At 43.6% G+C, this 71,763-nt stretch overlaps 1 protein-coding gene, 1 long non-coding RNA gene and 1 other non-coding gene across 5 annotated transcripts in view; 1 reads left to right on the top strand and 2 right to left on the bottom strand.

Moving 5' to 3' along the window:
* LOC119826396 overlaps positions 1-7,828 on the bottom strand; it is a 17,318-nt gene extending 9,490 nt beyond the window's left edge. The window contains exon 1 of the long non-coding RNA XR_005287415.1: positions 7,690-7,828. This is a non-coding gene — a long non-coding RNA (uncharacterized LOC119826396). The remainder of the gene's footprint in view (positions 1-7,689) is intronic.
* Positions 7,829-15,577: 7,749 nt separating this feature from the next.
* Tmem144 (transmembrane protein 144) lies at positions 15,578-47,806 on the bottom strand. Of its 3 annotated transcripts, XR_005287483.1 has the most exons (13): positions 47,708-47,806; positions 44,957-45,125; positions 42,530-42,652; positions 40,197-40,296; positions 38,292-38,372; positions 33,090-33,171; positions 29,568-29,644; positions 27,432-27,550; positions 24,789-24,908; positions 23,513-23,610; positions 21,921-22,008; positions 20,243-20,296; positions 16,590-16,670 (listed from the first exon to the last, which is right to left on the bottom strand). XR_005287483.1 is itself a non-coding variant. In XM_038348387.1 (12 exons), the coding sequence occupies exons 2-12, from the start codon at positions 45,063-45,065 to the stop codon at positions 16,587-16,589; spliced, it is 1,062 nt and encodes a 353-aa protein (XP_038204315.1). In that variant the 5' UTR covers positions 45,066-45,125; positions 47,708-47,806; the 3' UTR covers positions 15,578-16,586. The 3 variants fall into 3 exon arrangements, 2 of the variants coding, with proteins under 2 accessions (XP_038204315.1, XP_038204316.1); XM_038348387.1 differs by lacking the exon at positions 21,921-22,008 and having other exon boundaries at positions 15,578-16,670; positions 20,243-20,311; XM_038348388.1 differs by lacking the exon at positions 21,921-22,008 and having other exon boundaries at positions 15,578-16,670.
* On the top strand, positions 41,311-41,415 carry LOC119826979. The gene has a single exon (XR_005287532.1). It is a non-coding gene; the product is annotated as a U6 spliceosomal RNA (small nuclear RNA).
* Positions 47,807-71,763: the final 23,957 nt, after the last annotated feature.

The following is a 71,763-nucleotide window of genomic DNA, read 5'->3' as shown; positions in this document are numbered from 1 at the left end:
GAGGTTTAAGTCTTTAAAGAAAGAAACTGAAGAATGTATCAGAAAATGGATCTCCAATGCTCTTGTATAGTTAGGATCAACATAGTAAAAATGGCCATCTTACCAAAAGCAATCTACAGATTCAATGTAGTTCCCATCAAAATCCCAACACAATTTTTTCACAGACCTCAAAAGAACAATACTCAACTTCATATGGAAAAACAAAAAACTCAGGATAGCCAAAAACCAATTCTGTACAATAAAGGAACTTCTGGGGTCATCACCATCCCTGACTTCAAGCTCTACTATAAAACAGTAGTAATAAAAAAAAAAACAGCATTGTATTTGAATAAAAACAGACACGTGGATCAGTGGAATCAAATTGAAAATCCTGATATTAATCCACACACCTATGAACACCTGATTTTTGACAAAGAAGCCAAAATTATACAATGTAAAAAAGAAAGCATCTTCAACAAATGGTGCTGGCATAACTGGATATCAACATGCAGAAAAATGCAAATAGATTTATATCCATCCTCATGCACAAAACTCAAGTCCAAATGGATCAAAGACCTCAGCATGAATCCAGTTACACTGAACCTGATAGAAGAAAAAGTGGAAAGAGCCTTGAACACATGGGTACAGAAGAGCATTTCCTAAGTATAACACCAGTAGAACAGACAATGAGAGCAACAATCAATAAATGGGACATCTTGAAGCTGGAACGCTTCTGTAAGTCAAAGGACACAGTCAATAAGACAAAATGGCAGCCTATGGAATGGGAAAAGATCTTCACCAACCCCACATCTGACAGGGGGCTGATCTCCAAAATATATAAAGCACTCAAGAAACTAGACATCAAAATACCAAACAATCCAATTTCAAAATGGGGTGCTGATATAAACAGAGAATTTTCAACAGAAGAAGCTCAAATGGTCAATAGACATTTAAGGAATTGCTCAACATCCTTAGTCATCAGGGAAATGCAAATCAAAATGACTCTGAGATACCATCTTACTCCTGTCTGGATGGCTAAGATCAAAAATACTGATGACAGCTTATGCTAGAGAGGATGTGGAGTAAAGGAACACTCCTCTTCTGCTGCTGAGAGTGCAACCTTGTACAGCCACTTTGGAAAACAGTATGGCAGTTTCTCAGAAAATTGGGAATCAACTTACCTCAAGACCCAGCAATAACACTCCTGGGCATATACCCAAAGGATGCACACTCATACTACAAAGACATCTGTGCAGCTATGTTCATAGAAGAATTATTTATAATAGCCAGAACTTGGAAAGAACCTAGATGACCCTCAACCAAAGAATGGATAAAGAAAATGAGGTACACGTACACAATAGAGTATTACTCAGTGGTAAAAAACAATGACATCTTGTACTCTGAAGGCAAAAGGATGGAATTAGAATAAACCATCTTGAGTGAGGTCACCCAGACCCAGAAAGGCAAACATGTAGGTACTCACTCATAAGGTGCTATTAGATGTAAAGCAAAGGATAACCAGGCTATAATCCACAACCCCAGAGAAGCCAGGTAAAGAGGAGGACCCTAAGAGGGACACACATGGATCTCCCTGTGAAGGTGAAATCCTGGGTTAACTGGGAAGAGGAGTAGAAGGGAGGGAATGGGGATAGGAACATGAGGACTTGAGATGACTGAGTTGGGGGAGGAACGGAGAGAGGTTACAATGAAAGATATATCTTGATAGAGTGAGCCATTTATGGGGTTAGGAAGAAACCAGATGCTAGGGAAATTCCCAGGAATCTACAAGGATGACCCCCTGTTGGGAGCTGTGAACCTCCCAGATCCTGAATTTCTGGTAAACAACTTGTAATGTTTGCAGCTGCTCTAAGCACGAGGCCCTCAGGAGTTCCTGCTGGCAGGGAAGTGGTTTCTGGTGTGTTTGGCTGGGGTATGGCTATCAGTTAAGGATTCCTATATGAGCTGCCCCTGGATACAATAAAGGGGGCATTCTTGGGGCATTCCTGTTTCAAGGATGACCCATGTCTCTGTCTGTGTGTCTTTGTGTGTTTCAAAAACACAAAGCCCACCCCTCGAGGCACACTTGCCCCTTGCCCGGTTCACGAACTGTAGAGCACAGACGGGCATGGTGTGCTACAACCCCAGCTAAGATTCCTAGCAATAATGGAGAGGGTGCTTGAGTTGGCCTTCCCCTATAATCAGATTAGTGACCACCCTAATCGTCATCATAGAACCTATATCCAGTAACTGATGGAAGCAGATGCAGAGATTCACAGCCAAGCACTGGGCTGAACTCCTGGAGCTTAGTTGACGAGAGGGAGGAGGGATCACATGAGCAAGGGCAAGACCATGATGGGGAAAACCATGGAGACAGCTGACCCAAGCTAGTGGGAGCTCGGGGACTCTGGACTGACAACTGAGGGTCCTGCATGGGGCTGAGCTAAGCCCTCTGAATGTGAGTGACAGTTATGTGGCTTGTTCTGTTGGGAGGGCCCTGGCAGTGAGACCAGGACTTATCCTGGGGGCATGAACTGGCTTTTTGGAGCCCATTTCCTATGGTGGGTTACCTTGTTCAGCCTAGATACAGGGGAGGGACTTGGTTCTATCTCAGCTTGGTATACCAGACTTTGTTGACTCCCCAAGAGAGGCTTTACTCCTTCAGAGGAGTGGATGGGGAATAGGATGGGGGAAAGGGGGGACGGGAGAAGGTAGGAGAGGAAACTGGGGCTGGTACATAAAATGAAGAGAAATTTTAATTTAAATAAAAAAGTAATTAAGATTATTTCAAACACTTAAGCATTCCTTTAAATGTGTAAGACCAAGGCACTTTTAATAACTCTTAATTATGTGGATTCTTCTGATTTTGGAATAAAGGTTTGCTGGATATAAATCATCAACTTCAAAAGTAAAAGACAAGCAGCTACTAAAAAAAGAAAAGCAGCTAACCCAGCGAGTGAAACATGTTAGGTGAGTGAAAAAGAACCGGGAAGCGAATGGTGGGGGCAACTGAGGCCGCTCACCACGTTGCCTGGCTTGAGAAAGCACATGGTTCCCAGAGGAACCAGGAGGGCTGAGGGCCTGGGAGGGCTAAGCCCCGGGGACTGTGCTAAGGGAGACAAGCAGTTACGTGTGCAAAGATGACAGGACTGAAAAGCGGTGCAGGTGTGACCGGATGTCAGGGTCTTAAAACGTAGGTACAAGATATTAGGGCTATAAGATTAATTTGAATGTAATTAGCCCCTAGAAGCTCACATTCAAATTACCACACCAACTGTCTTTGATTCCACCACTGATGAGAACCCAAACAGTTGGAAGCGCTCCAGTAAGCTTTTGATAGTAATCAAAACTATGTGTTGTATAGATTAATAAATAGAAATTAATCTTATAGTCCTAAAGAATATGAGCTGGGAGGGCCGTTTAGAAACTTTGGCAGGGTTTCTCTCTCTCAACTCTGAAATACTGGGAAGCTCCGTTAACTCAGTGGTTTTTTTCCTCCCTCTTTTCCTCCCTCCATTCCTCTCTCCCTCATTGCTCCCTCCTCCCCCAGTTTCTTGCTATACGGCAAAGGCTAGCCTTGAACTCACACTTGTGAGCCTCCTGCCTCACCCTGCAGGGTGCTGGGATTGCGGCCGCAGTCCATCCCACCTGGCTGCTCCTTTCCCTTCATCAACAAACTGTAGCCTTATTTCAAAGCCAGTCTGTTTTGCTTCCTGACAGGCTTTCCCAACCCATCTAGTGAAAATTTTCTTGTGCACTGTGCAGGGAGACCCCCTCCCATTCCCTTGGGTCTGTTCCTCCAAGTGTGCCTCGAGGAGTGGGCTCTTGGGTGATGGAAGGTGAAAACTCTTAGATGTTGCGGTGGTTGCTGGCTCTCTACGGTCTGAACCTATGCAGCAGAATTTTATTACTGATTATTTGATTTCACTGGAGAGGAGACAATTAGGGGAAAAAGTGTCTAAAAATGATTTTTAGAGGTGCGATAATTTAAAAATGTCAAGAAACACTATTTTAAATTTTAAAATAGGTAATTCATTGTCTACATTTTCCCCTCCAGGAGACACAAACTCATCTGTACCCCATTCTCTCTCTCTCTGTATCTCTCTCTCTGTGTCTCTCTGTGCATATGCATGTGTGTATGTGTGTGTGTGTGTGTGTGTGTGCAAGCACGCCCTCACGTAATACCACTGTGTTCATCGTTTATACCTGTAAGCTCCATAGACTTCTTCAGCACAAGGTCCTTGGCCAACTTACAGCTGTATTTCACATAAATGGCATGCAGCAGGGTCTCAAAATTCTGTACAGTGACCCTCAAGTTAATTCAGACTCTGCTCTGAACAATGTTAATGTATGTTAGCTAGTGAGCTCTGAAAATGAACATCGGCCCAGGGTTGGAAAGGGGCTGTGAATCATGACTTTCAAATAGATAAGCTACTTCAGTTTCTCCATCACTTATGCTCCTGTAGAAGAAAAAGAGGAAACTCTCCCCTCTTCTCACACATTCTTTCCTTTATTCTGACTGAGCTGAATGCCAAGACTACAGCAATAATTTTGGAGAACAATGCTGTCTTCAGTCTGGCTCATTCTCCTGGTCTACTGCTAGCACTCAGAATACGGTGGCTAATTAAAGTGAGCTTAGGGAAGGAAAGGCGAGCAGATACCACAGAAACCTGCATACCTGGGGATGCTATCTAGATGTTTCTTTGTTCTCCTCTGTGCAGTCAGTGTACAAGATGCTGGCTGCCTCCACCCCAGTTCCTGGAACCACAGCCTGACTATCTCATCATATTTTCCATCCACAGAAGAAAGCGCTGGGGATGAATTAACAGTCAGATTTTCAGATGGTCTGAGACTTGAGTGGGGAGTGATACTTCAGAAATTTATATGAATAGCTTTGTTTCCAGAAGAACTGACTGCCAAACAGAATGTTTAGGAAGAGGGGTACTGGGTCTCTAAGTGTCTGGCATAGCACATAAAAACACTGGAGGAAAACAGAATTCTTATTCCCCTTGTAAAATCAGCGTAACAGATGTGCTGCCCAAATAACCTGGTATTGGAAAGAACTGTATTTTGTGTTCTGTGGTTACATTGTGTAGCATGACTCAAATATGATCTCCATTGAGCCAGTCTTTTTAAGAAGAATTTGCAATTGATATTAAAGCAGAGGTTTTATATATATATATATATATGTATATGTATATATATATATGTATATATCTAAAAGGTTTGTCAACAGGACAAAGAAAAACAATAAGGAAAATCTTGCCTTCAATTGCTGATGTTTAATAGTCCAACATAATTAAACTCATTTAAATTCAGCTTTTCCTTCTAGATACTAAACTGTCTCTTAAAACTATTGAGAATATATTCCTCTCAGCAACATGGTTTATTTTGATGGGTTATTGTTACCAACTTTTAATTTTTCATTTTTTGTTTTTTTTACATCCTTATAGTAGTTTCTCCTCCCTCCTCTTCTCCCAGTCCCCTGTCACTTCTTCTCTGACCCCCCAATCCACTTCTCTTCTCTTTCTCTTCAGAAAAGGTCAAGCCTCCTATGTATATCATCCAAACAAGACATACCAAGTTGCAGTAAGACTAGGCACCTCCCAACCATAAAATTATTTTCATTGCTATTTCATACTGTAATTTTGTTACTGTTACGAATTGTAATATAAATATTTTGGGGGTTAGAGGTTTGTCAAAGGGGTCACAATCCACAGGTTGAGAACTGTTGAGCTAGAAGGACAGTTTTAAATAAAAATAATGTCTGAGGCCAGCTTTGACAAAGATACCACGTAGCGGGGTATGGGCATGGGGATTAGAAAAGTTAGAAAAGAGTACAAAGACGCAAGTGAAAATAATAAAACAGAAAACACGGGATAGTACCGGAGTGAGTTCCAGGGAATACTGAAATCACCCATGATTCATTTCCAATTGCTTAAAATACCTCAACCCCAAAGGGTAGGAGTAAGATTTAAAAAAAAAAACTGCATTAATATGATAACAAGGAAATGAACATACCAGTCAAAGGTTGCAGGCTACATTCTTAGTTAAACATCTGTTGCTAGGCAGGCTACATGCTTAGTTAAACATTCTGTTGCTAGGACAAGTCATCTCACACGCTAGACCAAAACATTTTGTAGGTAAACCACTCCCTAGGTTGAATCCACTGTTGTCTCCTTGAGGGTGTAGGAATTTTGTAGGATCTTTAGACTTTTGTTTGGACAGAAACAGATCTACGTCTCTATTCCTGAAAGACAAGGTCTGGCTATTAGCCACACCTGTTGGCAATAACCTTGAGAGAGCAGAACTCTTTGATCTCAATCTAGGTGGGACCTTTGCTTGAGGTAGAAACAGACAATAACTTTGAAGGATGGAAGTAAGTTTCAACTCTCTGACCTTTGGTCAAGGTGGAAACAGGCTCACATTTTTGGGCCTCCACAAAAAAAAAAAAAAGGCTCAAAACTACCTTGCTGTCATCACTGATTTACATATTGCTTCTTACTCTGCCTTTATTCTCAGTGACTACTCTCTGCATGCAAATTATAATAAAGATGAAAGAGATTGGATGTTTTCAGCAGGGAAAGAAAAATAGAAGGTATGTGGAAGTTGGTGATGATTTGAGAAACTGATGTATGTGAAAAACAAGACTTAAAATTATACGTGTTATGGCAAAACTTCCAACTTCACATTTAATGTTAATCAACAGAGTTCTGATACGTGATTAATCTAGTCTTGGTGACAGAAGCGCCCACTACTAATACTTTTAGATAAATAAAATTATCATAGTCACAGGGTCAAAAAAAGTTTCATTTGGCTGATTTGTTTTCTAAATATAGACTTAAAAATGTCCCCCACTGAGCTGAAAACTTCTGGGTCCAATTTACATCTGTGCAGGCCTCTGTCCAAGAAGAACGAGTGTTTGTGCTTCTTCCCCAGAACCATCTTTTCTGTCCTGCAGCTCTTCCTCTTTGTTCTCCTTCTTGTCAGGACGTTTCTCTCACTACAGATGGACGTTCATGCTTCTATCACACTGATACTGTTCCAGCCTTATTTTTGCTATGGTCAAAGGCATGAGTCCCCTCGAGCTGTCTGGAGACTTGTTAACTGCTTTCTCTATGCTGATGATGTTAGAGTGCAGATTACAGACCGCCATCCTGCTGACATATCTAAAACTCCTGTCTCTTTGTGTTAACTTTCCAGGACAGGCTCCAAAGCTACAGAGAAACCCTGTCTCGAAAAACCAAAAAAAAAAAAAAAAAAAAAAAAAAAAAAAAAAAAAAAAAAAAAAAAAACAAACAAACTCCTGTCTCTTTGTGTTAACTTAAAAATAAATTCATGTAAGGTTTAGGGAGCTGTGACTTGGATCCATCTGTCACAGCTCAAATGGGCTTCAGTTCTCTTGTCCGAGAAAGGCCTGGAGATTTCAAACATGCCTGAGATAAAGATCCTCCCAAGTCCTTAGCTGTACTTTCTGTCCATAGTCTATATCTGTCCCAGTAGACTCCACTCAGCTGACAGTCACCACGCAGGAAACAACATCAGCCCTGCAATTACTCATCTCCCTAGCCTTAACTGGTCCTGCAAAACTGGCCAGCCCTCAACTTGCTGACGTGAAGCCCAGAAGCTTCCTCCAGGAGAGAATTAGTGAAATAACCCAACTATGGTCGCATAAAATAGATGCTTCTGACAGAATTTTCTAGGTCTCCTTACCTTCACCCGCTAACTTGAGCCTCTGCTTTGGACCAGCATTCGTGACTTCCCTCTTGTAAAGTCCCCAACCAACAGGAAATAGAATTCATGCCTTATCATCATCAAAGACAGGGACGTGAGGCCCAAAGTGGTCACTAGATTGGCAGTACTGATGACAATGTCCTCAACAGTTGGACTTTGGCTGGATAAACAGGGCTGTTATTGGGTAAACAGAAGTCTCAAAGCAGGTTTCTATTTACTAGGAACCTCCCTTGAATCACCATGAACCTTCTTTAATCTGCCCGAAAGGTGAGCCATTTTGGGTCAGGGTATGGTACCCAGTCAATCCAAACAGCCCTGTTGACAGTGGCATAAAAATACCTTCTTTTCCACCATTTTGATCTTCTCTCTGCACCCTCCCTTGCCCCAGAGAGAGCCTTGGCAGTTTGATACCCAATGAACTTTTTTTTTCTACTCTCAGAATGGTCCATCTCAGTGTTTTCACTGCCCCTGGATTATAATATTAATATAAGAAACCAAAACGAACCATTCAGTAGCTCCTTAATGAATATAAAATGTGGGTAATGACCTGTGCAAGATTCTATAGCTAAAAAATAAACATGATTGAATCATCTGATTGGTGTTTTCTCAAGATAAAAATACATTCTGGCAGATTTGGGCACCGAAACAAGTACACCTCAAATTGTGCTGCAACCACAACAATGTTTCTGGTTATGTGACCAGCTCCTCAGAGCTCCTGCTGCCAAAACTTCCTGGCCATGATGGACTGACCATACCCTCGAACTATGAGCCAAAAGGAAAGCTTTCCCAAGGTTGCTGTTTCCAAACTTTTCTTATAACCGCGAGGCAACAAATACATGAACTGTGAAATATCTGTCCACTTCAAGTTGTTTATATCTCTTGAAATCAAAGAGACCCCACTAAACAGGTGAACTGTACCAAAGAGAAGCCACGCAGAAGTTACCAATTGGCCCGCATTGCCAGTGCTCTTGCCTCTACAAATGCCCGAAGCAGAATAAAGTAGAAGAGCTCATTGGTTAGACAGTGACTTATTTGGTGACTTCCTTAAAACGCTGCCTATCTGCCTATCTGCCTATCTGCCAAGCATGACTTCATTTGCTACCTGGAACAGAATAACCTGGAGGAAGAGCTGAAACAGTGGGTTGTTGCCCTTAGCAACCAGCCGACTGCCACTTACGCTTCTGTAAACTCTTGCTTGTGTCCCTACCTTGTGGTTTTAGAGAACAAAATGAGAATAAAAACCTGGACCCAGCATGGAAACCTTTCAGGAACTGTTCTGGCTTCAGTCCACCCATGACCTCTCTCTTCCTTTCTCACGGAGTGCTTATTCTAGGAAGATTCCCGAAATATATCCAAGAGCCTGCACCTGCCTCTTTGGAAAGGTGGGGCAATCCTGTGTCTCTCAAGTTTGCATAATAATTCAAGTTCCCATAAAGCACTGAACTCTAAGGCCTGACGGATTTTAACAGAAAGACTGTAAGTTCTTTGGTGCTTTCTCTCTCTCTCTCTCTCTCTCTCTCTCTCTCTCTCTCTCTCTCTCTCTCTCTCTCTCTCTCTCCCTCCCTCTGTGTGTGAGCATGTGTGTGTACGCATGTGTGTGTTTAAGTTCAAGGTAAGATGAAGGAATTGGATCAGAGGATGACCCTAGGGAAAGATCCACATAGTAATTTATCACCAATCTCAAAGCTACTCATTTTAAGAAAAACAAAAACGAAATGTTTAAAATTGAGGCAAATTCCTCTTTCAACAGGAGACTCACTTTTCTGACTTTGCAGTTTTTCTTCCTCAGTAAGGGTCTCCTGTTGTTTGCGGTGCAACGTTAAGGGACAGTTTTAAGGGCAAGGATGAGAATCACGTGGGGCAGCGGCGGGAACACCTGGCTGTTTGCTGTAGCGGAGCAGAGTGGTGTGCACACGTGAGCCGGGCAGCACAGGTAACAACCCGATGAGGAGTGAGGAACCACTTGCCTTCTCCTTGAGTCTTGCCCGGGCAGCAGAGAACGAAGGAGGTCTGTTCTCTCTGAAGAAACAACGCAAGATGAAAAGAGACAAGTCGCTGGGCCTGGAGCACGTAGACACACTCGTAAACGATTCTGGAAGAGACTACCAGAACCAAAACTGAATTAACAATATTTGAAACCCTGTCTCGGAAAAAAAAAAAAAAGAATTAACAATATTTGAGAAAATTCAGACCTCTGAAAAAGAAGCTGATTAAGAACGTGGAACTCAGAGTGTCCACCATGTGACTTTTTTTAGGTATCAGAAGGCATCAATAAAAACCAAAACACAGCAAATAATGGCAGATAAAGGTGGACAAGTGAGATGAGGTTTCCAGCAAGCAGGAAAACTAGACAATTCTTACTCTTAGGAGTCACTTGTTCATGAAAGGAGCTAATCTTTGGAAACTAGGAACTGATTACAAGTCTGGGTGAGAGTAGAGCAGGTGTGTTGTCTCGCAAAGCAAGGCTTACTGATAGAAGACCTGAGGAGCTCCTGCGGCCACACTGAAGAAATTTACTCCTCGATCCATAGAAAATGAGGGGCATGGGGAGAAGTTAGTTTGTAGAAGAATAAGGGGTAATGATATGTAATTAATGGCACAGTCATATAAGCTCCCCTTTGCAACTGCTAATGTAACCATTAATTTAAGCAAAGGCCCCAGTGAGTGCTAAAGTCATCAGATAAAAGTTGTCGGGAAAACTGTATCATAGTTAAAACAATAAAAACAGCCGGGCAGTGGTGGCGCACACCTTTAAATCCATCACTCGGGAGGTAGAGGCTGGTGGATCTCTTGTGAGTTTGATGCCAGCCTGGTCTACAGAGTGAGTTCCAGGACAGGCTCCAAAGCTACAGAGAAACTCTGTCTCGAAAAAAGCAAGCAAACAAAATAAAAAAAAATTCCCCCCAACCAAACCAAAACAACAGTAAAAACAACTGTAAGTCTGATGGAAAGAAGCCTTAATGCAATCATCAAAGTCAGCATTGCCCACAATGAAACAAACTAGGATTCTATGGTGTGTGATACACGATAATCATCAAACAAATGAGGACTAAGCATCTACCAACGAACACAGATTACACTAGACTAAGGGATTAGTTTTACAGATTGTAGGTCTAAATTCCAAAGCTCCCTAGGATCAATTATTGAAAGATATAACTAGGAAGAAAGTTCCAGAAAAGGAAGCAGAGGGGCTGAACCCAAGGAAAGCATGATTGACGCATGCTCACAGACGCAAAATGCACATGTCACACATGCGCCAATAATGCTTGCCATACTGGGAAATTGTTTAAAAATCATTCTCGCAAGAGTGTGAGGCAATGTTAGCGAAGATGAAATTTCTTTACACCTTTCTGTAGGGAGTTTTGATGGCATCCATCAAAACATTGAATGTGTACCCATTTCATGATGTCTAGGAACGTACTGTAGACACTCACAGCAAGTAAGATAAGCACAGAGATTGATGCCCTTGAATTCTATTATTTGTGAAATACTGGAAATAATCTCCAAGACTGCACGAGAAAATCGAAATTGGGAGACGGGGAGAGAATGAGAAGTGGCGCTTAATTTTCAGTTGGTGTCTTTGCCATTGTTCTGAGGACAAAATTGTTTAACAAAGCAAACCTAATTTAATAAAATTGATGTCCATTCCACACGGAACTGATGGACAGCGAGTGAATCATTCAGAAAGGGTCAGACTCTCATGGTTGTTTTGAACCCCAATTCATAGGCAGAGCAAGATTTGTTGCCACGCTCTCGTAGACAAGGGATTGGGGCACTTTGTCCCTGATGGTCTTCTCAAAGACATTTCTAGAATGTTTCTTTGACACTGCACTGATCTCTGAGAGTCTTGAGGAAAGTTATACATGCGGGGTGGGTGTGGGTGGAGGGTGGGGAGGGGTGGGGGATGGGAAGGGGCAGCAAAACCACAGAGACAGCTGACCTGAGCTCACAGGAACTCATTGGCCCTGGACAAACAGTCAGGGAGGCAGGCAGAGTGGGACTGACCTATGCCCTCTGCACGTGTGTAACAGTTGTGTAGCGGGACCTCTCCCTGGTGCTTAGCTGGCTTTTGGTAGCCTGTTCTGCAAGCTGGATTACCTGCCTTCCATGCTCCCCCACACTGATGTGCAAGCCCATGGGAATCCTGTCCCTTTCTGAATGGAGATGGAAGAGGAGTGGATGGGGGGGGGGTAGATTGGAAAGAGGAGGGGATTGGAGGAAAAGAGGGAGAGAAAACTGGTACGTAAAATAAATGAAAAAATGTTATTTAAATTAAAAAAAGTTTGCTTGAACGAGCAGAGTTAGGGAACTAACCAATAGTTAGGAAAAACTGCACACCTGAGAAAATTACATTTTTGTCCTTGGCTTGGAGTCTTGAAACATTATTTCAGGGAGAAACATTCATCTCATTCTGTATGAAAGTTCCTCCTAGGTGATTGGACATCTACAATTTTTGCCACAGCCATTGAAAAGAGATGTATTTAGAACAACTAGCGTGGCATGTTTTGTCTGCCGCCTGCCGAAAGTTCTTCTGGTATGCAAGTGTCCAATATGATACTTGGCTGTGTTTTCCACCTCCCCTCAAGATCCACCTGTCAGAATACAGTGTGAGACCAATTTTATGTTCCCTCACCTCATAGTTAGGAAATAATTCCCTTCTTATGTCGAGGTGAACAGATTTATTGCCAGGATGGTATATACAGAATGTTACATTATGTTTCGGAAACACCTAAATGCGGGGCAGGGTTCTAAGCCTGTAAATGAGGCAAATCTGCAAAACATCTTGGCTTTTGATCTGAGATGTCAGACATGTCCAGCTTCTTGTCTCCAGTAGAATTTGTGTTGTGATTTTCCACTAGGTGTTTCAGAGCTGAAATAAACAGTCTCATGACAGAACATCACCTTTGCCCAGTATAATTCCATACCCAGGAGAAAGGGAGGGCCAACATACCTTCTTAACCCAGCCTGCCAGGGAGAGTTGTCTGTAAGATTCCACATTCACTGGACATGTAGTTACAGCAAGTGCTTGACTTAATGAGCCCACTGGGAAAACATCTCAGCCTCTTATTGGAAAAAGGCCTTCAAAAATAACAGGGCAAATCGTTCCAGGTCTCCCTGACCTGAAGCGTCTAATTAAGCTAAAGAATTACTCGTGCATCTTTGAGAAAACTGAGGCCACGCAGCCCGATGAGTCAGTAAGGATGCTGTGTCACGAGGTCAGCGAACAGTGTAGCTTAGCTGTATCCCTGGTGCTGGTGGCCTCCATTGCGGAGATTCTCGCGTCCTGGATTCTCTAGGACAAGGGCACACTCTGCCCTTAAATACTTCTCAAACAAATTGGTGATGTCTTCAACTTTCAGGACACTAAATGATGACATCCAAATACCAACGAAAGGATTACGAAATCAGTCACGGAGAGACAGAAGGCACATGGAGAGCTCGAGACACCGTGAGGATATAAATGATGCAATAGTGACTTAAATATCCGCGTGCTCTTGGCACAGGCGCAGTTCCTTAGAGGGAAGGCTTGCGAAGGAGGGGAGGTGCTGGAGCCAGGCGGCCAGCGGAGGATGCTCAGTTTGTCAGAGGGTCCCAAATTACCAGGCATACACTGTCCTCTGGTGGTCAAACGTGAAACTGCATTGTTTGGTTGACTACATGATTAATAGTCATTAAAAATTAAAGGTACCTCATATGGGGAGAATAACTCACTTTAACCATTTGATTGATTTTTCCACAGTCATGAAAGTTGAATGACTCATGTTAGATGGTCTAGTTTCATAAGCGTCTCCATCTTTGGCAGCGACCGCAAGTGGCAAGACATCAGGCTGAGAGTCACGCTGTCCTTTGGAGGGCTAGGACATCTTTTCAGCAGATGCCCATTTTATCCACAAGAGAGTGACACACACAGTATTTAGTGAGTAGAGAACAATAGTCCAGAAGGAAATCTTGGCCTCGCCTGCCTTCACTTTGAACTTGCATCGAGACCCTGCAATTCTTATTTGAGTTCAATTTACTTCTATATTTTAAGGATAGGGGCACTTTGTCATACAAAATGTGTCCTAAAATGAAAAGGGTCATAAATAACACCAAACACTAAGTATGTTCACATGATTGCATTCAAACAGTTTTTCACTCCCCAGCACAACATGTGATCTCCTCCTCTGCCCTACACAATCTCTTTGAGACTGGCATGTTGGTTTTTAATGTTTTATATAAATACACACATGGGTCACTTTGATCAGCAGCAATTGTTCCTTGACAACTGCTAGACACAGTTGTACAACTTCCTTTCTTCAGTTCAATGACTTCTCATGAAAAGATGTGACAAGATCATAAATCCATACTAAGTGAGGCTAAAGAGGAGTAAAGATTGGAGCCTCAAAGAAAATGCTGCATTGCTACGCCAGGATCCCTTTTCTCTGTTCTGCAGGTCCCATAATCTGGAGATGAGTCTTTTGGGGTGGCTTTTACTTTATGTAGTTCCTTCTCTGGACACAAGATGGCAGGAGCTCTTGGTACAAACATGGTTGTCATTTTCATTAAGAAAGCCAAACTAAGAAAGCTCCAAGCTGCAGAATCCTGCTGTACACGACAGGGAAATTAAAACCTCGCCTCTGGGGCGAGCGAACAAAACAGGTGACACGATTGTAGGGGAACTGGCAGGGAGTGGAGACAAAAACAACCAATCAACACCACCAAACCTACACCGGGATGAACATACGGAAGCCTGGCCGGGAGGACTGGAAGCCCTTCTCCACTAGGCTGCGGACACTTAGTGAACCCTGCAGGAAACCAGAGCTATGTTCACAATTAGAAAGGGTCCTGTGGCTCTGGCCAGCGCTTTTGAGCTTTCCCCTCGGCTCGCCAGCCCACTCCTAAGGGGGTGCTTCCTTCGTAGTAACCACGTGTTCCTGTTCAGAAGACACAGAACTTGGCAAACACCAGCGAATGCCCTAGGACTCAGATCTGCCCCATAACACAACCACGAACAGTAACCGTTTGGTAACCGTTTCTGAAAAGCTTCTTTCCCTCACAATACTTTTATTAACACCGCAGGGATTGCTTGGTGAGGGGATAAGGGCCCTCCCTCTTTATGTCTTTTACCAGTTTTTTTTTTATTTGCAATTTCCTTAATTCCTGTTTAAAATTGTGCATAGGCATTGACAATCTCACAAAGAATAATGAAAAGCTGTCCACAATACAATTCCAAAACATATCCAAAGAAGAAAAATAGCTTTTCTGTCATATACGTTTATTCAGAAGTCATATCAGCATAATTTAATGACATTTCAAGTAAAACTAAAGTGGGTAAAAGACATTATTATCAAATATTGTCTGGGTTAGCAATTCAGTGACATTTCTGATTTGGAGAGGCAAATGGGGATGAGAGCAATAAGTCAGTAGTTTTGATAAGTTCCAAGATTTTTTCCCTATCTATAAGATTTGATTCCCCTTGATTAACGTGTAATAACAATAGGAAACATGTTTAGAATGTTTGTCAGACAACAAGACATTTGTGGACATACTTACAGATTGAACTACCCTGGACAACAGAATTTAAGACACATGATATCATTAATTACCCATCACAGGAGGCATAACATGCTGAGGTCCAGAGCCACATAACTCAGAGGGAGCATCATCAGGTGAAGGATGCTATTATTCTGTTTCTCTAGCACAGCCAAGGACTGCAGTATCAAGAGGGAATGGATAAGAGGCACAGCCAAACGCAGTCTCTATGTTTAGGGTGCAGACGCCATGGTAATGAGCAGTGTGCTTGCAGGGCCGGTTGTTTTCTTAAAGAATCAAATCAATACCCCCCCCTTTTTTTTTTGGTTTTTCGAGACAGAGTTTCTCTGTGGCTTTGGAGCCTGTCCTGGAACTAGCTCTTGTAGACCAGGCTGGCCTCGAACTCACAGAGATCCGTCTGCCTCTGCCTTCCGAGTGCTGGGATTAAAGGCATGCGCCACCACCGCCCGGCTAAATCAATACATTTTCTGTGCCCTTTTGTCTCCTGAAAATCATCTAAGATAGGATCAAAACAAAACCCTTCTGATGAAATTGATTTTAAGTAATGGCATTTTAGAAACAAAAATATAGGAGTCCAATGAGCATGTTCCCTTTAAATTAAACCTGATGAAGTAAAACCTTTATTCCTGTCAACTCTAGAATGTTCTCCAAATCTGCAACCATGCGCACCATATGTGTGCTCGTGAATTACACCACACATACATATTGTGAGGGCTGGTGACTTGCTCTCTGGGGATGGATTTTTATCTGGAATAACTATCAAAATATTTTGAGCTAAGAAGGGCAGGCAATGTTAAGAGCTGAGCAATGTTAAAGTCAAAACAATTTTTGGCTAAAAATAATGAGCTGGCCTTTTAAACATTCAGTTAGCAACTGTGACATTTACTTTCTCTAGCAAAGGGCCCTGGCATCTTTGAACTTGAATTCCATAAGGTGAGCCCGTTTCTTCCCTCAGCCGACTAAGTATTTGTTTCTGCTCCTCTTCGTTAATGTTATAAATGTGGGTGGCAATTTCCTTTGTACGAAATCCATCCTGTTTTCTGGATTATAACGTGAAGTGGAATCTGATGGAATCAGCACCCTCAGACAGGGCGATCCAAGAACGCAGCTTGTCTTTGAGCCACCCAGACAAGTCCTGCCTTCGTTAACAGCTCATCGGGAGGACTTTTCACGGTCTCTCTTCATTCTCACGTTTGTGGAATAAAGAGTCATTTATCCATTTATTCCCAGAGTGGCAGAGATCCTTTGCTATACAGACGGTTTAGCAGTCTGCTGTAGTCTCTTGTGCGGGAGAGGGGCTCTTCTAGCCACTGCTGCCACCTGCTGGTCCTGTTGTGAATAGGTTAGATTTTGGAAAAAGCCGTGCATAGGGCCCCAGACAAGATGATGCAGAAGGCCAGCAACAATAGTAAGTAGTTTCGGAGACCCTGAGAAATAAAAAAAGAATGGGTGCATTGAATGAAACGTAAATCAAGTTTATATTTACAACGTGTATATTTTAAAGACACTGTCATGGACTTTTACCGAATCGTTTGCTTTGGTTGCTGGTATGCGGTCCTCTCGCTCTCTTTACCCCCCTCTCCCTCCTCCGCTACTGATTCACCCACAGTGCCTGCACTGAGACAAAGGCAAGGAACATCACAGGTGAGGGCTTTTTAACAAGCAATCACCATGTCATCTGTGCGTGTGTTCCTGGACTCTGTGTCGAGCTGGTTTGGCGTTATTAGGCTGTTGTTATTAGGAAGCCCAGCCGCAGCTGTTTCCAGGGCCTTTTAAGGGCGCATGCAGCAATGCCTGCGCAGGCGAGAGAGCATGAAGGCGAGGATGGGGGTAACTGGCCTGCGGAGAGCTCCGGAGCCGATGGGCCTTACTATGCTTTGGGGCCCTACTTTGCCCGAGCAACGAGAAGGTATTAGAAGAACAGGGAGCTATAGGTGCCGAACATATTAGATTTGCATGCTGGAAAGCCTACACTCGTTTGGAGGACGGGAAACAGATCAGAGGGGCTGGGATGGATGTAAGCAGACCAAGGAGACAATCCCAGTCTTTGAGAAAGAGGATGAACACAGACGGGATGGGTAGGGGGATGAATCCAAAGACACAGGAAGAGAGGCGTGAGGATGAAAAAGATGAACTTGTCCTCCTGTGGATGGGGCACTAGTGTTCAAGATGGGAGGCACGGGACAGGCTCATCCCAGGGCAGCTCAGTCATCTGCTGAGCCACGAAGAAATATCTTCCCGTGGTAGGCAGAAATATTTCATTTTCATAAGATCTGTCTTTAGGGGTGCACAGAGATCGATTTCAATAAATTGCTCCTGAGATTAAACTCTCAAACGCCGAGAAACGACCATCTTTTATCTGCCAGCATCTTCTCCTGGTCAATATCTTAGCCCCCTTCAGCCATTTTTCACATAGAATGGTTCCCAGCGCCCTCTTTGTCTTGGCTCTTCCTTCTGAATGATGGCCACCTCTCTGTACAGATAGACTCAGGGCACTGTAAGGCGAGATCTGAACACTCTAAAGAAAAGCAAGAATAAGGCCTCATGAACTTTGGATGCACAGGACACCTTAGCGGCCCTGGTCGCCTAGACTGGGCTGGGTACCCAGAGTCCCAGGAGCTCCTCTGGTCGTCCCCCCCAGTGATGGGATCAGAAGTTCACACCATCACACCAGGACGTTCATTTCTCTCTAGATTCTGGGATCGAACTCGGGTCTTCATGCTTCAAGTTAAGCACGTTACCCACAGAACTAGTCTCCCTTCCCACGTTTTAGACCATCGAGTAGGGAAATCATAGGATGCTACAATGGGCCCTTAGAAGTAAGGATGATTTTGGACCCAGTATCTACGGTATCAGACCAATGAGCCTTTGCAATGAAAACTTGCGAGTAGAGACACACGGACCAAGGGGTTTGAGGCGGGACTCACGGTGACACACTGCAGCTCCCACAATGAGATTTTGAGTCCCCCCTTTTTCTTTTCCCTTTCTTCTCTCTAATTTTGTTTTATTTGGGAGGTGTGCAGGGGCAGGGGATGGATTCAAAACTATTGGGGAAATGAATGGGATCAAGATACATGATGTAGAAGACAGAATAAATAGAAAGAAAGAGAGAAAGAAGTGACAAAGTTTCAACTATAGTCATGTAGTAGACACGGGGACTGTGAGAGGACCGTGGGCATGAAGGAGACAGGGACATAGGGCCGCAGCCTGCTTCACATCTGCAGGGAAAGCGCGGATGACCTTCCTCTAACCATAATGCTGATTGCTGGGCTTTGCCGTATATGGCCTAAAATTACTTCGGTGAGGGTGCAAACTTGGAGGAAGACTGGAAATGGGATGCTGTGCCTCTGGAGAGAGTTGAATGACTTATTGTGGGGAGTAAGTTTATGAAGGCTCTGGGTGGGGGTCATGGGTGCTCCTCAGAGCAGAGAGCTCCATTTCTGAGCATCTCTGCCAGGAATGCATGGCCAAGAAATCAATGGAGCATGAACGAACAGTTGGGGACCTCAGCAGTGGATCACACAGGGAGACCTGTTTGAGCCTGGAAAGATGCTAAGTTCCGTCTTCACTGCTGTTTGGCTAGGTCTACTTTTGGGGGGGCTAGGAGAGAGTGCCTTAGTGTGGCTGCCCTGTGAATCAGAGTCCAGCAGAAGAGGGCAAGGTAACAGTTGTACATGAGACTGTCTCTCCTGGCCACACAGCAGGACCCTCTGTAAAACAAGTTTTCCTGGTCGCATCTGCCATCTTTTCCTGACATTTCCTTAGGGGTACTGGGCTTCAGTTTTGACGGATTCAGAGGTCAGAGATCTGTGCAGCAGACCCAGACACAACAGAAACAGTACCCAGAATGGAGACGTTTGGGCACAGCTAAGATAGCCGTGCTTTCAAACCCACAGCTCTCATCAGCATTAATCACTCTTGGGATGGAGACAAGGCCCAGTGGCTAAGAGGTCTAGCTGCTCCTCCAGAGACCTGGAGTTTGGTTCCCTGTACCCACACGAGGCAGCCTGCAGCTGCTTGAACTCTAGCTCCAGGGAATCCAGAACCCTCCCCGGCCTCTGCAAATACCTGAGCTCACACACACATAAATAAAAAGTCAATTAAAAACTGTTCCTAGAAAGAATAAAGACCCTTAACATGTAATTCCAAGACCAAAATTATACATACTCTTTTTGAAATTTAATAAAGAATCAGGCGAAAGCTCATGAATTTGCCTTGGATCAGAGCTTTGTAAATTTGGTCTGGGCTAGGAAAGTTGTCTGACTTGCTGGGAGCCTCATCAGAGACTGCATCTAATTCTCTACAAATGAAGTGCAACACCCCAGAGCTGCCAGATGGGGGTGAGCTTCTGTAATACACACATACTCCCATGGAAGTGAATCTGACATTAACACTTTGGGTCCTCAAAAACCTTTGTTTTAGTCTTTAGAAGTCTTCAACCTTAACCTAGCTACCAGTACTAGCTCAGAACAGGCACTCATTAACTGTATCTAAAGAATGGCTATAGTCAACGCCTCACCAGATGTTCTTGGTGAATTAGAAGCTGTAAGTTGATCCAGTTAAGTTAGAAAACAGAGGCTTCAGTTATTAGTGCTGCACGCCCAACTATCTCTGCACTTTACTAAGCCCCATGCTATCTCTCTGCAGAAGAACGATGTTCTCAGGGGGTCCATTTTTGTTGGGAAGGCTGACCAATCCCTTTGTCTGAGGGGCGTGGCTGCTCCAAGGCAAAAAAATACCTTTAAAAGAACCAGGTTTTGGTAAGCTCCTCCCTTCTTGGTTCCCCGCTCTTCGCTGGAACCTTGGCTCTGTAAGTGTACCCCACTTGCTTCCTTTATTAAAGCTGATTAATTCGGACAAGGCTATTTTTGGTTATTGCCAATCTCCGCCTGACCGCCACGCTTCACATTTTCCCTTTGAATTTAAGAGTCTACCCAAAGTTCTCAGTTTCCTAGAGGAGACCGACATCTGGGGACAGTGATCATTTCCTTATCCTTACCTGTATTTCCTTGAAAATGAAGATACCCCATAGCGCAGCGATAAGTCCAGGACCCTTAAAATAAAAGAACTTTAATTTTATTAGATATTTTGACATAACTATACCCTGGAAAAATGCAGTGCGCTACAGGCAATGTAAAATATGTTCAGGGGAAAAGAACTATATTCTAAATCTTAGCTCCACACTGATCCAAAAACCAAAGTAACATCATTAAATAAGACAGATTCATTTTTTTTTGTTGCTTTTCTGTTTATGGTCATGACTGCTATTGTTTTGATGATACTATTATATTTTATGGCACTAGATACTTTTATTTTGTGTGATATAGTTATGATAAACTATTTCAGCCAGGCCTAGTGGTGTGAGTCTGTAGACCCGGATACTCGGGAAACTGCAGCAGGAGGATTGAAAATTGAAGGCTTGCCAGGGCTAAAGGCTGAGTTCAAAGCCAGCCTGGCTAACTTAGCAAAACTGTCTTAAGAAATAGAGTAAAATTTGAAACGGGAAAGGGGCTGCACCTCACTGTACAGTGCTTCCCTCAGTGTGGGAAATTCTGGGTTTAAACCTGATACCAAAAAGCAAACAAGCAACCAACCAACAAACAAAAAACACAGAAAAGAAACAAATAACCTTCCTCCTTTAGAAATAAGCAAATAGCTGTTTTTCTCTTGGCTTACTTATAAGCCACATATAAATGGACTGCTAAAATAAAAGTATATGAATACACCTTCAACTCTCTCAGCGTTAAGTGCATGATTTGCTCTCCCAACTGAACCGAGAGCATCTTTCCCTGATAGTGTAAAGATGGCAGTACTAGGTCCCCATGCAGACCAACCGACTTTGTCTAACACTAAGCACACACGAACACTAAAGGTAGCTATATAGAAAAATAAAACCACGTCAGCAAGCAATGGGAGTTATTGGAGGCAAGGACAAGAATGAAAAAAAAAATAAAGAAAACAGGAAATGAGAAGAAACGAGAGAAAGGGCATTGATCTAAATGTGAAAATGTGAAGCTGTGGAGATCTGGTGAGAATGTTTCTCACCAGCAAGGAAAACCATGGCGTTGGCTTAGCTGTGATCTCGGGGAAGAAGACATACGAGACCAGAATTTTAATGACTCCTCTCCGAGCCCTGCAGGGATTCTGGAAGAGCTTCAAGAAACAATTCCACAGTGTTCTCTCTCCCAGGACCAAACCCACTGTCTACAGGGCTGACCCAACCAAGTTTGCTTCCAGTTTGCATGTGAGGGAAGCAATAAAAATGCTTTGCTCTGCATTCGTCGGCCTCTGCGAAGTCAGCATCAAAGGGGTCAGAAAAGTAGGCCAATGATGTAAAGTGCTGATCCTCAGAATCCAAATCAAATGAGGACACGCGCCTTGAAGGAGCGGGAGGAGACAGAAGAGGGGATGACATACCAATAACAACGTTACGCTAGTTACACAGGAACTTTTTATCCTTTTCTTTCTACGGAAAAGCGAGAAGATAGGACCACTAGGTGCCACTGGCCTCTCTAGCTTCCCACCTGATGATTTCTCTAATGATTCCTTTAGCCATGGTGAGCCTTTCTGTGAGGATGTACATGGTTTTAGGGGCGATACTATACTAACATAATGTACACCCCAGGCAAAGTTGGGTCAAAGAAAGAGAGTGTTTTGTGGCAGGAGCAACCACTTACTTAGCACATTTGAACCGTGGGTTTTCCTTTTGTGAAATAAATCATGTGGCATCTAAGTCAGCCTTTGAAAGAGACGGTGGGTTTGCTCCTGTGTTGAGAAGAGAAACCTAAAGTGAGGAGCGTGAAGCTTGGCACATGGGCACCCAATAAAATACAGATAATATAATAATGGCAGGGAGACCAAGCCTTCTGAATGAACTGGCTGGGTTTGCCAGGGGAGAAAGAGACCAGAGAGTGAGGGGTGCTAAGCAGGGAAATGGGGTCTTCCTGTTCCCTTTCTGTTTTCCTTTTACAAGGACTTTGGATCTAATAAAAAAAATTATTGAGCCCTGCACAGTTAGGTACTTCATTTTATTTTGCTCTAAATGAGAAAAATTATTCAGATTATTTGAATTGAGTTGTGTTTGAAGGCTGTCTGATGGACACAGACCCATCTAAAGCACACGGTGTGAGCCAGGCTTTGTGACACGTGGTTGTGATCACTAGCATTTGCAGGCTGACGCAGGAGGATTTCACACTTGAGGCCAGCCTGGGCTACAAAGACACTGTCTTCCAAACAAACACCAAAATACAATTTCAAACCCACAGCTCACAGCAAGCCTTTATGAGATCTGTTTTAGACTATTCAATTTTTAAGGTTTTTAACTTTGCACATACACGCTACTAAAACGAATTATTTTTAAAAATGTTTGTGATGATTATTTAGAAACCAGGAGAACAACTGATCCTGATTATGAACAACTGACTCTGGTCAGGAGATCACAAAAGTAGGGCGGCTAAACCGTTAAGAGCCCCATTGCTCTTGCCAAGGACCCGAATTCTGCTCCCAGCACCCATGTCACGTGGCTCTCCAGCTGTCTGTAGCTCCACGGGCTCTAGCTCCCGGCTCTGCACTCAGGGACACACACCCACACACGGCACACACGAATACCCATAATTAAAAATAACAGCGACAAAAATCTTTAAGGAACACACCTGTGTTTATCTACCCCAATGAATAGGAGACTGCCCAAGATGCTGATGAGCTGGCAACCCACAGGAGTGGGGGACCGTTCTCTGAAGTTTTTGGTTTCCATCGGTTCTTTGACTCAGCCAGAATTCTTACTAGCGTGTCAGTTTTCTCATCTTCAAAATGGGGGTGGCTGTAGCATGACTTGTATGCCATGTCAAAATAAGCATTTTTGTGTTTGCTGTTACCTAGGTTTCAGATAATTGAGCCCTAAAAAATAAAATCACTGGAGCAGACAGCAGTTCCCATGATTAGGTGCAGCGTCATTTCTGGAAACTTCCTTAACCCAGAGACACGCCGGGTCAAGGAGTCTGAAGTACTTTTGATTTCACACTATATTTATATGCTGTTATACAAGTGAGATGGAAAAGAGTCACGAATAGAAAATCATAACGCATCCCAGATGACATTAGGTAAGACGACCAAAGGACAAACTGCAGGGACATACAAAGGTAAGCATTTGCAAACCTGCTAAAAAAGAGGCTATGAACACCCACCACTCCATAGCAATCAAGAACGCAGAGCGCGGAGAAGGCAGCGTGTCTGTTGACTCTAAGAACAACCCAGGGGATTGGCCACTTACAGCAGTGATGATCGGGAAGCTGATCACGGCGCTCAGCGAGTGGTTGGCTATGAACCAGCAGCAGGTGGCGATGGCCCACAGCACCCCCGACAGGAAGCCTGGAACACAAGGGAGCGTCCGTGGGAGGGCGCGGTCCTCTGCAGAGCATCTTACCTCCCACACCGTGGAATGCGAAAGCGCACACAGATAAAAGCGTTCTTTCCAAACAGATGTCGGGCCCCTATGGGTTTTGAGCTATGCTTTGTGGTCACCTTGGAAACCCAGCGATTCCTCTGCGCGAGCTGCTATGGGGATGACGACCACTCATTCTCTTTATTGAACGGAGGAACGGAGTAGGGACAGGGGATGGGTGGAGGGGCCTATCAAGTACTCCGTCTGACCACATCTGCGAAGCGACGTTGAGGATGGAACTAGAGCTTCGGGAAGTCATAATCCCGGCCTTTAAGTGAAAACCCCAGCTCCGTAGTTCACAGTGCTTAACCAGACATCTAATCAATACTCTATACTGTTGCCTATCAATCGGACGTTCAAACTAATCAAGTCACTTACGCTTTATTTTATGTAAAAACATTTACTTGTGGATATATGACCCAAGGTGAATTATGTTGAGCTCTTCAGTGAGAAGCTACTATTATTTTACCAGTCAGTGACTCCAGGATGGTGACCCCAGACATATTCTGTTAGCTCTCCAGGTATCTTCCCCTAGTCCTCCAGGCTAATACAAAGTGCGCCCTGCCCCCCACTTTAACTTTTTGGATAAACTATTTTTTCTAAGTGACTGCGGGCTCTTATCTGTTGATGCTTCTTTTATTTTTGTAAATAGAGGCAGGGGGCTCTGAGTTGTTATGTAAATCTTGAAATGGTAGAGAAAAATCGCAAAGACGGATGACCCAAATAGAAGAAAAAATCAAAACTCATCGCTTGACAGTTTTAGGCTCTGTGTTGGTAATCGACATTTTGTGAACAGTTTCTCGGTGTTTTCAATACTTCATATTTTAGGGTGGACTGGATCAAAGCCGTTAAGAGAAGACTCTCTCTCTCTCCCTCTCCCTCTCCCTCTCCCTCTCCCTCTCCCTCTCCCTCCCTCCCTCCCTCCCTCCCTCCCTCCCTCCCTCTCTCTCTCTCTCTCTCTCTCTCTCTCTCTCTCTCTCTCTCTCTCTCTCTCTCTCTCTCGTTCTCTCTTCCCCGTCCCCTCTAATGGTTATTCAAGTTCATCAGTGGAGACTGGCCCTTTCACAGAGAAGTAAGGCTTTGTGTAGCTAATATCCTTCCTTACCTGGTAAGATGGCCTCTGGATACAGATTTGGCCTATTTCTCATGGCTACACAATAGGCCACAAAGTAGACGGTACTCGTAAGAAAGATGCCGCTGGAGTGTGCAAAAACGTAGTCCAAGTCTGAAAAAACAGACGACGAGATGCAAACATCATTCCAACCACCTCAAGGGACCTTAATTTCTTTAACATAAAACATCCTCACAGAAGCTAACCTTAAGCGGACAGGACCATTAACTACATTTAATCATTCTCCATGTGTTGTCTGTATTGAATTAATTATACATGCATATATATAATATATATAATTATAATTAATTATAGAATTAATAAGCAGAATTCAAATCTAGAACTATTAAATAAGTTACCACAGTGAAATCTGCCAGGCTCGTTTTCTTAGTGGTCCTGGAAATCTCAGTATGAAATGGTGAATGTTGTCTGACTGTAGGGTGAAGTTGCCTCTTAAGAAGGAATAGGCAGTCAGCCCTAGCTCTGCTATGGGCTGTAGCAACTGCAGCAAATCTTGCTGCAGACTGGAGGGAGAATGTGAATAAAGAGACGGGCCCTTGCGTGTGGCCAAACTGCATGGTCTACGGCAGACGGCAACTGTACGGGAGGTCATAAGACTTCAGAAGTTATTCCAAAGGCAGCTTTGTCTAACCGTTTGCAACAAACTAGCTCCAAGGTGGCCATGGGCAATGACACACGATGGTGGCGCATCTTGGGAAACCCTGATATCACTGACAGCCTGAGCAGATGGGTGCTCTGCGGGAGCTTGGCTAGGAAGTCTCCACTGTGGTCGACGCTTCTATCACCCAGAGTTTGGACAAGGATGAGTGCTGTGTTTTTGGATGAAAACCTGGACTACAAGTCCCTCTCCTCTAAACCCGAAATCATAGCAATGAAATCCACCCATCTATGCGCAAGAAGAGGTGAGGGCTAGCCAGTTAGCATCTGCAAAAGTCCTTACAACAGAGCACACGATACATGTATGTTGTGAAACAAAGCACAGTAACGCCCACTGAGGATGATTTTTTAACAAAGCTGCGATAAAATATGCTTCCGTGAGATTGCATCTGTACAGCCAGAGTTGTAAGAATACCTAAATATTCATTGTCTATTTATATAAAGAGACAGTTGAGGACATTGTTCATTATGTCCCAGGACAACAGTCAATTGTTCTTGTGTTCACTGACTTCTGGGGCTGAGCTGATTTCCCCTGTGGCTAAGAGAATTCTGAGAGCCAAATCCATGCCTATTACAAGCAAGCATATAAGTGTCCGACAAGGATGTCAAACTCATTTTGGCTCTGTCTATTTCTTCTTTCTTGTTTTTTTTCACCTTTCTGTGATTAAGTTCTACTTTAGATATTAGCCTTTGAAAAGAAAAAAAAAACACCCCAGGAATCTAAAAAAAGAATTTATGTAAAACTCTGAAATAAGGAAGGTCAGTAGAGGGAAGCGCACATGGAGCTAAGTACAGAAAGAGGGAAATGGGCTGTGACAAGCTCGGGATAACCTGTCAAGTTCAACCCCCAGCAACAACCCAGGCTCTCCCTGTGGGGACCGCACTGGCCTTCAGCTTACGACTTTCCTGCCTGTCTGCTTCCTAGAAGTTTTGCGTTTCAAATTTCTCCCATTATAAATCACATGGATTGTCCACATCACATGATGCTGAACTCTATTTTATTCACCCAGCTTCCTTATGTCTGCTGTGCATCCACGGCATTACAGGAGCCCGACAGTAGATCCTCGTTCACGTCCCTTCCCGCGTTCCCAGGGCCGTTGCAGAGAACGCGGTTCCTGAGATAGTTTTAGAACTGGAGGCATTATGTTGACCCTTCCAGTGGACCACTTTGTGCTTGAAAACTAATACCCTTAGACGAAATAGGCTTATACTTTGACATTTACTTGGTTAAGAATATTGTGTGTTACACTTCAGCTTTGAAAGAGCAGAGAGTAACATATCTTCCCAGAGGTCATGATGTTGGACATAAATGACTCTTCGTAATCTCGGAATCTTAGTGGGAAGCTGGGAATCCCATGCTGAGATCCCAGCAGTGGAGATGAACCCCGACTGTAATTCATTTTCTCTGTACATTACAAATCCCATGAGAACACTCCAACGTTCATTGCCACCTTTATTCCTGGTGCCTAATTCACCACTTCCAAAAGAAAAGACAAGTGTACACAGCTGTACTGATGTGATCATTGAAGTATGATCAATAAAAACTCAGAAAGAGAAATTGGGGTTCAGTCTGAAGATCTGAAAAGCAAAGCAGGGAGTCACTGACTCTTACCTCGACCTCAGTTGGAAAATGGCCATCCTGCCCCAGGAATCTCGGAATGAGACACAGACTGAGAGCTGTCTCCTCCCATTTTATAATCCTCTCTAGTTCTGGGATTAAAGGTGAGCCCCACTGAGGTTAAAGGCATGCATGGTTTCTGTGGCAAACTAGTGTGGCTACTGGGATTAAAAGTGTGTGTTACCACCACCTGGTCTATAAGGCTGACCAGTGGGATTGTTTTACTCTCTGATCTTTAGGCAAGCTTTGTTTATTAAGATAAAAAATAAAATGCCACTAAAGATCATAGTTCTTTTCTGTTATTAACGGAGTACCAGAAAATGTGCTTCCTCTCCACTCACCAAACTGGCTAGCGCCCGCATATACACTCTCATTTCTTTTGCTGTGGTCCTTGATGTAAATGATTGGCACAAACGTCGATCCGTAGAGTATCCCGGATATCACTGCGAGGCTGCAGCCCCTGAAGATGCAAAAATAAACCACGGTGAATCTTGGCCAGAGGCAATGTGTTCAACACACAAACGGAACCCAAAAGTCAGGTTTTCTTCGATATGCAGATGTTAAGCAGCTTAGTAGGCGCTGGCCCTCCCACCCTGAGTCCTCTGACTGGCAGATTCATGGAGACAGAAGTGTGGCCTCAGCTGTCTACCATGTCATGGTGGAGGTCACGACAGGTTGGAAGGAGTAAGAAATCATCACTACAAAGCGGTCGTTCTACCTGAGTTGAGAGTATAGCTACCAGTGGGGCATATGCCATTCAAATAAACGAATGCATGAGATGTTTGCGGATGGGCATGATGCTTCTCAAGGTCCCCTCAGAAACATGCGCCAGGTTACAGCAGGGAACCGTGACATACAGACCAAGGACAAATGAGTTTTTGTTTAGATTGATCACAGAGACAGACTTGATGACGGTTTTGTCAAGAGTGGTAATTGAGCCTAAGAATCTGAATATTTTAGGTTAAAAAAAATCTGCTATGGGAAGAAAACCTGTTTCGTTTCAAACAAGGCAAACTCCTTGGCCTCGAGCGCTGCATACGTGGAATGGGCACGGGTATTTCCAGGGATTTGGAGGTAAGAGAGAGGAGAGATGTTTTAGGACGGTCCCTCTATCTTCATACAAATAATGGCTTAAAAGAGGGAAGCAGGTTCAGGCAAGACCCTTCCTTGGGGGAGAGAGAGAGAGGAGAGAGAGAGAGAGAGAGAGAGAGAGAGAGAGAGAGAGAGAGAGAGAGAGAGAGAGAGAGAGAGATTGCAAGTTTGAAGCAAGTAGGGAATATGTGACAAGATGTTTCAAAAATAAGTAAATAAATAAATATTCCCCTAAGTCTAAGCACAAATTCCTTGCCAATTTTAGTAATTTTATTTAAGGATATTTAATGGACACGAGGGTCCAGATCTATCTGTACATATTGGCAATACATTCCATGTACCCTAAGATCCTTGACTTGAATGAGGACAGGACTCCATGGCTCCAGAGTGGCCCAGACACATAACTAAGTAAAAGATAATTAGAATTTCTTTCTAGGTGACGCTTGGGATGGATACCTGGGTCTCTTACATACCAGGTGAGTGCTTTATGCTGCACCCTTTGAGCTATATCGTCTGCCCTAAGAATCTTTCCTTTCACAAACACTCTCCTAATAGAAGACAACCTTTGGGAGGAAAATCTATAAAAATAATTTTAGGAAACAATTTCATTCTGAATGCAAGTAGCGGTATATTTTTCTTTCACAGATAGATTAATTTTATTCATTCTTTCATTCTCTTAATTTAGCCTTTCCCATTGTGAAGATAGTATGTCTGCTGACTTTAGGTTGGGGTGGTAGAGCTTAGTGATAGAGTGTTTTCCTAGCATGCACAAAACAAAGCCAGTAACCATGGCATGGTCCTGGGTCCACAAAGTCCAAACATCCCTGATCTGTAAAAGGAGAATGCAGGATGTAAAGCATTTTAGATAATTCAGCCCTCCCAGCAAAAATCAAATGAAAACCCAAGCCACTAAAACCCCGCCCCCTAACGTGAGACAGGCTGCCATTAAGTGCTTCTGATGAAGACATCGGGGTTACCCTTACATAGGCACAGAATATTCTCTTAGATTTGGTACTGAACATCTGGGATCATAAAACTCACACATGGAAGGAGGGTGACAGCCCCGGGCTGATCAGAGGAATTGGAGTGCACTGCTTGATTAGCTTGTGATATAACGCAGTCATTATGCCCAAGTCCTATAAAATGAGGTAGCTTTTGCCACCGGCTAACAGGTCAGATGCTCTACAGTGGTCGTCGAGGCATCTGAGCTCAGTGTCTAAAACTCGGTGGAGTGTAGAGCAACCCCTGCCTCCCAGGAGGTGGAAAGGCATTTTTAATTATCATTTTCTTCCTGGGATGAGATGAGTTTCACCATCTCTCTTGGGACCCTCTGTTTTAGCCAAACGTGAAACACAGCAATAGAGAGAGAAGCTGTCTTGCCTTACACAATGCGGTGGTACTTGGCAGAAAGTCTATCCACCCAGGAGGAATCGGAGCAGTGGTCTTCAGCTGTGTTGATCACCTGTGGAAGTCACAAGAAAGACCTGAATACAAGGACCGTCAGCAGACAACTTCAGGGTCACACAAGGGCATCCAGGCTTGTCTCTCCTCTCAAACACACCTCAACACGTGCGCAAGTCACCTATGAGCCCTGGGAGTTCAGAGCTGCTCTTAAGACTCCGCCCCTCCAGTTTTTCACCTAAATTTTTCACAGATTGGTAGCTCTTTGATAAACTTAGCTCGCATGGTTCATCATTTTTGTAGACTGTAAAGAAATTAGAACCAAGAAGAACTCAGACTTTCTACAGTAGAATGAATAAGATCAATAATAATTTTTATATCTCTTTTTCACTCAATAACCCTATTTTAATATTTTTTGTTTTACTGAATTAAAACAATTGTAGGCATGTTTCAAGTTTTTGCTTGGTGTAGGAGGTCCTTCTGTCTGTGTGTTGCTTTCATTGGTTAATTAATAAAGAAACTGCTTGGCCTGGTAGAGCAGAACTTAGGTAGGCAGAGAAGACAGAACTGAATTGGGTAGGGGAAGAAGGCAAGGGGAATGGGAGAGTATAATGATATAGAGGTGAAGCAGCCAGGGAGGCAAGGCCTGTAGGCTGTGGGTGTGGACTCAGAGGGTGGCAAGCAGCCAGGGCCCCTAGCAGATGGCAAGGCCTGGCACTGGGTTCCTGGCAACACGGACTACCCCTCACGCAAACTTTACAATGGGACCCTGGACATCTGGGCCATGTCATGTCTCTTTAAGGTTGACCCTGTTTAACACTGATTGGCTGTTCCAGACCAACTTATATTCTTTATGGTCAAAGCCATGCCTCCTTGTGTATTTTCTGCCATGAAGCAAAACACGGCAAAGACAAAACCAGAAGTGAAAGGAAAATCAAGTTCATTTCCTACTGGCGCGTGATCTCATTGACCACCATTAGGTCTCTGTCCATTCCTTACTCCTGTCGACTCCTCAGCCTCCTGCCTCCTTTGGCTGAGTTACTTTCTCATCTCTCCACAGGGCCACAGAAACTCCGGATGTAACACCAGTGAAAAGCTGCATCCATACACCTTGTAGGGATCTATAGTCAAAAAAGTCAGCATTTATGCTTAGGAAGAAGTGTCACCATGGAAACCTGACCCACTTCTGATAAATATGCTGAACTATTTTCATAGCCGTGAGGGATGGAAAATTCCACCTACTCACATGAATGTCAGAGTTTTGTCCTTACATCCCGTGGTGGTTTGAATAAAAATGGCCCCCACAGGCTCACGGGAAGTGGCACTGTATGTGGGATGTGTGACCTTGTTGTGGGAAGTGTGTCACTGGGTCCAACAACGATTCCACCTGGTTGATATGATGTCATGATGCTGAGAGCATTACTTTAAGATTGGTTTTGGGTACCAGCTGCTCAAAATGATTCCAACTCAGTTGGTTAAAATGGTGCACCTTCTTACAACGTTCTGGCCAGAACCTCAAATAAAAACTTCAAAAATCTCTATCGGCTACTCGGAGACTATTTGCAAATACCAGACAGTAATCTTCAAGTTTAACCATCATTTTAGTTTTACAGAATTTCATAGAAAGAACATCACCCCTGCCCCCATGACAGCCGGAAGTAACTCAACAAGACAATGTCCACTCTCCCAACAAAGTTTGTCCTCAGGGTTAGGGATGTCAATTAGGGGTTGATTATAACTGATGCAGGACTGGGGGTTGGGGTGGAAATTATGTAGGCTCAGGGATCTCTTTGGAGAAAAAGGGGAAATTAGATGGGATAATAGGTAGATTAGTGTGAGCATACACTAATAATAATAATGAGAGACAGAGTGAATAATTGTGAGCTATTATTTATAGATAATTTACATTGGTATAGATTCTTGTATATTGATTCAAATTCAAATTATATTTGTTATTTTGAATATGCTCCTATTTCTGTTTACAATATGTGTACACCCATGCAAAGTTATTTTGTCATATTGCATGCATGCATGCTTCTACCTCTGCTTATGACATTTTGTTTATTTATACAATTTTGGGATATATTTGTCATATTGCACTATACATTTCTACCTTTGATCAAGATACTTATACATTGCTTACATTTTTAGGTTATTGTACCCATTTGCTGCATGGTTGTTTAAAGATTGTTTAATAGTCTAATATGAAGTCTTACTCTTTAAGCTATATAGGTATTAAAAATTATAGGTCAATAGTCATCCATGTTTGTCACACTTATAGTTAGACTAATCAGGTTCTTTAGATATAGAGATTGTATTCCACATAGATAGGTAATCTTCAACTACTTCAAAGAACTGTAGAATATGACATTTAAATAATTTAAGGTTCTGTTGACCTGAGCCACGATTATTCCTGGCAGCACCAATCTATTCCTGAAAGAATGTTGGGCAACAAAGACCTGGAGCTTGTTTTCTTCTTGGGAAAACTGGCCTTTGGGCAAAGAACTGCCCATGCCTCGACCACTGGCAAAATGCATGGTGTCTGGACAGGACAAGGAGGATACAAGATAAAAGACTGTAAATTTTGCCAAGACAGGGTAAGACGGTTTTGAAATTTTTTCTGCCTCTGAAAATGGTCTGTTCAATTATTCTAGACTTTGGGTGATTGCCTACGTAGCTAATTGTCTCTGTCTTTTATTGCACATTTTGAAAATTGCTTAATTGCACTTCCTGTTTACTCAAGTAATATTTTTTTTCCCTTCTTAGGTCTTTGATGGGGTTGAAGACTTGATAGTTGTAGTTACTTTCCTCCCATGACTTAGCCAAGTCATTTCTAATCCAAGACTTTGACTTCTTAGGATAGGATAATTATTAAAACATTTAGTATATGTTTCTTGCTTGACATTGTTTATGCTGGTTGTAATTCTAATTTTTATACTTGATATTTGTTCTTAATTGTATATAGTTTCGTATTAGGTTTAGAACTCTCTTATTTAGACAAAAGGGGGAGGTGCTGTGGGAACACCTTCAGCTAGTTGCCTTTAAGATACCAGCCCACCTAAGACATAGTTTCTTGTACTATAAATGTAGATGTATAAAGCTTGTGTAGATAGTTTCTTGTACTATAAATGTAGATGTATAAAGCTTGTGTGGGCTCGGGCTCTCTCTCTCTCTCTCTCTCTCTCTTTCTTTCTTTCTCTCTCCCTCCCTCCCTCCCTCTCCCTCCCCCACTCTCTCCCTCCCTCTCTCTCCCTCCCTCTCTTCCTCCCTCTCTCCTGTATGCTGATCTCAATGTAGAACTTCTGACTATCTTTCTAGCACCATAACTGCCTGTGTGCTGTCATGCTTCTCACCATGATGATAACAGACTAAGCCTCTGAACTGAAAGCCATAAATGTTTTCCCTTATGAGAGTTGCCATGGTCACACTTGTGACTTCATAGCAACCCTATCCAAGATACATCCTCATCTTATGTTTCAGATCTAATTATCCCACACAATACTCACAGGTTCTGTTATCAGTGGCGTGTTGTCCACATTGCTTGGACTAGTCTCAACTTCACTTCTGATGAACAAAAATGTGAGGGCACTGAAGGAAAATACATTCCAGTGAGATTTTCCAGGACGCATGCACATGCGTGCGTGCACGCACACACACACACACACACACACGCACGAAAACACAGACACACAAACACATGCACGTGGACACATGCACACACACACTTTCATCAAGTTGCCTTATTTTTAAGAGAAAACAAAACTTAAATTGAGCCCTGATAACAGAGTTTCTTCCACATACACCCTGTTGAAGGTCTCACTGTCTCCTCGGAGTCCCATTTTCTTTGATGTCCTTTCTTTGGCAGGGTAAAGAGCAAACACATGACACTGCTCCTAATTTGGATCTTTGTCCTGATTTCTGCTTTAGCCAACGATCTCATCTTTTTTATATATGTGTACTGTTCCTTGTATGTACGTTTACAGGGGTGATCATTTGGTACTGGATAACCAATTGGTGTGTTCCCTGGAAACTCTCTGATCGAAGCTGCTATCTTCCTTTCTCATGCTTCACATCCTGGCTCTTCCTTTCAAACTGCTTCTAGCTGCACACAGAACTCATGTTCTCCTCTTCCTGGTCAGATGAGAGAAGAGCTGAAGGCGAACAACTCTCAGACTGCTTCTCAAGACATGGCACAGCATGGGCCAGACCATGTACCCAATTCCAGACAATTTCTTTTCCTAAAGACTTTCTACTTCAACAGAAGATGGGAGTCACATTCTGTGTCACCTTAAGAATTCTTAAAATATGCGACAGCGTAAGAATGAATGTATCGAACCTGACCACAAGCATATTCATAAATAAGTTGAATGTATGTGTGTGTGTGTGCTTGCCTGCTTTTAATCTGTAAGGCTAATATTAGATGTTGCAATTACATTTTCCTGTGGACATGAAAATCCTCAGCTCTTGTATAAACTCGCATGTTTTTCCAGTAACACAAAATGATGTTAGACACTTGAAAGCTGCAGGTGTGTGCTTTTATCTCCCCTTGAAAATAGAACACGGCAACACATGACTTGACCTCTTCAAGACCTGACCTTTTCATCTGTGAACAGCATTCTGTACTGTGCCGTAAGCACTGTAGGCAAAGGGAGGGAGCGACAGGGATGCTGGGAAGGAGACTGTTGGAATTCCATACGGACGTATAAGTGGTGAAGAAATCGGGGCTGCAAAACACTCACTCAGGACTCTTCCCGAAGTCAGGTGAGGCCTGCCTGTGAGCCTAGAACTTGGGAGGCCAACAAAAGAGGGACCACAAATTCAAGGTCAGCCTGAGCTGTGGTTTTAGGACAACGTATATACAAAGATCTATATACAAAGATCTTGTCTCAAACACAAAACCATACAAAGAATGGACTTTATGAGATTAAATGCAGCACGTTTTGTATCGTAAAGGAGGAAATTAAAGGTGGCTGCGGCTTTTAATTGGAATCACTGCCTTCCACTTGACTTCTCACATAAATGGAACAGGAAGTACCTGCGGCACTTTTGTAGGGCTGTCCAAAGCCTGGTCCATAGTTAGACAGAAGGATTGCAGCTCTGTGAAAAGGCAAAGTCAGAAACAAAGGCCTGGACTTCCTTACAGTGCAGAATAGTGACTGAGGAGGGGTAGGGGACTGTTCTCCAGAGAGAGAAGGTGAAAGGAGACACAGAGAGAAGGCACATTCCTGGATAATCCACAACGCATTGCTTTGTTTTTTAATAGGAAATTAAATCTGCCAGGAAGCTGAGGAAAGAGGATAGAAAGTTGAAAGCCATCCTGGACTACCTGGTGAGGCCTTAGCAAGCAAACAAGCAAGCAGGCAGGCAGGCAGGCAGGCAGGCAGGCAGGCAAATCCTCTGCTGTTTAAAAGCCCTAGATGGTTTCAGCTGTATAAGGAAACTGACTGGTATATGTTATACAAGGAAAATGTAAAACTAACCATCGTCTCACCAGACTCTACAACGGACTGAAAAGACCATTTTAAGTCTAAATAGAAGAGCAGGCTCTGGGCTAGAGGGATGGCTCAGTGGGTAAAGTGTGCGCTGTGCAGGAACGAGGGCCTGAGTTCGAGTCCTCAGACCTTACGTGAAAGCAAACACCCAATCCAGAGTATGTATCCCTAAGGCTCCTACAGAAGGATGCGAGACTGGGGGAGACGCGAGTCCTGGGAACCATGCAGGCCAGTTAGCCTGGTGCATGAGGCAGCGAGGAGGCCTAACTGGGAAAGGATGGACGGCAAGGACCAGCACCTGAGGTTGTCCACGGAGCCCTAGTCAAGTGCCATGACACCTGTACGCCCGAATTAATACATGAGTATGCATGTGGGCACCGCTCCACACACATATACAGGGACAACATCCCCACATACACACACACAAGCATGCACACAGATACACACAGACAGACAGACATACACACAGACAGATTGTAAGCCATGGAACTATATTTCATATTTTTTTTTTACACTCCCGAGGGCTCTAAACTCACTCAATCAATGCCCTTCAAAATGAACCGATTAAAGCTATTACGTTAAACTAATTAAATTAAAAGATTCTTGCATTCCCATCCAGGAGAGCAATACAGACGGGGCCAACTGCTTCATAGGAAGAGACCCCAGCATTCTCTAGCTGCAAACCCAGCTCTTAACAGAGCTGCGAAATTCTGTCAGTGCACCACCTAATTTAAGACTGACTGAGCCCCCAACAAATGTCCCAAGGGCCAACTATGTATGAATATAATAGTATAAGCACTTGGGTCCTATGTGTCCTGAAAAGGCCATGCTAAAGGTTATTGGTGACTGGTCTACTTGCTACAGAGACGCAGCCAGTCTTTAAGACATGGGACTTAATGGGAGGTTGGGTGGTTAGGGCCGTGCCTTTAATGGGGCTTGCTGGGGTGCTCTGTCTTCCTCTTCTGTTCCCTGTGGCTTTGTTTCTTCATATGCTCTGGTCACCCCGTGCAGCTTCCCCGGAGCCCCCAAACCATAGAACTGACTTATCATAGACTCTCCACTAAGCTGATGATCTCGAGGGTTTACTACAGAACAGTGATTGACAACTACCTTACACGTGGAGCCTAATCCACACGTTGATAATCAAAGCTCTTAAAGCATTTATTTTCCAATTTGTCTTGCAAGATTGCTACTAGTGTTATCCCCTCTTTCCAGATGAAGACGCCAAGGACTTGAAGAGATCTGTCCAAGGTCATATGGGTAGAAATGGCAGAATATGAATAACTAACTGATTTGTGATTTTAGAGAAAATTTTATTTTTCTAAAGAAAAAAAAAAAACTGGAGCGTACCTAATGTACCGGATAGACCAACTTTAAATTATTACCATTAAGTTAAAACTAGACATGCTAAATTAGAATTTTACAACGTGAAGAAATCATCTTAGCACACTCCTGAAAGCTAGAATTCCAAGTAACTTGTGTAAGGCACACAAAACTGCCTCTAACGAAATGTGTCAAGAATTTACAGTTTTAGAATAAGCTTTGCTATTCCTCCCCAATTGCCTAGGGACTACTCTCCAGGCAACATTTCAATGACAAAGAGATTGTTCCAGAACGTGGCTGGGGAAAAACACCATTACTGGAGGAAGGGAAATATACTCCCCTTTCCCTGAAGACTAGGAAAGCAGTAAAAGTCTTTGTAGGCAATGCTATTTGTTATGTGCAGCGCTGACAGTGGATATAAATGGAATCCAGAGAGAATAGGTGGCGGAATTTAAGGTGACCTAATTCTCGCTTGAGTTTTATTGGCGACAGGCCACCGTGTAGCGACTCAAAGTCATTTTCATCTCCATTGATACAGCACATACAAGGAGAGGGACCGACGTGGAAAACTCGAATTCAGAAGAGATGTGAGAGGCTAGAGAATAGAAACGGGGTTAAAGAGGATGAGCAGGAGAGGAGAGCAACGGAAGCTGGAATCGGCGCCCTGACAAGCTCTGCTTACCCGGCGTCAGCCATGATCTGGCATGTTAAACTCAGAGTATACACATTCCTACATTTTAACGTGTGCACTGCCCTGCGAAGCATCATGCTGTCTCCTTGTGTGAGGCCAGGGTCATGACTAGCATCCCTTTGCCGAGCTAGCCACCTCAAAGCGCTGCCCAGCACTTGGCCACTGGTGGGCCTTTGGTCAGATCCGCTAGTGATTGCAGCGCTGGGTTCAGCTAACCCAAATACAAGTCACAAGAGTGATGGAGCAACCTAGATCCAATACTCCAAAGAGGACCCATCAGGTGTTGCTTTTCAGTGAACAGGTGAACGCTCCCGGTGTTAAAAGGAAAAAAGGAAAGAAGAATAACTGTGCTCAAGGTGCTAAGATTGATAATAACAATGCTGACTCACAAAGTTGCAAGGAAAAGGTATTTCTGCTAGCTTTCTTGTTATGCTGGAACTATGAAAGTGTAGCCTCGGTGCTTAGTTAAAGCAGAAAATGCATTAAGTCAATGTTTGGTGCCCACTGTGTTTCAGGCATCCTCTGAGGGCACAGCATCCCCCCCTTCCCTAGGATGAAGAGTACTGTGCTAAGTAGCATCAGTGACCTCCAGGGGCGTGGAGGGAACCAGCAGAGCACTGACTGGGATAGCATGCTTTGGTAAGCAAAAGAACTTCCTACATCTTGGTTCTCCCTCATGAGCAACGCATTATGATTCTCTGTCTATCATAGACATTGAAATTGAACTTCACAGCAGTTAGTTGACATTTCCCACCTTCTCGGAGCTTTCGAGATCTAAAACAGGAGTTCCTGAACCCCTCATTTGATATCCCTTGTTCCGGAAACAAGGCCTGTTGTTGGGAATTAAAAATCAGGGAACCCACGAATTTTTATGAAATGCAGGTGTAAAAAATGCAAGCACATCAAAAGTTTTAGGCAGCAGGACTCTCCAGATGGATGGCTAAAGGGTTAAGAGCACCGGCTGCTCTTCCAAAGGATGTGGGATCTACTCCTAACATGTATATATCAGCTCACAACCATCTGTGACTGTAGCTTCAGGGACTCTGACATTTTTTCCTGATTTCTTTAGGCACCAGGCACACACACGATGAACATACATGCAGACAGAACATTCATACACCTAAATAAAAAAAATATAAAACAAATCTTTAGAAAGTACTCTGAATGCCCAAAAGAACTAGTGACCAGTAATGGCTGCAGACCTTACTACGGACAGCCCAGCTCCAAGGTAATTCAACATGGGGTTCGACACTTCTTCCACATCCATCCCAAACCAGCCGAACCTGGAAAGCCAGAAGAATATCAAGTTAGAGTCTGCTAAAACGTTTAGAGTAATGCTTAAAAGAACTGGTGAGAGGTTGGACTCTTGAGTTGAGGTCTTGGCGCTGTCATACTGGTTAGCTTTGGGTAAGTTACTTTTTAACACCGTGCCTCCAATTTCCAATTAAAGTGGAAAAAGTAGTGGTTGAGACATGGTGGTACATTCCTGCAATCCCCAGAGGTAAATCTGCGCTACAGCACTCAGGAGGCAGAAACAGGGTGGATCTCTTGTGAACTGAGGCCAGCCTGGTCTATATATTGATTTCCAGACCAGCCAGGGCTACATAGTGAGACCCTATTCAAAAAACCAAACCAAACCAAACCAAACCAAACCAAACCAAACCTACCATGGGAAAATGCATGTGGTTGCATGTGTGCACAGATGAATGTGTGTATGTGTATACTCATGTATCTTAATGCTCGAGGTCAAACCCAAGTCCCTGCTTATGCTTGATAAACAATGCTCTCACACTAAGCTACATTTCAAGCCCCTCTATAATATTTGAGGTATTTAAAATGACTTCTTGAGATCACTGTGAGTTCGAGGCCAGCCTGGTCTACAAGAGTTCCAGGACAGGCTCCAAAAGCCACAGAAAAACCCTGTCTCGAAAAACTAAAAACTAAAAACTACTAACTAACTAACTAACTAACTAACTAACTAACTAACTAAATAAATGACTTCTTGGTTTAAAAATTCCTATTCTTTGACATCAATTTACATTCTTTTCATCACGGTTTGACTTTATTGCAATCATTAATATACATCATGAACAGCCATCCAAGGGTAAGAGAGGGAAGCAAGCAGAAAAAGCATTGCATTAAAATAAATGCAACTCTAGGGCGGTGGGAGCAAAAGGATGGGGAAGGATGAATATATTGTAAGTCAGTAGTTTGATTTACCTTGTTGTTTTGGGGCAGTTAGAATGGTTTTGAGTACAGGGAGAGCCTTAAAGTGAGGAAAGAATAACATTCTTTGTTCTCATTTCCCCATGTGTGAGAAGCGCATGTGATACTAACCATGGGTAGCACACAGTGTTCATAGAACTTCCATGATAGTATCATGTTCCCATCCATGCCCTGTGTGAAATGGGACTGGGGCACAGAAGGTTCAAATCTGTCATTTTAATTAGCTTAAGTTTTCATATCAAGGTTGCCCAAGGCTTGTGACTAGCCTTCTAGACAGCACAACTTTCTAGCTATGGTCGAAAAACGTCTCCTTATGGATCCAGAGCGGTTTAAATGTGACTGTCTCTCTTCTCTCAACCATTATACTGTAAAAGTAGTCACAGAGGATGATGCTTAAATATTTGGATAAGACTACATCTCAAATCTTTACAAAATGCTGGGGAGGCGGAGCCACAGATTGCTGCTCTATTCTAAGGAAGAACATCTGCTTTAGAACTGGTACCTGGCTAGAACCTGACCATTTCAGCCTCTTTGGGTGTCAGATCTCTTACAGTGCTGATCTCACAGAACTGAGAAAATGAGGTGAGAACGATACATGCTCACATGTCCATCGAACCATCTTGCAGGACAACAGGAAAGGAGACATCAGCTGACTGTCTCTCTCGGCTTGGGTCCCAGATACAGCTCTTTACTTTTTGTTTTGATTTCCTTTGCTAGATCTTCTACAAAGAGCTTTAGACATAATCGCTAGATGTGGCTGTGTGTATCAACCATAATTGGAGACTAGAAACCATGTTATTTCTCCCAGTATGGTGAAACCCCCAGTTTACATTGAATGCAGGATGCAGGAATCTTAGTTGAGATCATTTGAATTGGGTTACCTTGAACTTGCCCAGCCAGTTAAGGTATTAAATGATCCCCAGATGAGGATCCCAAGACCTAAACCGATGGTTTTGATAATTGGGACGACAGCAATGTTCCCTGTGGATACAAAACACAGGAAAAATGGCTTACTTCCAGTACAACAGCTGCATTTCCACATTAAACTAGTGTTTTCTGTTATTCTAACTACAATGTCTGCCCCAACTCAACGTTGGCTGTTTTTCCAGAGCCCCGCAACCACTGCTTTCTGCTCTTGAGGGTCACCAAAGTGTTATGATGGTGAAAGTTGTCATCAGCATGGTTGTTACCGAGACAAGGTCTTGTCATGCTGCACAGGCTAGTTCCCCACTCTTGGCTCAAGAGATCCTCTTAGGCCGCCCTCCCCAGGAGCCGGGACGGCGGGCGCTCCTCCACACCCAGCTCATGGCCGCTCTTTATGAAACAGGCTGCTTTCTCTGCAACCTCACTCCTTTCCTCCCGCAGCTTTCTTCTTTAGATTCGTGAGTCGCCTTTGTCTCCTGACTTCAGCTATTGATGGGGGGGGGGTAGGGGGCGTGTGTTCTGCAACACAGCTCCAGTTCAGAGCAACTTGAGTTTCAGAGTTACGCTCTGAACTGCTGAGGAAATTCCTCAAGGAGGTGTCCTCCGCTGTGGGGATGCGAGGGGCTTTAGACTCGGATGGTACCCTGCTCCACTCATTTTCCCTTCTGGGAAGTTCTCCTGGCCACAAGGGGTTGGTGTTTCCTTTCCTGTCACTTACAATAAAGTCCTTATACCTCCGCCCTCTCTTTCCTCCATGCCCCAGACCGGCTGGCTGTATAACCTGTAATATGGTGACATTTCTCAAGTTTGGCTGCCTACTTCTCTGCCTCGAGCACGGTGAAGCCTGCTTGAGAGACAGATGTGCTGGAGTCTATAAGGATCGGCACAACGGGCCCGGTGCCGTGGCCATGCCTTTAATCCCGGCACCTCTGTGAGTTAGAGGCCAGCCTGATGTACACAAACAGCTCCAGGTCAGCCAAGGCGACATAGATACCCCATCTCAAAAACATACATAAACACATTTTTAGAAAATTATTTAATTAAAATAGAATTTCAAAAGTTAAGAAAAATGCTCACATTGATAGTGCACATATTAAAATTGGAGTGATACAGATAAGATTAGCATGGACCCTGTATGAGGAGGACATAAAAATTCATAAAGTGTTCCATATTTTGCACCAGCCTTGACCAAAAACAAAACCAAAATGAAACTAAACTAAACAACAATAACAACAACAAACCCTGCAGGCTGACAAAGAGACATGTCTCATCTGCGATTCCATAGGGAACGGAGGAAGGAGGATTCAGAATTCTAGGCCAGCCTGGTCTGCCTAGCGTCACTCTGCCTCCAAAAGCCTCGAGGGAACGAGCGAAGGCTCTTTGCTCTCCCAGTTACACACGGTCAACAATCACAGGGCACACGGGAGGTATGGTAATGTAAGCTCTAGTGGAAATGTTCCAGTGTTTTAGTTGACTTTCTGTTGCCTACAAGATGTAGGACTCTCAGCTACCTCTCTAGTACTGTGTCTGCTTGCACGCTGTCATGCTCCCCACTATGATAATGGCCTGAACCTCTGAAACTGTACGTGAACCTCCCTAATTACATGGTTTCTTTCTAAGAGCTGCAGTGGTCATGGTGTCTCTTCACAGCAATACAAACCTTAGCTAAGTCCCTCAAAGGCTCAAGGATCCAACCAGTAGGATTCTAACGTCTTAAAGTCTATTTGCTCCTAACAAGATTTTTAGTAATTTTCTTGGTGAATGCTCCAGAGTGAGTTCATGTATTGAAGAATCATATATAAATCATATACTCTTTCTGATTGGCTAGCTGTAAATATAAATTCCACTCTAGGCTTTAAGGAATTGATAAAGCAACAAGGAGATTTTTGACTGTCTGTTTTCTTTGTTAAATGTTACTCAAAATGATTACATGCCTCTATTTGGCAGCTTTTAAGGCTAAGCTCTGAAAATGGATTACTAAAGCAAATGGATTAACAAACTCTTTAATACACATGTTCTGATAAACAAGTTGGAGAAAGGTCAAATTATAAAAGGGCATCTGAGTTATACTTTAAAAGGATCAAATATCTTTACTAGAAGAGTTTTCTACCAGGAACTTACTATATTTAAAGGGGAAAAAAATCTGGAAACTTCCAGGAGTATCTGAAAGAAAGACAATGAACAGCCCGTATCTGTAATCTGCATCTCAGGGCTAGAAGACCACTACGCTTTTTCTCCTTGTTGTGGATGTGATGGTGTGACCACTGGGTTAGGGGAATACACGCTTTACCTGTTGCCCAAATGCAGCCGCCGAGCATCGCAAAAGGCCAGAATTTGGGGCAGCGGAGTATCAAGTTGACCACCAAGGCGACCAACCAAATGGCAGCACAGAGCACCCACTGAAGAAACATCCCTGGAAACAAGACAACCTGGCATTATTTGGTAGGAAGACTCGAGGATACATATGATTAAGAATATCTATGAGATATTCTTAGAAGAGCAGCCACAAATCACAAAATGTCCTCACAATAGGCATGTGACACATTTCTTCTTACAACTACTTGTCATAACTGACCCAATCTCAGACACCAAGAAAGCAAATTTAAACTTCAATAACTTGGTCCAAAAGCTGGCAGGTTCATTTCTAACTGGACCGTAAACCCTAGATGCTTGACACCAAAGTCCACAGAGGGCTCCTGCTTAATATTCTATTCTTTCACCTGTAGACAGATCAAGACGTTTCTAGGAAAGGGTTTGGAGAAGATGGAAGCTGTATTTCCACTCGGATAACTGTCTCAATACCACTGTCAAAACGTGCACTGAGACCTTCCAAACAGCGCAGCAGTAACTTAAATCTTGGATGAAAGTGGCCATTTGTGGCTCAGGCAGATGGGGTTTAACTCCCGTGATGAGACTGATTTTTACAAGCCCGAGATTTGATTTTCCGGGCCAGGGCTCCTCTGCTTCCTATGATATAAGGTGCTTCTGGCCATTGACCTGAAGGTGAACACAGCAGAGACCATCCAGGGCGCCCGTACCATCAAGGCTTAGCGACGGAAAAGATAGGTTTTCTACCCCGAATGAGGGGTGAGGGAAGTTGCAAGCTGACCTGCCACTTTTGGTTCTAACTTGGAAGATTTTTGTCTCTTTCTGCATTCTCACAACAGAACAGAGGAAAAAAACAGGTCTATTAAGAGGACAAAATAGTAACGGAGAGGAAAAGGAACTTTATGTTAGAAGTAAGAAATTGGAAACAAAAAGCTGGGTTGGGGTGGCTCAGACCAGAACATTCTAATAAGTGCAGAGAAAAGGAGGCCTTGGGTTTAGGTTTCAGAAACAAACATACATGGGACACTTGTCCAGGATCACAAATACCAAAGCTAGGCCAATTGCCCCTTCTGGTAATTTTTCTACTAGTTTCTATGCCTATCAAACTCCAGGCAAGGAGGAAAGATTTGTAATCCTGTTATCTAAGTAGTATGAAGACTAAGGAATTAGGGAGATTTAAAAATAACTGTGCTGGGCATGGTGGTACACACCTTTATTTCCAGCACTTGGGAGGCAGAGGCAGGCAGATTTTTGAGTTCAAGGCCAGCCTTGTCTACAAAGAGAGTTCCAGGGTGTCTAAAATGTAGAGAAACCCTGTCTCCAAAACCCAAAATAAACAAAAAACAACAAATAAGAATAACTGGGAAGTTACCTCCAAGCAGGTGAGTGCCTCCAGCCCCTTCTCCTGGCTTCCAAAGGGAGGTCAGGGAGTCAAAAGCACCTCTTGGTTTCCTTCACCGAACAGCTTGTACAGTGTTGCTACACTGTGACATGGGTATTTCTAAAAATTACAGCTCTGTGCAAAACCAGGCATCAAAAACCTCAAAACAGAACCTAATCCAGTTTGGGGAATAACACTGAAAACCTGCACCAGCAATGTATTAAAACAACAACAACAACAACAACAACAACAACAAACCCAGTAACTAATAGCCGGGCAGTGGTGACTTTAATCCCAGTGCTCAGAAGGCAGAGGCAGGTGGAGCTCTGTGAGTTCGAGGCTGGCTTGCAGAGCGAGTTCCAGGACAGGCTCCAAAGCTACAGTGAAACTCTGTCTCAAAAAACCAAACCAAACAAAAAGCCAAAACCCAAAAAAACAGTAACTAATAAACACAGTTACCAGTTTTAACAAATCAAATGGTTAAGTACAGTAACAATACACTGAACACAGCCCTTTAATTTGAAATCAATCCGAGGTTTCTGGGGAGGGAGTGAAGAATGAAGCCCGTGGATCCCAGCAGGGCTGCTGAAGGGGGGGGGGGTCTGACATCAGACATGGGAGGTGGGATGCAAGAGAACTTGCTCGCTAGTGAGCAGGTGTGTGTTGTGCTCAGCTTGGTCTCTCACGCATCAGCTGTGCTGAAAGTTGGTTTTCGAATGAATGCTGTGAGTGAAACTGGCCGTAACTTACTCATTCTATAAACACAGCAGATGTGGCCAAGGAGCCATTCCAGAGGGACCCACCCTGCTTCTTCATGAAGCACAATCTTGTCTCCCTCTCCTGACTCACTCTCCATGTACCACAATGGGCCCTGTGAGGTGACTTATCAGAGTTCTATTCCCTAGATGCTATAATCAATAAAACTTAAATTTTTTTAGCTGTTAAAAGGCAAAACAAAAACAAGTGGCCAAGACACTTAAAAGCAAGTTAAGGTTAAAAAACAATTACCATCACCCGTGTCGTATTTTTTAAGTGGTACGAAGTTGGAGCCATACAAGAGAATTGCTACAGCAGAGGAGAGGTAGCCGGCCGTGAATTCTGTCCCGTTGCCGCTCATGCTGGCAGGGGTGGCAGACAGCGAACTCTCTCACTGGTGGCCTGTGTTTTTCAAGAGTTCCTGGAACAAAAGAAGAAGAACGAAGGTGAGAAGCTATGAGACTGTGGAGCAGTTGTAATCAGGACATGAAGTCTATTGATGAGAAGCGGGCTAAGGCTTCTTTTTGCAGATATTCAGGTCATTATGCAAAAATCTAGAGGCTGGAGAGATGGCTCAGTGGTTAAGAGCATTGCCTGCTCTTCCAAGGTCCTGAGTTCAGTTCCCGACAAACCACATGGTGGCTCACAACCATCTGTAATGAGGTCTGGTGCCCTCTTCTGGCCCGCACACATACACACAGACAGAATATTGTATACATAATAAATAAATAAATATTTTAAAAAATCTATCATTTATACACAACGCTCACAATTCATGTTTTTCATTTGTTCAACCAATAACGTCCTATCACTAATGTATGCTAAGATAAGCCAAGTTATTTTCCTTCAGAGTTTGAAAACCTAACTTTTTACAAGACCTGGATCCAGTTTTCTCTACATTACAAAGATTATTTCCCTGTAAAGTAAACTGATATGATCAACAAATTTGTGAGCTTGGACTCTTATTTTAAGTAGCGGTTGTGTCAATCAAACTCAAAAGCACCCGAGAAGACTTTCAGAACAATCAAGCACTTTATAAGCATTTATAAGTTTGCTGTGTTTCAGAGATGACCTGAAGGGCACGTTCAGGGTGTACGGCTGTTCAGGTTCAGGATCTTTTCGTTAGTATACTTATAGTGGGTGCTAAGGGCGTAGCTGGAGTCTTGTCTGAGATACAGTCAGGGATAGAGCTTGCATTTAATATACACTGGGCCCTGGGTTCAGCCCTTAGCATAGCGCGCATGTGCACACGCACATGCACATGCTGCTTGAGAAACTGCACCAGGCCCTTCATTGCTGTGTGCACGACGCTACTTCAGATTTATATTTTATATATTGACCTCTCTGAAATGTAGTTCAGTATAATACAGGGATTTTTTTTTCTCTCCAAATTCAATAAAGTGATGATACCCTGTGGGTATATGTTGAGGAAGGCACTCCTGAAGCCATCCTCCTTTGGAACTTTAAGGAAAAAATACTCAAGTTCATACATTGCTCTTTATGTGGTCTTGTAAAGAGTATAAAATGTCTTGACATTGTTATGGGAGATTTAACAGAGAAAGAAACTATTTCAATACACAATAAGCTTTAACAGGGAAAAATGCCTATTTGAAATACACGTGTAAAAATGTGGTGGGCAAAAAAATGTTTTCTGTATTGAGATGCAGTTAGGGACGAGAAGACACCGAGACCTATTTAAAAAGCAGCACAATGACGATGCCCTGCTCTTCACTAGGAAGACTATACTGCCTGTAGGTGCGGAGAAAGCTCATGCCGGGAAGTGGCTTACAAGGGCTACCGCGGAGGCAGATTATTTTACAGAAAGAAGCTCCGCTAAGGAGTGTTTATGGATAGCCCCAGGTAGCAAGCCTGGACTGAAAGAATAATTGGTCGCTTATCAGAGCGCATGACCCCATTTGACTGCTGAATCAGTTTCAGTTATTAGTTTATATAAACGATGTTCGGTCACCGCACACAGCGACCGCGCATTTCAAAAAGCATGCGATCCAATTCAGTGTGTGCTGACAATCCCATCTACCTCGTGCTAAATCAGTGACGTTTCTGTGGGAAAGAGAAGCGTCAGTGCTTTACCAAGCTTTATCCCCGATTCCCTTTTGGCACATCTCAAACCGCTCCTTTAAAAACCTTTTCAGTTCAGATGAGGAGCAAAGCCCTCAGGAGGCAGAAGCAGGCAGATCTCTGAGATCAGCGCTGGCCTGGTTTACATAGCTAGTTCCAAGACCGACGCTAGTGAGACCCTGATCTTCATTATCGCTATTTATGTCTGGAGTTAATGATGCCGTGCTAGGCAAGCTCTCTGCTCAGCGGTACCGCCACCCCCTCCCCCTCCCCGCCCCGTCCTTATCTTTACTTTCTTGATTTGAGACAATTACACAGGCTTTTCTCGGCGGACTTTAATCCTCCACAACCCAGCGAGGCCTTCCACTTGTGATTTATTCCCCACATTCATTTAAAAATGTTCCAGTGTTTAGCTGGACAAAAGAATTGTCAACATCACATGGGGCAGGTAGGCTGTGAACTGCTTTACCTGTTTACCTTAGGCAGGGTGGCAACCAGGCAGTAGTTTCCCGTTTCTCCGGGGGGTGGGGGGGTGGGAGGAGGTGGGGTGGGATAAAAGCTTTCACTACGCTTCGGTAAAAAAGTCTCAAGTCCAAGTATCTTACGGTTTACTTGTTAAGTGACCACCGATATTTTATTAAGCAACGTTAAGTCTTTCATTCATTGCTGGTACGTCTGTTTTTCTTACTGATTTAAAGTTGTGAGCAGCCCTTCCCTTCCCTTTAAGATAAACTGGCGTGCTCAGATCGATACTGCCTGCTCTAGTTCAAAGATTTCATTTCTGGTTTCCTTTCATTTCCTCCAATCTGAGGGCAGTTTCGGCTGTCCGGGACTGACGTCACCAGGGCTGGCCGCACTTGCTCTGAGTTTTCCTAAAAGGTGAGCTACAGGGCAGTCCTCAGACCCGGGAGACCTGGTACTCACTGTGCTGGCTGCGGAGCCCAGGCTCGTCCGAGGGTGAGTGCCGACTTCCTGCCGGTGTCTGGGAGGGAGGATCAGAGTCCCCTCCCAGGCAGAGGCTCCTCACACCCTCCCAGGGGAGGGCTGGAGCTTAGTCAGGTGACTAAGGAGTCGCCAGGCCCTCTGTCAGTCAGCAAGTTAACCAGACAGGTTCTTTGCCCTTAAACAAAAGATTCCTCTGGGAGTAGCCTTTATTTGTGCTGTTTGTGCATTTATATATTTTTATATATATTTATATATATATATATATTTATATTTATAACAGAGGCATTTTGTTATAAAACGAGCAGGTCAACCCAATTTGTTCTTCCTTGCTAGGCAAACGCTCTACTAACTTATACTCTCCTCCTCTCCTCCTTCTTTTTTCCTTTTTAAAGTTTGAAACTGCTTCTCACGAGGTTGCCTAGATTGGCTTACACTCAACTCCATACCCCAAGCGGGCTTTGAACTTGGGATCCTCCTGACTCAACCTCTCTCTTAGCTGGATCCTGTGCCTGGACAAAGGCATCTACCCCCCCCCCCCCATGTGTACTGTGTCCTGTAGGATTGTCATCTTCATGGTTCCCCTGGCACATTGCAATGATCAAGGAAAGTGGCCTTCCTTATACAAAACCACACTGGAGTAGCTAAAATAAAGCTTGGTCTAGGAGTCAATTTCTTTGAAAATGTCCTCCAGGAAACTTGGGTGCAAAAGCAAAAGCAGGCTGTGAGTCAAATTCTAGGTCCATACTGGTTCTTCCACATCAGCTATAGAAATCACCAGAGTTAGAGTGCAGGTTCCCATAGAGAGTCTGAGAAAAAAAGCAGCCACTAGTGGGCAGTGTAGGTTTGCCTGCATTGGACCCTCTCCAGCCGTTGAGGGGTGTGTGGTTTGTGTGTGTGTGAGAGAGAGGAGAGAGAGGAGAGAGAGGAGAGAGAGAGAGGACAGAGGAGAGAGCTAGGAGTAGAGGATGAGAGAGAGGAGAGAGAGAGCTATACGTCGCTATCTATCCTCTCTCTCCGCTCTTCTCTCTGGTTCTCTTCCTCTTCCTTGTTTTCTTCTCTTCTCTCTCGTTTTTTCCTTTTATCTCTTCCTCTCTCTCTCTCCTCTCTCTCTATCTCTTCTCTCTTCTTCTCTCTCCTCTCTCCTCCTCCTCTCTCTCTCTCTCTCCTCTCTCTCCTCTCTCTCTCTCTCCTCTTCTCTCTCTACACCTAGCCGCTCTCCTAGATTGCAATGCTGTCCCTCCAGACCAGGTACTGATGCAGCAGAGGACAGACATGGACTTGAAGGTGAGGAAATGCCAGGTTCCGCCCTAGTCTGAGTTTAAGCCTGCCCTCTTAGGGTAGTATTGAGCTGATATCATTTGTTAACTGGTCATGTGAGGGTCACAGGAAAGAGAAGAAATGTTGAGACTGTTAAAGAAGCTTCCTAGAAAGGAAGCCTTGTTTCCAATGCAGCATTTATCAGATAACCACGCCGGTAGGCAGGACATCACTTAAGGAATGAAAGAAGCTAAGCATCATCTTAAGCGAAATGATTAATTTAGCAGTTGAGAAATGACTCCCTGTTTATGTGCATGCATACTTCAGGCAGAGATTTGCTTATTGTGCTCCGTTTTATGCACTTTACTATTAATTAATTTCTTTAAGTTTTCACATTAAATTAAGGGGTTTAAGCAACCTTACATCGAGCAAGGCTATCGGTGTCATTGAGTCCCAAGAGTACATGCTCACTACATGTATGTCACATTTTGGTAGCTAGTTCTAGTAGCTCACATACTAGTTCGGTGGTCTTCATTATAACTATCATACCCGCTATGCTGACCAACAATCTTTATGTCACTTTCAAAATTGATTTTGGGTACCATGACCTCTCACCAAGGAAGACAAAGCTTTATCCTCCTAGTGTTAGAGATGGAATCCAGGGCCTTTATACACACTAAGCAATTGCTTATTCCTGAGCTATGTCTCCAGCCCTTTGACATCTTTATATATTCTGGATATGAGCTTTCAGATAAAAAGTTGGTAAATGTCATGTCCCATTCTCTAGGACGTCTGCACCCTGCTGTTCTCTGCTGCGCAGAATTTATCAATTTGATAAAATCTTATCTGTCAGTTCTTGCTATTCTTTGCAGAGTTTGGGGGTTTCTATTCAGAAAATCATTGCCTGCAGCCAGTGTTTGGAAATGCTGTCCCCATAATGTTTTTCTAGTGATTTTGGAGTATGGGGTTTTACACTTAGGTCTTTGGTCTGTTTTTAGTTTACATATCTATTTATCTAGCAATCATCTCTGTGTGCACATGTCCATATGACTTATAAACAGTTATTAGCAAGTTGATGTGGCAAAAGAAACTCTTCTAAGCTGTTGGGGATGTAAACTAGTTCTCTGTGTACAGCAGTAAGGGGGTTCAGAAAATAAAAACATAAAAAACAGTACTCTGGCCTTACTCATAGCTTGAGCACTTATCTAGCATGCTCAAGTCCCTGGGAAACATCACGAGCACCAAGGAACAAGGAAATAGCTGTAATAAACCGAATCGGACCCAGCAACCCCACTTCTTCTGGGTGCAGATCCGGAGAAAGTGAAGACAGGCCTGCGTGCTCCAGGTCCTTGCAGCCCTTCACACCGGGAATGGAAATAGGCGTGTCTACCCCCAGCTTCACTCATAAAGAAGAGCAAAGCCCTGCTGTTTGCAGCTCAGTGTACGGAGCTGGAGGATATTCCATTAAGTGAAATAAACTAGACAGGGACCGGACGTTCTCGCTCCCATGGAGACTGCGAAGCGTTGTCTCTCTAGTGCAACAGTGATTTTTAGGGCCTGGAAGGGTAAGTGGGGAGGGTAGGTTTGATCTGTACTCCTCATGCGCACGTATAGAGGCAGGTGAAACCATGTTAGCAGGTACAATCAATACACGTTAGCAAAATATAAATATAGGAACCAATGATATGATGAAGGAGCCCTACTGCTCCCATGGAGAAACTTTAGCTGTTTAGACATACAATCTAGGTGGCCACAGCACTCCTCTACGGAGAAGTCCACTTCAGAGAGAAGCTCTAGCTCTCTTCATCTGAAGGAAGATCTTGAGAAGATGACGAAGAGACTTTTCATGGTAGCCAAGGTTGGTGCATAAAATTAAGATATGGTCTCCAAAACAACAGACAACACAAAGCAGCAGGTGCTGATGCCAAAACTGCAGTAAGTTATCCAGAAGGCCTTGCGGTGAAAAATGAGGTTCACTATCTCACACAACAGGTTTTCAGTGGAGAGCGAGCCGTCTTCTCTTGGAAGATGATGCCATCTAGAACTGTTACAGTCCACACCTGGTTTCAAAGGTTTAAGGAAGAGGCTGTCTAGCTCCTAAGGCTTATGACTGCAGGTGATTTTAGTGAAGCCTATTAGGAAGGGAACTAAACCTACCTGGCCTGTGCCCTAAGAATGGAGCAACAAAGTCTGGATGTTGACAATCAGCTTGCTGTGTAATTTACCGAATATTTTAAACTCTTAGTAGTAATAGGGAGAAAAACCTTTACACTTAACCCCCCAGGCACTCTCTTGGAAATGAACAAGATGCCTGTAACACAGGATCCATACTGTAGCCCACAGGTCAAGGAGTAATTTGAGTTTCAGGTCTCGTTATTTAAGGAAAAGATTTCATAGTTCTATAGTTGCCATAGGTGTATTTTTCCTTATGCAGTGTAAGTTGAAAACTGTTTAGAAAGGCTTTAACATTCTAGTTGATAGTAAGGCCAATTGCGCTGTGTGTGAAAATGTCAAAATATCAACAAGAAATTTGAGAGAAATTGATTCCAGCCTTTGAAGGAGAACAGTTATGGTCTTGTGACTTTAGTGGAAGAGGGAAACACACAGGACCAAAGAGGCAAGAGAATTACAATAGAGATATGGCCTGAAGATGCCAGAATATTATATAAATCTCATGACAAAACTCGAATGGATACGGATTTACTTGTGACGACAGTGGTTGTCTTGAGATGGATTCAGCACCTGGTGAAGATGCTGTAACATTCTTGAGATGACAGCAGAAACCATAGTTGACACGGTAGTGGTGGTCTTGAGAGGACTGATTCCAACTTTGAGTGAGGTTCTTCTGTGGCCATCATGCTATCAAACATTGCATGATAAACAGAAAACTATCTTAGGAACAGTCAGATGGTGAGTTAGTAGCACACACAAGACCACCACTCCCTCAAAGCTTAAGTATGATCCATACTTGTTTGAGAATAGGGTCTCATTGTAACAGTGGCTGTCCTAGAACCCTCTGTGTAGACCAGGCTGACCTGGAACTCAGAGATCTTCCTGCTTCTGCCTCAGAGTGCTAGAATTAAAGGCATGCGCCACCATGCCTGACTGATCCACACATTTTGTTTAAAAACACCAATTGAGTACTTTAAGATGGGCATGTACACTTTTAGATGCAATCTATTGAACACCTAGTAGACTACACCATAGGAAGAACTTTATGTGCACTGGGAAAGCAAGCTATTCCATGATTCATGATTCATGATTCATTTGGCCACTACCTTTGCTTTTTTTTTTTTTTTTTTGCAATGGTTGGTCTGGAGCTGAGCCGACAGTGTTTCCAAGTTAAGCCTACAGTACACAGACCCAAACTCTCTTCCAAAGATACAAAACATAAATAGAATCTAGGATGTTAAAGATATGGGAAGAATAACCATCCCTTTATTGTGATATTATGCCTTTCTCATACCTCTGGGGTGTGTGTGTGTGTGTGTTTTAGAGTAGACCTCAATGAGGTTCAGTTATCAGTTATCTGTCTTTTTGATTTTATGACAAAGAGACTCTTCGGCCATGTCCTTCACTATTGTTTTATACTGATGTGGTGCTCCCCTGTTGGTAATTCCCTAAAGTGTGTTCATGTCTGTTTTGGGCCTGAGAGTTCTTCCTATGGATGTCACCAGCCAGCGCTTTGTGCATCCCACCCAAGGGAGAACCCAATCCTGCAGGATTTTCTTACAAATTATACCTTTCGCACTAATGACCAAACAAAAAGGTCTGTAAGGCAAGAGTTTAGAAAGATCTGCATTCTGACTCTAGCTTTGTCTGTTAGCGGTAATTCTCCAGGACAGTCACCTCCAGTTCCCTTTTACTTTATAGTTAGCATACAAAATAATGGATTTTAGTTACGACATTTTCATTCATTTATGTCATTATTTCCTAATTATATTCACCCTCCCACTCCTCTTTGGTGTTCATCTGATGAGAGCAGGAGATGGGGACTAGCTAGGCAGTTTATGAGTAGTTCTAGGAAAGTCTTGATTCTCTGTACAGGAAAGTCTAAGGCAGCGACCCTTCCTAAGGCTGTGACCCTTTAATACAGTTCCTCATGTTGTGATGACCACCCCCCCAACCACTAAACTATTTTTGTTGCTATTCCTAACTGTAAGGTTGCTACTGTTATGAATCGCAATGTAAACATCTGTGTTTTCTGGTGGTCTTCGGCAACCCTGTGAAAGGGTCATTTGACCTACAAAAGGATTGCGACCCACAGGTTGAGAACCTCTGAAAGGGAGTTATCGCCTTGTGAAACAGCACCCAGCCTGGAAGCTATACCTCAGAGCTGGGCTAAAACTCCAGTCTAGGAATTAATCTCTTTTGGTGAAGCTTTAGAATTGTGTATCTTGATTTTAATGGCAAAAGTGGTTTATATATTTATTCCTCAACTCCAGCCCATCTCCTAAATGATTTTATGATTATCTCTTCATAGGAGAATTGCTGCAGAATATTTAATCACACTGTGGGAAGAAGATATGTCTCTGTCCTTCCTTGCCTACCTAAGGGACCTTCTGGGTGGTTTAATAAAGAGCTGAACGGCCAATAGCTAGACAGAAGATGATAGGCAGGAGTAAGAAAAACTTGGGGGAAGAATCTTTCATGGGAAAATTTGACAGCAAGATTTGGAAGAAGTCAGATGTCTAATAATGAGGAGAGGTAACCGGTCATGTGGCAGAATGTAGATTAATACAAACCAGTTAATTTAAGTTTTAAGAGCTAGTTGAGAACAAGCCTAAGCCAAGGCCAAGGTTTCATACTCAATAAGAAGTCTCCATGTCATTAATAGGGAGCTGGCAGTCCAGAGAAAGTCTCACTACAGGGGAAGCTGCAGTTGATTGGTGCTCTGCTGAGTCGCAAGGGGAACAGATTTCAGTGGCTTGGGTGGAGACTGAGAAGCCCAAGACACCCAAACCATGAGAGCTAATCCCGTTGGGCAGGTCAATCACCAGGCTCAGAGAAAACTCCTGAGAAAGGCTGATTTACCGTGAGGGATGTTAAAGAGATGGGAAGAACAATTATTGCTTTATTGAGATAATATGCCTCCCGTGTGGTTTTTATAGAGTTGGCCTCCCTGAGCCTCAGCTATGTCTATTTTTTAAATCTGATCTCAGAAAGCTATAACTTTCCCTTTGTATTCTTTTCTCTTTCTTTAAGGTTTTGGACAGAGAATACATATACTGTCCCTGGTTCTTTGAATTTTTCACTCTGTTTCTCAGAAGCCACCTTCCATCATCCACAATGTGACTGCCTTCACATGGCTCAGTTCCCTCTTCTCCATCTTCCTCCCCTGGGGAGCTGCCCACTTTGCAGCTTGCTTGTCCGAGGCTTTTTCTTTCTAACTCTTTCTTCAAGAGTGTTCTTCTGAACCCAAAAGGGCGACCCACAAACTCATTGTTAACATGTGGCACACTGGTGAGACCCCTTAGGGTTTTGGTTCACAGCTCCAAATCTCCTCAGTGGTCTTCTTCCCCAAAATAGTCCTGCTCATTCTTCCCCCCCCTCTCTCCTCTCTCTCTCTCTCTCTCTCTCTCTCTCTATCCTCTCCCTCTCCCTCTCTCTCTCTCTCCTCTCTCTCTCTCTCTCTCTCTCTCTCTCTCTCCTCTCATTTTCACCCCATCTCTTGCTCTCTCCTCCATGTGTGCCTCTCTCTTACGGGTACACACACATACATGTAGACTCTACATATAGAGAAGACACAATACAGTCTTTGTTTTTCCCTCATCGTCCTCTCCTGTTCTCTCTTTTCCCATCCTTTTAAGCCCCTCCCTCCTCCCACGTACTCACCATTTGACATTCATGTACACGTACATTCACGTTTAAATTTAGATTCTGCATATCTGAGAAAATAGAGTATTTGTCTTGCTGAGACTGGATTGTACCATTTTACATTATGACCTCTGGTTCATCCATTTCCTTTCAAATAAAATTAGGAAAGCCATTTAATCTTAAGCCTTCATTTTTCTTCATCCTTTACTGTGGTCCAAGTTACAAACTCTATAAAACACTGGGATTTGCAGTTTTTGTGTTTGCTGTGCCACTCAACGGGCTTGGAAGTCTTCTCTTTGATTATGACAAGAAAAGTACAGAGCGGGCTGGAGAGATGGCTCAGTGGTTAAGAGCACCGGCTGCTTTTCCTGAGGACCCCGGTTCAATTCCCAGCACCCACATGGTGGCTCACAACTGTCTGTAACTCCAGTTCCAGGGCTTCTAACACACTCACATAGACATGCATACAGGCAAACACCAATGAACACAAAATAAAAATAAATGATATATTAAAAAAAAGTACGGAGCAAACCAAAAACCAACACTCTTCTTTAGAGAAGAGAGTTGAGGTCACAGCTGAACTGCTTGCCTGACAACTGAGGAGCTCAGTTGGACCCCGAATCACATCTCTCCAGAGGAACAAAAGTCCCCAGAGCTAGTGACAAGATGGGGGTGCTTGATGAGTCATCAGCAAATCAGGACAAGGGTGCAGCAGCTACAGCTGGGGATGTTGGGGAGTGGAGGAGTACTGGGCAGCACCCATAGGTCAATGAGTCTTCCTTTTATAAACCCCACTGGGTTTTCAAGGTGAAGATTGGAGACTTTCCTAAGACAAACAAAGCCCTTAAACTTTCAGTAGACTAGTATTGGAAGAAATATTAAAATTCTTCAGGGAGAAGAAATATAGATCAGAAACTCAGACTTCCATGAAGGAAAAACTTCAGAAAGGGTATAAAGGTGAAACCAAATCTTTTGCTTTCAAAAATGATTGTTGTTTATGAATGACAGAGTCTAAGGGACGAGAGGAAGCATTGGAAGCTGTCTACAAGCCAGCACCTGACTTGCCTGGGAAGCAAAATAGGTTGCTTTTAATTTTTTTATAATTCTGGATTAAACCCATGGCCTTATGTGTATTAGGCAAATGCTGTACATTGAGCTGTATCCCAGCGTTAAGTTCTCCCCCATACAGCTCAGGCTGGTGTCAAAATCCTAGTCATCTTGAGGTAGTCTACTGGGTGCTGGCATTGTGGGTATGGGTCACCACCTAGGGCACTGTGCTACAGCAGAAAACACTCTGCTGGTTCCATTAGATTATGTAGTCACAGTGTTATTTGATGGCAGACTAAGCTTAGTTGAAAATGTCTACTGTGAGATCAAAAAAAAAAAAAGAAAAACAAATAATTAGAGTAACACCTAAGAAGTTTTCAGAAAGATGTATATTGATATAAGAAGAAAAGGCAGAAAATAGAATCTTACAAATATGGGATTAAAACTAGAGGGGACAGAAAAAAGAGGGATCAATGAAAAGAGAAAGAGTAACAAAGACTAGAATTCAGACCCTAAGTATATGTTCTTGGTGAGAAACTCACTTCAATGTAATTAATAAGCTGGAGTATCAATTTTTATCTTCCTAGTAGAGCAGACCAGTAGATTACCAGAGATAAAGAGGAGCATTGGACAATGATGGAGAAGTCAGTTTTCTAATAAATCACGAGGACACTGCCTATGTGCTTTATAGTAGTGTCCAAGTACGTGGGGGCTAACTTGAGGAAATTGTAACGAGGGAAATTAACTAGGTCTTCACTGTTCTCCTTTAATAGCAGATATAGGGAACAATCCAGGAAGGACATCGCTAAACTGGACCCAGTGGAAAAGTTACATGATATTTCATTCAAGAACCAGAGAATCTATTTTCTTCCCAAACTAACTTGGACCAGCAAGTTAAATAGACTCCATCTTGTCTATTTAACGCACACCAAAGATTAACTCTAAGGTTTATGCTTTTATTTTTTGAGAATAATGTATCAATGCTGCATAACTTCAACAAATTTAACCCATGAAGGCGCAATGCTAAGGCAGCTAAGAGGAGAGGAGAGGGCTAAATAAAAACTTTGTGTTATCTGTTCAGTTTTCCATGTTGACTCTCCAAAGCTTTGTACGTTGTCAGAACCTCTTGCAGTGCGGGAATGTTGGGGGAAGTTCTTTTTCTTTTCTTTTTTTTTTTTTTTTTAAAGTCAACTGTGTACTTATATCCTCTCTTTTCTAAGTGATTCCAAACCGAGTGATTCCACTTTCTTTCCGCTTGGATGATTTCCATATATAATGAGAAATTAAGAACAGTGTGGAGGCAGAGCCAGATCTGCTGATCTCATCGCATTATGCAATCCCACTTTTTCCTGCTTTAGAAGAAGTGAAACACTTAGCTTGTTTTCTTTCACCTTCCCTCCTTTTTCCTTCCCTCTCCCCTACCCGCCTCAACAGTATCCTGTCAATGTCTACCTAGAAGACTTAAAAGATAAAGAAAGCCATTGGCTGCTGAAGAAACTGAGACCATGATCCATGTTCATCTCACCCTACCACTCAGGCCCACTTCCTTTTTTTTTTTCCTTGTTTTTTTTTTTTTTTTTTTTTTTTTTTGAGACAGAGTTTCTCTGTGTAGCTCTTGCTGTCCTGGAACTCGCTCTGTAGGCCTCTACCTCTGGAGCGCTGAGATTAAAGGCATGCGCCACCCCTGTCCGCCTGAGTGAATGATTTCTATGCTGGCGTTGCTGTCTGGGTTCCAAAGGTACAGCTTGCTGTGTTTGAAACCAAAATAACCTGCAGTTCTTCAGAGCGGCGAGCATAAATCGCCCCACAACAGCGACTACTTGCTTTTTCTGGCTGTCTGGAGCGTCGGCAGATCTCTGGAAGGCTTCTCCTTTTCCTTTTCTCTACACAGGGCTCCGAATGTCACTCTTCCTCTGGCACACTGCTGAAGGCACACAGGAGTTGGATCTTGCCCTCAAGGACAGCATTTTTCTGACGAATATAAGCTCTTCCCCATGCTGTCTTTGCTGCATTCGGATCCTTGTTGGTCTGGAGGCCAGGGGACAGGGGACGCCTGGACTTGAGGAAGGACTGAGAAACCTGCCTTAGGCCAGGTGTTCAAACGTGGCCAGGTGAAGGAAGTAGGCAGAGACACTTCTGCCTTCCTGGATGGGTCAAAGCATGAGGCATGCGTGGGTTTTCTGTGTGTCCCCTGAATTGTTCCATGTCAGTAACTTGAAGAGGAAAACTGAACAGGGAGATGCACCAGGACTCTGTATGCGGCTCTGCCATCACCCACCTATCCAGGGCCTGGCTCTCTCAAAATCTACCTTCTAGGTGGGGGAATGAGATGCTCCCTGTCACCGCCACTGAGGTCTTTCATTCCTCATCGAATTGATCATTTGCTAATACGGCCTTGTCACCTTATTGATGTAGGGAATCGATCATTTAAAGCCACTAATCAAAAATCAACTAACTCTATCATCTTCAAGATACTCTTTTCAAGAGGAGTTTATCATAAAATCGAAACATTTTCAAGAACAATGTGAAATCAGGAGGAATAAGTTATTGAAAATTGATGGTGCTGGGTTGTAATAAATATTTCTGCCCTTCCTGGGACATGTTTTCCATACAAAGTGCTTTACAATAAAGGTTACCTCAATAAGGAATAAAATTATCATCTTTACTAAAGTTTCAAGACAGGGTTCACCAGAAATTAAAGCTATACCCCCTATAATGTTAACAGTTCTAGAAATAAGCCAAGTATACTTTTAATCATCTACTTTGAGTTTAAGAAAGCATTAACTCGGGGTCTGGAGAGATGGATCAGTGGTTAAGAACATTGGCTGCTCTTCCAGAGGACCTGGGTTCAATTCCCAGCACCCACAGGACAGATATCTCACAGCTGCACACAGGGGATTTTATACCTTCACACAAACACACAAAAAAAATTAAAGAAAGCATTAACACTACTTACTTAGATGTATTTCCAAACTTTTTATTTTCTTTAGGATTTGAATTATCTGTACGTGGGGTGTGTGTGTGTGTGTGTGTGTGTGTGTGTGTGTGTGTGCTGGGATTATGTGCATATCAGCACAGGCGTCTACTGTGGCCTGCTGAGTAGAGTCTGTGGAGCTGGGGTCACAGGCAGCTGTGTGAGGGATGAGTCTGTAGTGCTTTAGGGATAGAATCCAGAGCCTAGGGCAAACATTCTGACGCTCATCTCCTTCCTATTCCAAACCCTTAATTTATTATTTGTTTGCTTGTTTGTGTTTCTGCTGCTAAGGCTGGTTCCAGACTCATGATCCTCCTGCCTCAGCTTTCTAAGTAGTTAGACCATGTAGCTGGGGGCTCCTATGTTCTAAATATTCATGAATTTATCTGAATTTAATGAAATTTCTATGAAGTACCTGTTATAAGTCAGGCATGGTTCAGGACATTGGGAATAGAAAAAAAAAACCAAAACCAACCAAACAAAAAACAACCCCCCCCCCCCAAAAAAAACCTCTGCACCAATTTAGTTTATCACCAAATAAGAGGCACCAGATAAGGAATGCTATCCTTGGTATGTTAAACAGCAGCAAGGGGAAAGAGAGATAGGGGAGGAGTGGTCTGTAAAGAGGGCTAGAGGCCACCTGAGGAATGACAGGGTGTGGCTACAGTTGAAGCTGGAGTAGCCGGGAAGATAGAGAGAACAAGCGGGAAAGGTCGAGGTTCTGGGCAGGGTGAGAGTCCTGCTGGACCACTGGAAAGACTTTGGCTATTCTGAGACAAACGGAGTTCCAAGAGTATTCCAAACACAGAATATACGAGAGTCATTTTTCACAGACACTCAAGGTGTATAATATTAAAAAAATATAAACGCTTTGTTATCTCCCACAGTCTTTGGCGGTCTAGACCCTGGGCTTCGGGCAGAAGGCTGGGCTCTCGGTACCTGAGGTGTGGTTGGGTTTGGCGATGGTGGCTCACTCGCATTACTCGGGCATGCTCTAGTCGCTGGCTGGAGAGACCTCAGTTCTCTTCACGCGGGCTGCTGGAGTATTCTGACGTGGTGCTGGCTTTGCACGAATTTGAACGTGCCCATTGTGTTTTGTGACGTAGCCTCTGACGTCATACGCTGTCACTCTTCAGGGCTTCCTTGGTCGTCAGTCTCTGATTCCGAGCAGGGGAGGAGAGATCGGAGGATGGGCTGGACATCTAGAGGACAGCATCACTGAGGGTGACATCCAGGGGAAAAAAGGAAGAGACTTCTGGGACCAGCGTTCCTCACGGATACACGTGGAAGTAACGCAGTGCAGAGGTCTAGGAAATAGCGCGATCGGGGACCCCAGATGCGCTGGTAACTACGCACAGTGTAGAAGCCAGGGCGGGAAGACGCGGTGGAAGGCCTCTCAGTGCAGAGGAAACATGGGTGTCGATCTGTTGTCAGGACCACTAAGGACTAAAGAGGTGATGGCGCTTGACGTCGCAGTGTCTTACAGGTGATTCAGGGCTTATTGTCTGTCACTAATCTTGCTTAGTTACATCTTAAAGGAGAGAAAATTCAGCCGTCATCCTTTGGACCACTGTTCTCAGAGAGGCACATCCTGAGTTTTTGTTAAGTCAAAGAAAAGTGTGTGTCTGTGTATATATATGTAAATACTTTATCATAGTATACACACATATATATACTATATCATAGTATACATATATATATATATACTTTATCATAGTATACACACATATATGATATATATTATAAGCAATTGTTTTCTGGCTTCAGGGGCTTCTTATTTGATGGCATGGAAACCACTAGATCGTTCTTTGGTTTGCACTTAGATGACTTTATTATTTCTGCATATGGAAAGGAACAATATGAAGATAATTACGCGGGCTCCAAACATCAGGCTGTGGCCATGGCTCTGTAGAATAAATGCTCGCTGTCCAGGAGGGAGAAGTGAGGGGACCAGAATTCAGATCCTTAGGATTCATGTAACAGTCTGCTGTGGTGGCTGCCCATGCCTGGGAAGAAAAGATGGCATCTCCGGGCAAGCCAACCAAAACTGGAAAGCTCAGCAGGAGCTCCCCTGCAAACAAAGTGGAGAATGATCTGGAACGACTCTGGCATCAACTTTGCGTTTCCCCAAGCACATGTACGCAAGGACACGCACATCCACCCTCAGACACGCAAACACACACACACACACACACACACACACACACACACACACACACACATAAAACCAAGTCTTGTCCTTGCCCAGTCAATCCAAGACTCCCAAGGACCTGACCGTTGAGTGACTGAGTTAGATTAACTGACTCACTGCAGTATGAGGGAGGGGAGGAGAGCTCTGTCAGAAGAACTGTAGGGTGTCTCTCTGGAAAACAGGAAAGGTGATACCATTCTGAAAGGGCAGGTTTTAGGAGCAATCAAAAGTAGTGTTTTAGTGGGTGCAAGAAGCCAGCATCACTCCTGGACAATGAAGCAGACCCGTTTCCTTGGAAACTACGATGTCAAATGTGCTCACACAGCATACCCTCGTCTGAAGCTCCCAGCTGGAACACACACATCAACACTGCTTCACCGTATGGGGATTTTACACTTTTGTACAAGACTCGGACATTTCATTATTACTGGGACGCTTTCATCAGCACTGTTCCTGATGGTCCATGATTTTAGAGAACAGAACTGCCCAGTAAGAAACTATTATTCCAAGAACTTGAGCAGCTTGTCTGCAGCATTAATTGCTTGGTCCAAGAATAGAGTTCAACACGCCAAAGACAAATCACTGTCCTCTCCTGGGTCACCTAGCCTGAGAAAAACACTGTGTCCTATTTTTTTTTTTCTGTATGTGTATACCAAATTAGAGCATTTTGATAATAGCATCCCAATTAGAATGTCTCTTGATGCATGTTGAGACATTCTTACACCCAAGGCTTGCAGTTGGGCTTGCGGGTCGCTAAGTGGGGGGGGTTCCTCAGTGGCAAGAGCTGGGATTAAAGGCTGCATTTCCTAGTTCTGACTTAATCTGCCCAGTTGTCTGGCCATCTACTGCTGCTATAACGAGGATCTCCCACGAGAGGGTGCTATTCCCACGTGTTCATGGCTGCAACTCCGGACAGGAACCGGCCTTGGGGATTCTGTTAGAACCAGGTCAGTGCTTCCCTGAGGCCATTTGTCTCCACTCTGAGAAATATTGCCCCCATCTTCTGTGTCTTCTCTCTGGCAAACACTACTCAAAACTTACGGACAAAACCAAGTGTTACGCTAGGAGAAAAATAAGACATCAACAAAAAACCAACCGAGATGGGGGAAAATCGTGAGAAAACAGAAGAGGTAAAAATTTCTCAGAGGTCTAGCTCGTTTCTGCTTCATAGAATGAAGATCAAATGAGACTTAACTTCAGCTCTCAGCTCTTTGGTCCGAATAAAACCTGCCTTCTATGAACAAAGAACTCCATGATTTTCTAAGGTGAGAACAGTTTGTGTAGTTAAGCACTGACCTCGAGACTAGAAACGGTCAACTGCACATGTTCAAAAATCTAGAACTCTTGATTTCAATCTGAAATGGAGCATAACATTGCAGAAACAACTTTAGAATCCCCCAGGGACCTCACTAGTTGGCCTGCCCCTGTGCAACATCAGCTGTGTCCCCTAGACACAGGGAGGAGTCTTATGTCTCTGATGGGCAAAGAGGACGCTTAGTCCATCTGAGCGGGTGGTATCCTTGATATGATACAACAGGGGCCCGAGAGGGGTCGACGCAGAGAGGAAGAGGAAAGGGTTCAACGGGAAAGTCTAGGAACAAGCCGTCACTGCCTGTACTAACCAGGGCTCAATAATGACAGAGTATCTTCCTTGCCTGGGTAAGGCCCAAAGATGTTTATTTTTGTTATCTTGTCCAGGTCCTGGAACCGCTTTGCTTGTTCCGTACTATTACTGATCTTGCGGATGAGGGTCCTTGACTCTAGGAATAAACTTACTCTAATTATACTGCAAGTTCCTTTTTAAAAAATATAAACATATGTAACGATAGCACTTGATCTCGAATTCCACAACAATAAACATTTTTTAGTCCTTAGTTATATTGAAGCTAAAAATACTTTTATTATTAATGTCTTGTTTTTGAGATTATAGTATAATTGTAACATTTCCTTCTTTTCCTTCCTCCAAATCCTAACAATACCCCTGCTCACTCTCCTCCAAATTCATGACATTTTCCAGTTATTGCATGCATGTGTATATGTATATATATATTTATATTATATTTCTAAGTATAAAATATTTCTAAATGTAAAATATTCAGTTTATATAATGTTAGTTCTTTAGCCAAAGTCTTTCTGATTCAGGTGACTGTGTTATGATTCTTAACGCATTTTCCAACGTGTTTGGTGAGACTGTGTGCCTCGTTTGGTCCCTTAACTGGTCACCAAGTGCACAGTGGAGCACGGATTTGGAGTAGTGCCCGAGTCTTTAAGTGAACATTCAGAAGTTCTCCTGCTCACCCCTGCTGGTCAACTGTGCCTGGTAGATTTTAATTTCTGAATTCTAAGTCTTCTCATGTTGACTCTGCCCCCACAATCCTTTTGGTTCTCCAGGGAACGTCCCGTTTCATGCTGAATGCATTGATTTCTCTCTCTAGGCTCTCACTGAGGAGTTCTGTTTCACAGATTGGTGACACCAGGAAGAAACCGTTTTAGAGCTGCCACATATCTTTAGAGAGAGAGAGAGAGAGAGAGAGAGAGAGAGAGAGAGGGAGGGAGGGAGGGAGGGAGGGAGGGAGGGAGGGAGGGAGAGCAGATATGCTTGAGATATACACTTGCTGTGCTCATTGGTGAAAACCAAAAATTTACCCAGAGGGAAATCCACTATGAAAATAAAACGCAGCTCCTTTGTCTAGAGTCCTTTCTCTACACCTGCTGGCCACAAGGAAAATTGTCCACTTGGACTGAAAGCTTTTTCTGACCTCTTGGCATTCAAGGCTCGGTAACCAAGTCCTAGGACTTGCCTTTTGCACCATCAAAACACAGACCCTGTCAAACCACCCATGGCAGCTGTGTTTCCAGAGCCAATAATAAATTCCGTGTGGCCCTCGAGCAGTGCGCGCCACCATTGATTTCCCTCCCTCTGCACAGCTTTTCATTCACAGGCCCAAAGAGCACAGCGATCTTTGCATTTTCCTCCAAGGCTCGAAAAGTTCCTGTCACGATCTTCTTGGATGCTTTTGCCTGTAATTCCTGACCTCTTAATCGTAGGGTGTCCAGATTGCTTTTTTGAAATCCAGCCCATAGTTCTAACAGGTTTCTCAAATTTACCTGTGCCTATCCTACATACAATCTGCTATAATTTCCAAACTGTTCATGGCCCTGTCTCTTGTGCAGTACAGAGAACATTGATCAGGAATGCTTCCTTATAAAGAGCTTGTCTCCCTGATTCTCAGTCATTTCCCTCTCCCCTGCTTTCCTCCCTTCCTGCTCCCTCTTCTCTACCTCCCTTCCTAGATTTCCTTTTTGAGACAGGGTCTCACTGTGTAGCCCTGGCTGGCCTCAAACTCATAGAAATCCACTGACTTCTGCCTCCCAAGTGCTGGACATTAAAGGCACCGCCACCACACATGTTCTCCGACTGTTTTTCTTTTATTGAGAATAGACTCTTTTCTCATAGAACATCCGGATTATGGTTTCCCCTCCCTCCGTTCCCCCAGCTCCTCCCTAACTCCCCAGCCATCTAGATCCATCCCATTTCTGTCTCTCAAACAGGCCTCTAAGAGATAATAAAGAAAAATAAAATGAATAAAAGATAAAGCAAAAATGAACACATCGGAATTGGACAAATAAACAGAAGGAAAAGAGCTCAAGAGAAGCTACAAAAAAATCAGATACACTCATTTTCATACTCAGGAATTCCATAAAATAACTAAACTGGAAGCTATTTTATACACACACACACACACACACACACACACACACACACACACACACACACACAGGACTTTTAGGGTAAAAAGAGAAGAAGGAAATATGCAAACAAAATAAAAACTAAAAGTAGATACATTTTAAAAAGCAAGAGCCTTGCCATGACATTACGAGTTAAGGAGCCTCCACTTTCTGTTGGCCATCCATGACTGGGCACGTAGCCTACCCTTGGCTAGCTTGTTTTCCAGTGAGACTCCCTTGGAGGACACTGAGTTTTCATTTCCAAACCCAACCATTTTTCTTAATTCACACTGTCTATTCTGCCATAGCATGCAGCAATGTAAAGGTTTGCAGTCATTCAGCAAATTATAGAGCTAGGTAATTTTGGAGTGCAATTATAGAGGGTATTGAAAGTTTATCATTGTGCTGGAGAGTTTTATGTCAACTTGACATAAGCTAAAGTCATCTCTGAGGGAACATCAATTAAAACGCCTTTTTAGGATTGGGCTGTAGGCAAGCCTGTATGGCATTTTCTTAATTAGTATGGAATGGGAGAGGGCCTGGGTTTTGTGGGAAGGTGGGTTTAGCAAGCTACAGGAGGAAGCCAGTAAGCACCACTCCTCCACGGCCTCTGCATCAGCTCCTGCTACCAGGTTCCTGCCCTGTTTCAGTTCCTGTTCTGACTTCCTTTGCTGACAAACGGTGATGTGGCTGGGTAAGCGGAATAGCCCCTCCCCCACTCCGTTCCTCCCCAGGTTGCATTTGGTCATACTGCTTTATCACAGCAATAGTAAGTGTAACTAAGACAGTTGTCAAGACAACCAGTTTCATCAACATCAAATGCATATCTGTCTTTTGTGGATTGAAGCACTGATTTCGGTGGACCACATGTCCTTAATTTCTTTTGACCCTCCACAGGATCTCAGATTCAGCATCTTTAGATGCACACTCCTTTTCTCAGTGACGCGTTTTGCTGAGCTCATCCATCTTCTAGAAGCAGGGCATGGATAATTCTCGGCACACTACTCTAATTTCTATTCTTAAGCTATGGCTGAGTACTGTTACTTCTTTGCTTCTTTTGTCTAAGACGGTTATTTTAGTGACCTCCCGGAGACTCTGCTGATGGTGGCTTTCAGAGAATTCATCTGGCAAAGGCAGTGTGTGATGACCCTGCCGCTGCCTCACACTGGAGACCTCTGATGTTTCTTCTCATCATGGGCTGGACATCATCTTCCACGTATTTCTGGGACTTCTTCTGATGGGGCCTGTCTTTGAATTCTTGAGGTGTATGACACAGTTGTTTCCAGCTCCACCTCTGCCAGTGCCTAGAATCAGCAGCTAGACAGCTCCTGTTAACTCACATCCTTCGATTTCATCTGTTTATCATCTGTAAATGCAGTCTCCAACCCAAGCCTAAATTATTTTCATAACTACTTTGGCCACATCGACAACCATAAATTCTCCTACCCACTTGGCAGCCTTGAGTTTCCATTGCTGGGTGTTTGCTGGCACTCTGCAGTTATTCTAAATGCCTGAGTCAGCAGTACGGTACAGCATGGGCAGGGAGCATGCAGCAATCCCCATACCGAACAAATGCACATTGGTGCTTTGAAATTGGAAATGGTATAGGTATTTACACCACAGAAATCGGAAGAGATTTGGCAAGTGGCACATTTTTTTTTTCTTCCATGTAATCCTAGTTCTGGTGGAGAACTAAGTTTCGGGGTCCTAAATGCCAGCCTGGTATCATCCCTGCATGGTGTCTCTATGGACTAATACTGGCTAAGAGCAGGGGTAAACCGTCATGGTGGGTAATTACTAGTCTCCAGACTTTAAAAAGTCTAAAGTTAGGCTCCTAACACTGCTCCTAAACTTGTCCACTTCTGTGTAAACAGAGAGAGAGAGAGAGAGAGAGAGAGAGAGAGAGAGAGAGAGAGAGAGAGAGAGAGAGAGAGAACCTGACAATTTCTGCGCCTTTTCAGCCAGTGGCCACAGCAAGGGACTTTGCCCAAGTCATTAACATGACCTGTGCATTGACTCCGTCATCTGTGGACTTGACCTGTGGTGCAGGAGTGAGGGAATTACTAGTGGATTCATGCTTGGCACAGTGCCAGCTCTCTGAAATATCACGCACATGTTGAAGGAATTGTTTAGGCTAAGCTCTTTGCATTTGGCCTGATTTCATCTTTTCCAGCTGACTTTCGAGCTATGCACATCAGTATGACCTTATGTTTACCAATTTGGCAATGACCTCCCGAGACAAGCTCTTATCATGTTGTCGGCAATGACCTCCCGAGACAAGCTCTTATCATGTTGCTCTGCAATATTTTCCTGGCACAGGGTTACTTTCCGGCTTTCACCAACGCCTTTTTCTATAGCTTTTTTTTTTTTTTTAAATTTTTGTTTCTCTCTGTTATAGTTCTGAAACTCGCTTTGTAGATCAGGTTAGCCTCAAAATCACAAGAGATCCTCCTGCCTTTGCCTCCTGAGCACTTAAAGAGATTAAAGGTGTGTACCATTACACCACTAAAAAGGCCTGTTTTAGTTTGTTTTTAATATTAGTTTTTCAAGATTCAGTGTTGCTCTGTAGTTCTGGGTGGCTTTTAATTCATCATGACCCTCCTGTCTGTGTCTCCATGAGCCTTACTGTGATGATATTTCCTTCCTTCCTTCCTTCCTTCCTTCCTTCCTTCCTTCCTTCCTTCCTTTTTGAGTTTTTTAAGACAGGGTTTCTCTGTGTAGCTTTGGAGTCTGTCTTGGAACTTGGTCTTGTAGACCAGCCTAGCCTCCAACTCACGGAGATCCACCCTCCCCTGTTTCCAGAGTGCTGGGATTAAAGGCGTGTGCCACCACCGCCCAGCACTGTGATGTGCCCCAAAGGAATTTTAGTGTGGTTCTTCTAGGGCCAGTCAGAGGATTATAACATCAAGAATGCAGGAGAGAAGGCAAGGCCTGGGGAAGGTCCTGGGGCTGGGGAGGGATGGTGTAGGAAGTACAGAGCAACTAGTAGCCAGGGAGAGGATGAGCAGTTTAGACATTTTTTTTTTCCAAATTATAATAAGGAAGACTGATATGAGCTCCTGACCACTTGGACGTGGGCCTAGGGTGAGTACCTCTAGCAAACGCTCCAGCAGGGGCTCTATAGGCAAGCCTGACAGCCTTGAGTGTCCCTGAGTCCAAGAAATTTGCTCTGTGGTCTGGCTTTGTAGCAGTATTCTATGTTAGGAAGCCTGGGCATGTTTGGACAGAAACACTATTTCCAAACTTGGTGAGATGCAGAGATGACTCCCTTTAGTAACAGTGACCTGATTTTCTCCTAGTAAGGATGACTTGAGAGTTGAGTTGACGGATGTGGCTAGGACATGGAGAGGTTGGTGGGGTGGAGTGGGGTGGTGATGGGAAGCATTTGAGACAGTTTAGTTGGCCTAGAACTCACTACGTAGTCTAGGCTGACTATAACAGAATCCTAATTAGTCTTATGAAATGAAAGCCTAGAGTCAGATATATTAGGGGTGAAAGCTGAAAGATCAGAGAAGTAGAGCAGCCAGTCATAGAGTTCTTACCTCTCTGAATGCTCAAACCAAAGTGCACATGAACCTGTCTCTTTAAGTCCTCAGACTGAATCCTGAGACCCTGTCTCCAACTGCCTAATATTCTTCTCTCTGCCAAGTCATTTCCCAAGTCATCCACCCCCACTTGGCTCTGTTTCTCTTTTAGACAGATTTGAATCTCAAGTAGCCCGGTTGGCCTTGAACTCACAGGGATCCAACTGTCTCTACCTCCCAAGTACTGGGATTAAAGGTGTGTGCTACCACTGTCTGGCCTCTATGGCTAACTAGTGGTTTAGCTCCTCACTCTGAACCCCAGGCTAGCTTTGTTTAAGCACAAACAAAATCTCACCACAGCTGACTTTAAAATCACAATTCCCAGCCTCCAAAGTGCTGGGATTAGGATGTGAACCACAATGACTGGAATTCTTTCTCTCTCCCCCTTGATAAGGCCAGGATTGCAAAACAAATAAACAGATAATAATTTAAAGAAGCAATATAAAAGTTACTTGGCTCGCTTGGTTTAAAATGTTGCACTAAGAGAAACATACTGACAGAAAAACCAGTCAGCGGGAGCCTGACTGTCTTCTGCAGCTCACTGCAAGTCCCTGCGGTACTGTTTACTGGTTCCGTTCCAGCCCTACATGGGCCTGGCTCTGCCTCAATCTTTAGCTCTTTGCCCCCTGCCCTGTTTCAGGGATTCAATGTCCCTTTTCTGGTGACTTGAGGAGCTTTTCTCGTTATGGCTGTCATGCAGATATGTCTTCTATGCTAACGAGGTAACACTGAATTGTGTAGGATAACAGATTTTAGCTTAGAATCCAGGCCCAATCTGTAGTGAGACCTCCTATGAATCAGTTCTGCATTGTTGCAAATAAGACTAATCAGCATTTGGTGCTGGGTCATTTCTTCGAGCACATAGCTGCTGCCATTGTCCCCACAGCCTGCCACACAGCAGTGCCCTCTCAACAGGTGCTAAGGGTATGCAGCTCCAGCTAGAGCATTGTTACCATTCCAAGGCGTCCTTGAACTGGTGGGAGCTGCCTCCTCCATAGTTGCTTAGGGATCCCTCCTCTCTGGTTAGTCTCTCCGGAGGAGCTTTCAGATCCCAGTGTGTTGTAGGGTGGAGCTGTGGGGAAAGACTAACCCTGAACAAAAGGCCTGGCTCTCTTAGGACGGCTTCTACTCTGGTGTTAAGAAACACCAGTTAAAAGTCACCTTCCTTCAATTATTCCATGGCCTCTACCTCGTGACTTTGCATCTTTAGTTAATTCAAGCATTAAAAATCATTCTGAATCTCAAACCGAAGCATTAATTCCAGAAGAGAGCGTTGATGCATCTTCTTGGACAAGGTGTCACCCCTATGCATCATCAGATATGCCTCCCCCCCCCATGACTTGCATCTTTTTTGGTTAATAGACCTTGAGACATAAAATACAGGTAGGATGGAGCTCCTTCCTTCCTCTCATCAAGTTGCACTGATGTGAGGCTCCAGACAGAGGCACCGGATTCTGTTTCCATGGCAACTGCTTCACTGCCTAGGGGGAAAACAGGACAGCAATTGAAGTCTGTGTTAATGGCAGCCCTAAAAATAATCAGTAATGTGTTGAAATGAAATGAAAGACGCAGGAAATAATAGATAAAATTAAATCCCTAAAATGTGGGGCTGAACAATGAAATGCTGGGCAGATCTCATTGCCACTCTTGTGTGCTCCAAGGTGAACGAGACAGTGGTGATGGGTGTGCTTGGAGGAGAATCCATCATTCTTTTATTGGATCAGTTATTCAGGAAACTGCTAAGTACATTCGAGCCTTGAGTCAGAGTGGCTTGATCCTGGGCTCTTATAGTTTTATGGGGTCAATAGACGAGGAAAGTTACCATAATTATTACAGATGTCTTGCCCGCTATCCAGTAGCCATTCTAAACGTTTCCACTGGGTCTGACCATGCCCAGCTCCAGGGACAACTCAAAACAATTTATAGCATTTTATTAGTTTAGTTAAGGTGGTTCAGCTAAGGTGGAAGACTGCCAGGTACTCTTATCTATGAGACTGACTTCTGCTTGAAGCTCCGAGATCTTGTTTGGTGCTTGGAGAATGTTTTCATAATCTTCATTTTTCCTGAACATCAAAAGGATACATTTAATATCTGTCACTCCTGGCAGCTACTTTGTGATTATGGGGAAAGGAAGTCTGAGAAGGAAAACAGCCCTCAGGCAAGGAAAGTGCCAAGAGAATTGCAGAGATGGACTGGAAAGATGGCTCAGGAGTTGTGAGCACTGGCTGCTCTTCCTCAGGACTTGGGCTCAACTCCCAGCACCCACATGGTGTCTTACAACTGTCTGTAGCTCCATTTCCAGGGCACTTGACACCCTCTTCTAGAATCTGTTGGCACAAGGCATGATCATGGTACACATACACACAATGCTGACAAAATACTTATACACATAAAATTTAAAAAAATCTAAATAAACAAACAAATTAACAGAGAAACATGAGATGAGCTGAGCTGCTTGGAAACTTCTGGGTCACCTTTTGCTACCACCAGTGACATTATTTCTGTAGCAGCTTGGGTAGAGATTTCCTGTTTTCTGTTGCTTGAAACTAAACAAACAAATCATCCCCATGATAAATAACTTCCTCCATATGAACAGAGAATTCAGGTTCAGCTTTGCTGTTGGCTTAGCTCCTGATTGCCCAATTCTCCAGAATTGCTAGTCCTGGCAAAATGGGCCAGGCTTTGTGGAATGATGGATAGATGGATGTACAGCTAGCCAGTCTGTCTCTCTCTTACACACACACACACACACACACACACACACAAACACACACACACACTTGCGTGCACACGCATGCATGCATGGATATACATGCCCCATTTCTAGAGGCTTGGATTCAAATGCTCCTCAGTTGCACTTTTGAGTTTGTTGCACTGGTAGCCATCTTGGCTTAGAGGTCAGCCTGTCTATGGCCTATTGTAGCCGTCTTGGCTTAGAGGTCAGCCTGTCTACGGCCTACCGGTGTGTCTGGGTGGAGGCTATGGTGTGAGTGAGCCACTGGCACTATTCTGTACTTGTCTGGCCACCAAGAAGAGCCATTTGTGGGGCCAGTCTCGTATCTGGATCTTTACTTAGACCCAAAGAGAAAGCTAGGTATTGTACCAGCAAATGTGTTTGTGTGCATGTGTGTGCGGAGTGGGTGGGTGGGCTGGCTAGCATATTCCGCTAAATCAAAGAGTTGGAATTCTCTGTGTTCTCCTCAAAAAGGATTTAGAGAAAGTTGAAGCAATGCCACTGAATGATGAGAGCTGAAAATAAAAGGGAAACGCCTAGATTTCAAATAGAAACTGATTGCAATCAACTGTTTTTAAGTTATTTAACTTTTAACTTTTTTTTAATAATAAGCTGTCTTAAAACTAGATTATGTTTTTCTATCTTCTTTAGATACAATATCAAAATCTTTAGTATATAAAAATTCATCAAAGAATGTGCAGC

The sequence above is a fragment of the Arvicola amphibius genome, chromosome 11 (assembly GCF_903992535.2).
Source record: "Arvicola amphibius chromosome 11, mArvAmp1.2, whole genome shotgun sequence".
NCBI lineage: Eukaryota > Metazoa > Chordata > Mammalia > Rodentia > Cricetidae > Arvicola > Arvicola amphibius.
This window is presented reverse-complemented; position numbering and strand designations above follow the sequence as displayed.

What these genes read in the sequence shown, in the direction of transcription:
- Tmem144 (XM_038348387.1), bottom strand. Translation starts at nt 45,065, where the DNA reads ATGAGCGGCAACGGGACAGAATTCACGGCCGGCTACCTCTCCTCTGCT. An exon ending in TGCGGGCGCTAGCCAGTTTG is followed by an intron (nt 24,909 to 27,431) that starts GTGAGTGGAGAG and finishes CTGTTTTTTCAG; the next exon opens with ACTTGGACTACGTTTTTGCA. An exon ending in TCCAGAGGCCATCTTACCAG is followed by an intron (nt 23,611 to 24,788) that starts GTAAGGAAGGAT and finishes CTTGTGTTCCAG; the next exon opens with GCTTCCTGTCGGGGGTGCTG.